The 72,089-nt window shown below is 40.0% G+C and overlaps 1 protein-coding gene across 1 annotated transcript; it reads left to right on the top strand.

Moving 5' to 3' along the window:
• The first annotated feature begins 32,851 nt into the window (after positions 1–32,851).
• LOC104608918 (uncharacterized) lies at positions 32,852–60,253 on the top strand. The gene is made up of 7 exons (XM_088892217.1): positions 32,852–33,737; positions 33,853–34,023; positions 35,335–36,501; positions 36,861–36,907; positions 54,757–55,486; positions 55,585–55,749; positions 58,831–60,253. Exons 1-7 carry the CDS (start codon positions 32,855–32,857, stop codon positions 60,000–60,002), a joined length of 4,335 nt encoding a protein of 1,444 aa, XP_088748343.1. The 5' UTR covers positions 32,852–32,854; the 3' UTR covers positions 60,003–60,253.
• The last annotated feature ends 11,836 nt before the right edge of the window (positions 60,254–72,089 follow it).

Raw genomic sequence — 72,089 nt, 5'->3', positions numbered from 1 at the left:
TCGGATGCGGTGTGTGAAGCCCACGCTAAACAATGCCTATATAAAGATGCCAACCCCAATGGCATAGGGGGGTAATTAAGCATATTCTAGCTCTTATACTTCGTGATTTTTAGCTTGCAGTCTACTATGAGAGTATTGACTTAAGAATCAGAGTGACCTCACCGGGTTAGCCACCCCGGGTCCTCTGACATTGGTTCCTCGTAGGTCTCTAAAGAACTTTGAATCTCAACAAACAATCCAGCTCGACACCTAATAGGCAGCTCGGCACTCTGGTCAGCTCGTCACCTAATAGGCAGCTCGGCCTAGTTAGCTCGGCACCTAACCTTCCCAGCTCGGCCCAGTTAGTTTGGCACCTAACCTGCCCAACTCGGCCCAGTCAATTCAACACCTACCCTACCCTGCTCGACACCTAATCTGCCCCCAGCTCGACCTGGTCAACCCGGCACCCAAGTCCTCATCCAACAAAAGTTCTCCACTTCATCCTCTGAGTCATCGATCACTTAGAAACAGACCAAATGACGAGGTACTTAACACGAAAAATTGATACATCACCAAAAATTGCTTTATCACTTATTAATAAGGGTATGAGCAAATCAAATGAACCAGCTGAGTGGCTGAGTCTTACTACTATGGCTCTTGCTAATATGCTGTTGCTTCTTCAAATAATCCTTGTGCTTTGGCCAACGAGAACGGCAATATATGCATCGGCAACTGAATCAATGGCAAAGCCAGGGTGCCAGGAGACTTGTGGGAACGTCACCGTTCCCTACCCGTTCGGGATGGTTGATGACCAAAATTGTTACAGATATTTGTATGAAGTAACCTGCAACCACAGTTTCAACCCTCCGAAGCTGTTCTTAGGGACAAATGGAAACGTTGAAATTTTAGAAATCTCATCAGGCAGTTTGCCCGTCAAAACCTATATAGGTTATGATTGCTACACTAATTCGGAGAATGTAGACTGGTCACTCCCGTCATTTGATCTGATGAGTAGACCCTATAGTTTCTCCGACACCCACAACAGATTCACCGTTCTCGGCTGCGACACATATGCTTACATAAATGGCTCCAAGGGTCGCAACTTCAAAAGTGGATGTTCCATGGTTTGCAACGAGCAACAGAGCCCAATCAATGGGTCATGTTCAGGGATAGGCTGTTGCCAGACTTCCATACCAAAGGGGTTTAAAAGGTTCAAGGTAACCATCTACAGCCTCGAAAACCACACACAGGTCGAGGATTTCAACCCATGCAGCTATGAATACTTTGGACATTTTGTATCTTTTGTTAGAAGATTCTAATAAGAGGGTCTATTTATAATTATATCTAAAACTTTAGGAGAGGTGATTGCAATTACCAAACTTCAAAGGAGGTTTCAATAATTTATCTAAATAAAAATAGCATCTTTGGTTTCTTCTTTTATAATTCAATTTATGGGATTTTCATTCAAGTTTTTACACGTCAGGCATGCACAAACTTATTGAGATCTCACATGTGTGAAGTTATTATAAGGTGTAATTTCCCTTGCCCTTGTATCCTATTTTCTCATATTGTTTTGAAATGAAAAGTAAAAAAAAAAAATAAGTGAGAAAATCCCGCTGCCATTCCAACGTGGACATAGGAAAAACAGAAGTGTTGCTACTTGGATGGGCCAAGGGCAATAGGGTAATTATGCTTCCAAGACAAGGGCTGGCTGATAAGTCTGAGCTTTGCTGTGGCTGAGGGCTTGTAGGTCAGTCCTGTAGAGGAAGAGAGCACGTCAGAGGCCCCGGATGCTAACCCGAGGTGGAAACTTCGACGGTCAAGTTAGCGAGAGTGTGGTGGGAGGTGGATGAGGCCTAAGTTAGGATAATTTAGACGAGGTCACAGTGGAAGTAATTGAGCTCGAAGTAGCAGTGTCGGGATCCCTCACCTTAGGGGGTCACCCCCTATTTATACTTGTGACTGCTTGGATGTAGGTGCACACGAACGGCCAGGATGCAGTCCGGCCTTGTGTGTGTGCGGCCATCTGAGGTCGCCGTGTATGGCCATACCATTGGGCCCGCATTGCACACTGGCTTCTGCTCCACGCGACGTCCCTATTGGGTCCATGGTGTGTGCTGCCCTCTTCCACGCATGGGCATACTACTGGTTTGCCATGAGCGCTTACATCAAAGAGGGAAAAACCTATTAAGGAAAAACCCTAACTCTTCTTCTTCTTGGTCAGCTAGGAAAAATTCCTACGTTGTAGAGGCTTAACCTATGTTTACCTCTTGACCTCAATAACCACTCTATGGTGTTGTAGATAATTTCGAAGGTCTTGTGGGTCTTTAATTTAAACATTGTTGAGTTTTACATGTGAAGCATTGGGAATGGCCATGTACAATGGATTTGAAATAGAACATCCATTCCTAACTACTTCAGCCCAAAAGCGTAAGGGGCTTGAGAAATTGGATTTGTATTATAAGAATATATTGTTCAGTAAAGATTTTGTTTCTATAAGACAAGAGGGATGCAGCAGCCGTACTGGTTTCTAGGGGTGTCAATTGGACTGGATTTGGTCCAATCCGATCCAATCCAATGTGAGTTCATTATAAATGGACCAGGTTCAATTCAGTCCAATGAATATTTTGTACCATTTTAGACCCGTTCAATTCAATGTCTGGATGATCAAATCTGTTTAAATTCATTTTGAATTAGATTGGTTTCAACTCAAACCTGGTCCATTGACACCTATATTCTTATCTTATATCAATGGACCAGATTTGGCTTAATCCAACCCAATCCAATATAAATTTATTAAGAATGGACCAGGTCCAATCCAATCTAAAAAATATTTTGGACCGGATTGGTCCAATCCAATATGTATGGTTGGTCTGTCCAATCCGTCCAAATTAATTTTGGACCGGACGAGGTCCAATCCACAACCAGTCCATTGACACCCTTACTGGTTTCTATGCTCAAAATTTGCAGACTTCCGGATACTCTACGGGTTGTGGGTGGGTTGGGGTTGAGATGGTCTTTGTTTTGAGTTTCCATATGTTAAAACAAGTTCTCTGCCTTAAGATTTGGGCATCCTAGAAATTCATGAAAATGTTATTTAATCAAGAGAACAAATTCATCATATGCTAGGATTCAAATGAAATTGTATATAAACCCCTCCACCCCTTGTGGAATTGAACGCATATGCTTCTGTTAAAATCATAAAAAAATAATGATCCATAGTTTCCTACCCTTTGTTAAGAATCTTGCTAATCAGTTTTTGTGAATGTCATTCAATACATATTTATTGTACTAGAGATGAACTTCCAAAATTATTCAAAAGGGAAAACATATATTCATATTCTTTCTATATTGTGTCTTCTCATTTTTTGCATAGTAGAACTCTACAATAGCAGACGAATATACATGAATAGTGGATAGTAGAACTCTATCAAGAAACTTGAATATAAAGAATTAGTTACAGTACCAAGCAAGAAAGCCCAAGACAAATTCTTAGGAAGAACAAAATATACATGAATAGTGGATAAAGGAGAAGAAATGAACTTCTACAAAAGACAAAAGGTGAGTAAAATCACCAACAGAAGAAACAGCAATCTGATGCAGCTCCATCCACCCAATGTGAGAGAAAGAGATAGGAGGGATGCTCAAAGAAAATGGCGAAGAGTCAGTAATAGTGTGACCAAGAAAGCTGCGAAAGGTGACAGAGCCCCAAAAAAACTGCAACTGTTTCCAACAATGCAACTGCCACCAAAATAGCCACGAAGAATCTGCAACTACCACCAAGAGACTGCAACCGCCACCAAAAAACTGCAACCGACGATGAAAATAACCTTCGATCCAAAACTACGAAGGTTTTGGGCTTCGAGAAACAGCCATGGATGGCAACCAAAGTAGCAATTGTGGCCAGCGCCCAACAAGCAAAAGATTGAATATTGCATCTCCTATACCAAGTTCCCTGCACAACAAGAACAAATAAATAACAAAAAACAACAGAGGAACAAAAAAGAAAAACATGTAAAGGGAAAAACGACAGAGGATGGAAGGAGGAAGAAGAAGTGAAGCAAAGGATGGAAAAAACGACAGAGGATGGAAGGAGGAAGAAGAAGTGAAGCAAAGGATGGAAAAAACGACAGAGGATGGAAAACAAATGACAGAGGATGTAAAATGATAGAGGATGGAAAAACAACAGAGGACGAGAGAGGAGTGAGAACTAAAGGGACTAGAGAAGGGGAGAAGAGAAATAAGAGGACTAGAGAGAACGAGGAGGAAAAGAAAAAGGAGATGGGGGGAGCCACCCCGGTGGACCGAAGGTGGAAGAGGAGACAATGAAAGGCTGAGAAAGAAAAACCTTGAGGAAGTCTCGAGAGGAAGGCTCTCTCTAGACAGAGAGCCTCTGGAAAACCCAGAGAGATAGCGGAAGAACTTTCTTTTTCAGTTCTACTTGATCAAGCCAACTGAAACCTTCAATATGAGCAAATATGGGTCGTAAGTATATGGGCGGTTATGCATATTTGATTCCCGGGTCAAATAAACTGACTGTTCGATCCAAACGGTTTTTTAAAAATTAAAAAATTAAAAAAATTAAAAAAAGGTCAAAATCGTTAGACGGTTCAAACGGTTTGATCACTTGAATCAATAATTTGCTGACCAATCAATGGTTTTTGGTGAAATAACAATTTTGAGATAAAATAAAACTGGTCACCTGACCGATTTCTGATTTTTCTAATCTAACCATCTGGTCCGGTCCGGTTTTGAATACCATGGGATGTATGATGCAAATTAATTATCCGGTGCTTGAATAGAATTGCTTAGTTTTCACACTTTTTTTCAGAGTGTAGAGATATAATGAATTATAAAGCTCACACAAAGAGACTTTATACTTATATCCCTTGGATGAAAGCCGGGTCAATAACTAGATATACCCTTTAATATGCTAATCAGATCCATATATTATTTGCTTTCACTAACTTAATTAACACGAAAACTCAAATGTATAATGATGTCAGTCTCTCAAGACTTACCTCACCTGAACTATTTAATGGGGTTATCCTAAGTGGTCACTCCATGAAACAAAGAAGTCATATTACGAACTATTGGCTTTGGTTGGGCTGATGCTTTTGCTCTTTCTTCCATTGCCAACCACAGTGACATTATTAGCAGCCTCATCAATGGCAAAGCCGGGCTGCCAGGAGAAATGTGGGAACATCACCATTCCCTACCCATTTGGCACTGAAGGTGACCCAAAATGTCATAGAGAACGATTCGACGTTACCTGTCCCAAACTGTTCTTAGGAAATACCAACTCTGAAGTTTTAGACATATCACCCCAAGTGCACATTACTGCCCCAATACGGCCGGGTTACCATTGCTATTCCAAACTGGGGAATCCTCTAATGCATGGCCCAGACTTGATTTGAAAGATAGGCCCCTGTACGTTTTCTAAGACTAGAAACAGATTCCCAGCCATCGATTGCGATATTATTTCCATCACAATAGACCCTGGGGTCTACAATTTCACCAGTGGGTGTAACATGTTTTGCAGTGATAGAGTGCGCATCACCAATGGGTCTTGTTCTGGCGTAGACTGTTGCCTGCAGACTTCCTTCCCGGGAGGGATGAAGGAGCTATCACAATCGCCTTTGGGAGCTTTTTCAACCATAGCTATATATCTTGGATTTCAACCCATGCAGCTATTCTTTCCTGGTTGATTACAAGTTGTACAACTTCAACTTCTCAGTATCTGATCTCCTGAGCTACATGGATTTCTATAATAGAAATCAAGGAAAGCTTCCAATTGTGCTTGACTGGGCGATGGAGAACCATACGCGTGGAAATGCTTCCAGAAATGATCCCTCTTATGCATGTCACAACAACAGCTATTGCTTGAACTCCCCAAATGGTCTTGGATATCTTTGTAGGTGTTCTCCAGGTTACCAGGTCGGGCAACCCTTATCTCGAAAATGGATGCCAAGGTATATAGCTGAGCGATCTCCTTCCTCTTTGCCTTACTTTCTCTAGCTGGAAAGTTGATCTTCATTGTCTAGTGATGAGTCTTATTCGATTGCGTCATATGGCTTGCAGATATAGATGAATGTGCTAATTCTACTATGAATGACTGCGAGGGGATTTGTACTAATACACCTAGAAGTTATAACTGTTCATGTCCACCTGGAATTAATGGAAGGAAGTGGAAGAAAATATGAACGTCCTTGCATCCCTCTGGTCATTTCGGAGGCCAAACTACGGTTAATACAAGTCTCTATAGGTAATAATATTCATATTTAGCTTAAAGTACTATTTTAATTAATATTTGGAGATTAATTTGTGTATTTAGGCCCATTTACTTTTCGGTAAGTTACTTACTCGGGTACATGCAATTACTAGGGTAAGTTTTTCTTGGGAAACACTTACCCGGATAAGTGCATTTACCCATGTTCTTTTATTTTCTAGGTAAATAAGGCAATGGCATAGAAATCCATTATTAAAAGGGGTATTTTTGTCCTATTCAAATGTTGGCAACTTTACCCCTATGTGGGAAAATTATTTACCCACCTAGGATATGGGTATCACTTAGAAAAAAGAACATGGGATTCTTGGTCAATAAAAACCAAAATCCCATTGACCAACTTTCTCCCCTCTCAAAATCCAAAAAAAAAAAAAGCCCCCCCAAAGTCTCTTAAATTACTATCCCCCGTAGTAGCCAAACTCTTATTAGTTCTGATTAACTCTGATTATCTTGCTCGTATAAGCTTCAACTATATGTTACTTTTCCCTTACACATGCTTATACATCAATACATGCACATACACCAAGCTTTCTTAAATGGGTCCTTCAGATTCCCAATATAAATCTCATCCATGCATGGATGGATTGTGTTAGACCTTCCATAAAATTCAGCTCTCTAATTAAATTTCTCATCATGTAATACACCAAAAAAAAATAAAGAATGAAAAATAAAAACCTCATCATGTATTATGCTAGAAATTTGAGGTTAATTTCATTGAAATCCTTTGCTAGGTCTTAGGCTCCTAGCTACCCCATACTAGGAGAATGTAGAGACTTCTGGAACCACTCAAGCTTCTTCCTCAAGGAAGAACTCTATGTAATTTAGATCTCAAATCAATTTTGACATACCTGTTCAGATATAAGTTTTAATGATAAAAGTTTTTTTTTCCAGCAAGTTTAATAAATATATGTAAATTTGCTATATAGCCATGACCATTTGGTAGAAACTTATAACTAATTCTTGATTCATCAACTTTTCATGTGTTGTGTAGGTGTGGGTTTAGGTATAGGATTGCTCCTTTCTAGTTATTGGTTGTATCATGTTTCGAAGAGAAAACAAATAAAAAACGCAAAGAAAGATTCTTCAGAAGAAATGGTGGTTTATTATTACAACAACAACATATCATCAAGCGAAAGCAGTTTTTAGAAATTAAATTTTTTTATAGTAGAAGATTTGGAAAAGGCAACAAATTATTATAATGAGGATCAAATTCTTAGTAAGGGAGGACAAGGAACAATATACAAAGGGATGCTATCAGATGGAAGAAATATTGTAGCAGTCAAAAAGTCCAAAATAGTGAACGAGGGCCAGCTCGAGCAGTTCATTAATGAAGTTGCCATACTTTCACATTTCAATCATAAGAATGTGGTTAAATTGTTTGGTTGCTGTTCAAAGGTAGATTTTCCTTTACTAGTTTATGAGTTTATATCAGGTGAAAACTTTTCCGACAATATCCATGATAAAAATAAAGGCTCCTCCTTTTCATGGAACAATCGTTTAAGAATTGCAATAAAAGTCGCAAATGCAATTGCCTACTTACATTCAGATGCTTCCATATACCAATTTGGATCCCGAGTACTTTCTACCAAACCAGTTCACAGAGAAGAGTGATGTCTATAGCTTTGGGGTAGTTCTTATAGAGCTCTTAATAGGGAAGAAACCAACCATCAGACCATTAGAGGAAAGAAATTTAATAACATATTTTATTTCGTTAATAATGGAGAACCATCTTTTTGAGATTTTTGATTCTCAAGTTACACAAATAGGTAAAAAAGAGGAGCTCCAAGCAGTTGCTGACCTTGCAAAGAGATGCTTAAATTTAAATGAGAAAGTTTGATGAACATTCATTGGATCAAATCAGCAAGTAGTGGAGAGTTTCATAAATGAACCATTTAGATTATGGGCCATAGGATCAACTTCACCTGGGTGTAGAAGTTGGGAGAACAATGTCATCTCATGTCTAGATGAAAAACCACTACTGTTAAATCTATCAACTCCACATCTTGATTAAGATGTAGGTGTTGGAAACTTGTCATTTTAAGCTTCTGTATAATTATATTAAACCTTTCATGCAATAATATTACAGTCATGCAATGCTTTAGATAAAAGTTTTCTTCTAGGAGCTATTTGGGCACATCCCAACTTTGAAATGGGGCATACCCCTATGACCCTACTTATTAGACAAAAGTACATGCTTTGAAAGATAAAAATGTATACTTTGTACGTGCTTCTTTTGAAGGTAAAATAAAATTTTTTTATTAAAATGAAGGAAAAAGATGGTTTAATCATGTGCATAAAAAACCACCACTAACAGCTCTAGTTAAAAGAAATGATTCGTTACAAGTGGAAGGGGCTAGAAGAGATAGGGGTAGACCAAGAAGGACAAGAACAGAAGTAGTAAGAAATTATTTAAGCACTAATAATTTAACAATGAATGCTTTAGATAAAACGAATTGTTGAAACATGCAGAATTCATGTAGATGATCCCATATAACTGGGATAAGGCACAGATGATGATGATGATATCGTAATATGTATATATTAAAATATTATATATATATATATATATATATATATATATATATATATATACTGTGTGTGTGTCTATATAATATAATATTAATGAAATTTGGTTTTAATTGAAATAACAAAAAATTGAACAAACAATTTCATTTCTGGTTCATTTTTTGTTTTACCAGTTCAGTTTTTAGAATTTCATTTTATTTGGTTTACTTTTTAATTGAATAAACCAAATGTCCACTCTTAATGGAGAATACTAATCTCCCTCATCCACTTGTTAATTTTTCTTATGAGGCTTGAGGTTGACACCCCCGTTTCTTTGTATATATGAGACAAAGATAAAAGTATCAATATTGTTATTGTACCATACAACTTGGATATGGATATGTTTTAGAAACACATGGATAGGGACAAAAAGTATGAAAATGTTTGGATACACTAGAAAAATGCATACAAATCACATAACTCGGTTTGGAAGGAGTACAAATACAAATATGTAGAGTGCAAAACCTTGTATTTTGTATTATTTTGTACGTATTTGCACTCTACATATTCGCATTTGTATTGCTTCTAAATTGAGCTTTAATAACATTAAATCTAAATTTGAATTATCTATGAATAAGATGATAAATACACTTTAATAGGTTATATGAAGAGAAATATTATTACATCATACAATAATTATCACTCTATTTCAGTTTTTATAATTAAAATTGACAATTTTATTGTTTTTTAAAAAACATATTTATTTAATACTTTTATGTAAATAATAGCTTTATTTTTTCAAATAATAAATATATTTTTAATTTTAAGATATAATTATTTATTTTACATATAATTGTAAAATAAAACATATAAATCGTTTAAGGTAGACAAAACAAATTATTTTTATTAAATTTTTGGAGAAATTAAATCTTAAATGATTTATTTTAGATTTTTAATTATAATTCTATTCCAAATTTTAAAATTATAAATTTTTAATTTTTTACTAAATTTTAGAAACAATCAAACTAGACATCAATACACTTCTATATTGATGCATATCGAAATATATCCATTAATACAATGTGATGCAATTGAATATGGAGACTATCAAGCCAATACTCTTGACTTGTGGGATATGATGCATATCTAGTTGTGGCATATTTCTTATCCATATCCATTGATATAGATACGATACACCTCATATCAGAGGTATTGAGGTGTATCATAATGATATTTTAATTCTTGATATGAGAATATCTTACTTTCCAAGTCACCCAATTGAAGCTAGATGGCAAAATTATATAAAATGAAGTTTCCAATGGTTTGGTCGTTTAAAATTGTCATGCAGAGAGATCCCACATTATGTTTAACATCCCTAATGATCTCCCATGGAAGTGATCTCATTGTAGGAGCATCTTTGATTGTCCATTAATGGTTGTTTCTTTTAGCTTGTTTTAGCGAGGAAGTGATTCAAAGCAGAATAGTCTCCATTGACATAACATGCCATCTTTTTTATAATAAAAATAAACAAAAAAAAAGTGTATGCTATGCCACTTGATTTTTCCCCGCATTAGAAAGGTCACAACTAAGAGAGGGCTTTTGGCTATGGTTTATGCATTGTGATACCGGTTTAGGAAGTAGTGTAAGGGTACATGCTATGCACATATTTGCAAATAAACAGTAAATATATAAATTGATATTGTATATTAAGATTTACTTTTATAACCTATACTACAATCAAAGTAAATGTCCACTTTATAATAGTATAAATATAAATATGGATATAGACATAAATTATAGTATACATTCTTTATAGCATCGAATTCTAGGTGATTTTGGTCCAATAATTTACATGGGCCTATTCTAAGGTATAGTTCTTGATAGCTGTTAAACTTTATTAGAATATGAAATTATGGATTATATATCAAAGGGAAAACAATAGTTGCCTATGATGATTGACTTGCTTAATTTACTTTTTTAAATAACAATTTGTTTGGTTATTTTAGCATTGCAATAGGTTGATCACGACAATAATTCATTGAAGGAAACTCAATTATTATATTATAAAGAACAATTTATGGTCATTCTCACTGACTAGAATAATAATTCCGTGCCTAGATGTGTACCAGAACGTTTCATCATCAGGAAAAGTAGGTGGAGTGTGTGCATGCTTTTAAAAGATTGTTAATGTCCTCATATATAAATGAGTGTAAGCAAAACCATCTGATATGGAATAGTTGAATATCTCACAAAACAAAAATGCAAAATATACGTTCTTGGTTGTGTATTAGTTTATGCTTTTTTTTTCAAAACTGAAATAAAAAATATGTTCTTGAATTAATTCCTAGTTTGAAAAAAAATGTTTTCATCTGGTTTTTTAATATCATATTTCATAAATCATATAATTTCTGCATTATAAAATATGTTTTTGTTTTATAAATCAATTGTTTTGTGGTCCTTGTTTTTTGAAACAAACCAACTTGATTTTGTCTTTGAAAACAAAAATTGTGCTCTAAAACATGTTTTTACTTTTTTCTTTTGACATAGCAATTTCAAAAATAAATGAAAACAAAAACATTTATATTACAAAACACTCCCATAACTTTCACTAAAAATAGGGGTATACTTTTTGTGGGCCAAGGATGATTAGGTTTGATAATATAGTCCCATTCCATTTAATCGGGTCAGATTTAGGTTGCGGTTGAAACTGTACCAACCTAAACTGTTGGCATCCATATTCGAATACCAGAAGAAGCACAAGCAACATATGGTTGATTAGAGGGAAGGGACATGGTTTTTTTTTTTTTTTCTTAAGCCTAAGAGGATGGTAATGGAGATGGTTTTAGAACCAATGCCATTTTCTGAGAAGTATTTTTATACATGCCGAGTCTCACTCTTAAGGTGGTCCCAGTTTCATGGTGAGATCTGCGGTATAAGATCAGATCATGCTGGTGTCGTATTGGAAAATGTTTTGTTGACATCAGATGCCACTTCCTTTTAAAAGAATGACAGTTCAGCCCAGGATTAAAATTTTTAAGCCGAAAGTATAGTTAGGATAAGTGCCAGCAAACATTGATGCATAAAATGAGGGTATTTGACATTTTAAATATTTATAAATGGGCAATGGAATTTAAAAATCTACATAAGGCCTGTGAAGTCACCATATGATTTGACATTATATATGCATATAAATTAATGCTATGACGATTATATTTTCTTGTACGCTAAAAGGTAGCCACTGCCTTGTGGCACAAGATTAGTAGATAGGACTGACTTGGATTAGGGGATGTAATGGATCACCCAAATTAATTTGATTCATTCTCAACAATAAGCGTGTTTTATGATGCAAAACAATGCTTCATGCTTTTGTCTTGCTTGTTCCAATCCCATTCAATTTTGTTTCATATAATTTCAATTTATGAGAAGGGTGAAATGAACTAATCAATTAAAGATGCCAACTACATTTGGGAGGACCGCTCCATATTCTATAACCCATTTGTGTAGAAAAATTAACAAAGAAAGAAGAAATAAATTTTTTCGGGTTGGCTTCATATCTAAGATGGCCTAAATTTTTTCGGGTTGGCTCCATTTTATTTTTCGAGGTGGTTTCATATCTAAGATGGCCTAAATTTTTTCGGGTTGGCTTCGATGTTGCGTCGGTTCACTATGTAACCTAGAAATTTACCCGACGTGACTCCGAAGACACATTTGCTCGGGTTCAACTTCATGTTATACTTCCTTAGAATTTGAAAAACATCATTCAAATCACTTAATAGAGAGCTAAAAAGTTGGGTCTTCACGACCATGTTATCAGCATAACACTCAATTTTATTGCCAATTAATGGTTCAAAAACTTTATTTACAAGGCGCTGGAATGTTGTCGCAGCGTTTTTCAATCCAAAGGGCATAACCTTGTAAAAGTATAGCCCGAGCTCAGTTACAAATGTGGTCTTGTCCTGGTCAACATGATCCATTCTAATATGGTTGTAACCAGAGTAGGCATCTAGAAAACTCAGCAACTCATGCCCCAAGGTCGCATCAACTAAACAGTCAATCTTAGGCAGTGGTAAGTAGTCTTTCAGGCATGTTTTGTTTTGGTCGGTGTAGTCGACGCACATGCACCACTTGCCGTTGGCCTTCTTCACCAGCACCGGGTTGGCAACCCAGCTCGGGTAATGGACTTCCCTGATGAAGTCTGCTGTGAGGAACTTCCCGCCCTCCTCATCGACTACCCTCCATCGTTCCAGGGCGAGGTTGCATTTTCTTTGTCTCACTGACCTAACTAGAGGGTCGACATTAAGCTTGTGAGTTATTACTTTAGGGTCAATTCGAGGCATCTCCGTCGTGGACCAAGCAAAAATATCTAAATTTTTAAGTAAAAAACTTACTAATTGAGTTCGGAGTGGCTCGCTGATTAGTGCATTGATTTGAAGGGTTTTGGCAGGATTGGTCTCTGAAACCGGTATGTGAACTATTTCTTATACCGGGGCAACTCGTTCCTCTATGTGCTCCTCTGGTTGCTCTAGTTCGATGAGGCGTGGAAGGGACTTGCCTGAGTCTACACTGTGGGCTTCAGATCAATGTTCTTCTCTTTGCAATTTGTCGTTCTTAGGTCGCGAGTATTGTAGTTGGTTAGCTCTGTCAAGCTGGTTGCCTTCACGCCTCTCACCTGGGTTCCCCCTTTGAGAAACCGGGGAAGCGAGCTTTTTGTCCGCTCCACCTCGTGGTGGAGTTTGGTTTATGGGGAATTCCGGTACATGTGATGTCCCTTCACCATGATGGGGAGATCGGCAGACGTTTTGACGCTGAGCAACATAACGAGGTAGGACCGGTTGGTGGCTCGGGTGCAGAGGAGGAAATTGCTATTGATAAAGGAAATGTTGCTGGAACTGTTGGATTTGTTGCATTTGCATCTGCATGGTTCGGACACATTGCACCAGGTCGTCGAATTGCGAATGCCCGACCCCAGAGGAAATCACAGTTGGTTCTGAAAAAGAGGTGACCAACTGGGGGAGCGGCTCACTTGCGAAGTGGTTTGTGGTACAAACAGTGATGGGAACCCCAAAACTGTGAGAGGGATGGTAAACTGACCAATACACACCGTGGGACCCTAAGGGAGAGTTGATGGCTGATCTTGCCCCCCGGCGATGTTCATGTCAATACCTTTCCCAGTGTTGTTGGAGGAATCCATTGAGATATTAAGATGACCTTTCATTCAGGTTCCCACAGACAGCGCCAATTGATGGAGCACGAACTGGATGCTCCCTTCTAGAGGATAACTTGGAGCTTCACTGTGCGACGAGCAAGTTGTTTTGCAAAACAGTGAGCTCAGAGAACTCGGGGTTTATGATCAATTCATTCAATATTTTCTTTTTTAGAGGAAAAATTATCACGTTTAAATTATGTGTTAGATCTACTAATACCTTACCCCATTCATTCAGAAATCTTGTTTCAAACTCTTCGTTGCTGGGTAAAGGATACCCCTTCTTTGCATTTATTACGATTTTTTCTCCACGAGTATCGTAATTGGAATAGTCTTATTACTCCAAAGAAATCTAGTTCCCTTTTATTTCTCTGGTATGAAATGAGCCACTTCAAATAGGTTCATTGCTCCAGCCCAGAATACAATTAATCCGGCATGGGCGACGTGAGCCCCAAGTAGTTTATCGGACAAATTGATAAGTCGGGCATTCCCGGCCCACCAAGCGAAACCGGTGGCTTCTTGGTCACGACCAGCTAAAGCTAAAGTTCCATTAAAGAGCGTTTCCACGTGGTAGAACCTCCTTAGGGAATATAAGGTTTTCATGAGGCTGATCCTGAGCCACCATCCAAGCACGAATCCCTTCGTTTAAGAGAATATTTTTAGTGTAGCTAACTTGGCGAAATCACTCCGATGCTTAAGTTAGTATTCTTGCGGTAGATTGCGAGCTAGAAATGAGCTAGAGTGCTAGTGTGCAGATGATATATGCGTACCTAGGCCCTGGAGGGGTTGTTGCCTTTATATATAGAGCTGCCGTGAGCCTCACGGAATAGTTCCGGGATCTTCGGCCTGGATGGATGAGGTCTATTCCCGTTTTATTTGGGGAGTATCGTGCCAGTTTACGATCCTTATTATTAATGCCTAATCTGGATGGGGATAGGATAAGGCCTACTATCGTGCGACGTAATCCCATGAGGTTCAGAGTCGTCTAGAGCCGATTACATGTCACTTCGACTCCTATGTCACAAACTGATCAGGACACTAAGGTGACCTGCTACATACCGAGATAGCTTTGCGCCGAAGTGACCGATCACCGAGCTCCTGACCTGTTGACTAATCTCTCCTTGCTGAGTTGTTGCTTTGCTAGTGGATCGTATCTAGGTGTCACCCTTACTAGATCGGGTCAAATCACCTTTCATCAAATTCCTAATTAATTTGGTAAACCATAAAGGACTTGAGTCGTCATTTCACATACGTCGGGGATTTTAACTTTGTGATCAATTCATCATCAGATAAGGTCAATTACAGACTGGGTTGCTGGGCTGCAGGCAACATATCCCTGCTAAGGCTGCAACTTGAACAGGCCCAATCCGAGTAAGGTCCGACCCAACCCAAGCTTTTACACAAGCTGGATTCGAGTTTTTGGGCCAGGATCCATACTTGTGTCCAAAAGTTTGGGCCTTATCTTAGGGTTTGCTTCGGTTGAGGTCTTAGGCAGTCTGAGTCCAGTATATCCCAACTCAAACCTACCCCAACAATTATAAAAACAGTTTTCTAATTACATATATGAATAAAGTATGTCAATCTATTCTGATGTTGGTGGGCACTAAAGCCCAATAAAAGATAGATGTGCAAAACATTTTCAAAAATTCCTTTAAATCTGAACAACCTGTCTAAACTTAACCAAGTCCAAACCCATCCCAAATTACAGTGGATCAAGATCAGATTGGGCATGGATTGGTATATTCGGTTTTTACCTCAAGGTTGGCCAGGCCCGAGCCCAAGGATTTCATCTTAGGATTGGGTTTGGCTGATCCCCATCCCGATAAAACCTACCCAAGCCGAGAAGGGTTAATTACTGTACAATGACCTTATATTGCAATTCTTTAACCAACCCCAGGCAGGGTCTCCAAAAATGGTTATTAGATGCTTAAATTTTCAAAATTTAAATTTAAAGCACGTATTAAGCTAAAATTGACTCCATTTAGAAACTGAATCCTTCATTTCAATTCGTAGCTCCTTAAATAGGAGATTACAGATGGAAATTCCTAATTAAACTCAAACTCCAACTTGAACTCAAACTCCTAATTACCTACTCCTAATGATAACGCAACTCTTACTTAAGAAGATAAAATAAGGGATAAGGATGGGCCCACCCCTATGAGCAATCGTGTGGGCCCCGCTCTGCTGCTGCTGCCGGGCGCGTGCACGCGGCTCATGGTGCCGCCGCCGCGCGGTGCCGCTGCCGCGTAGTGTGTGCGCGTTGCTCATTGGGCCGCTGCCGTGCGGTGTCGGGCGTGTGCGCAGTGCGTGCTGCCGTGCGGCGTGCTGCCGGCGGTGCGTGCTGCGCGCTATCGGGTTGCTGTGTGGCGCTATCGAGCGATGCGTGCTGCTGGGCGGCCCGCTGCCTATGACTGCACCGCAGTGCGCTGCCCGGTGGTGTGTCCATAACATCACACCCCTCCCGGACTACGAGCTTGTCCTCAAGCTCAAATTGGGTGTCGAAGACACCCTCAAAGGAATCCTGGATGGCTTTGCCCTCCTGGCGGCGAGTTCTCTTGACGTGTCCAGATAAGGGTGGGCCCACCCCTATGAGCTGTCGTGTGGGCCCCGCTCTGCTGCTGATGCCGGGTGCATGCACGCGGCTCATGGTGCCGCCGCCGTGCGGTGCCACTGCCGCGCAGTGCGTGCGCACGATACCGGGCGTGTGCGCGGTGCGTGCTGTCGTGCGGTGCATGCGGCATGCTGCCGGCGGTGCGCGCTGCTGAGCGGTGCGTGTTGCGCGCTGCCAAGCGGTGCGTGCGACGCACTGCCGGGTTGCTGTGTAGCGCTACCGGGCGGTGCATGCTGCTGGGCGGCCCGCTGCCTATGACTGCACCGCAGTGCGCTGCCCTGTGGTGTGTCCATAACACTGTTAACTTTGAATTGTGCCTCTTGATCACACCCGATCAAATCGTGACCGTTGATCTCATAAACGGTGATCAACGATCATCAACGCACCAAAACCACATTGAATGTTTGTAGTACCAAGAAGTTTGACATGTATAAGGATGAGAGCTATTAATCAGATTCTTGAGATGATAGTGTAAGGGATAAGAAGAGTAGGAAAGTGGGCCTCTAAAGCACCTCATTGTGTCGCATGTGTGCGTGCGTTGCGCGGTATCGAATCTCCATACTCTCCTCTACTAATTCTAAGGAGTGTAAATCAGCTCCAATTGAAATACTGAAAACAAAACTTATAATTTTCCAATGTGGGACAAGTTCAAAACTGGATTTTTGTAAGAAAAAAACTGATTTTTCAACCAAGTGTGCAGGTGCAATTTCTCATTTAATTGATCAATCAAACCCATTGGATTTAATCTCGTATGAGATTAAAAATCCAACAATCCCCCACATTGATAGATCAATTACATATTTCTCTCTCAATCCAAACTACTATGACACAATTATGCATACAAAAGGTGTTTATCAACTTAAACATCTTGTTAGTATAGTTATCTCGGAGCCTTGTCAAAGTTATTGTGGTAAGACCTTAAACCAATTACTCTTAAGACAGACCAGAGACACCTATACACACAAAAATGTCTAGTCTCTACAAGAGTTTCAAGTTTTGCTCAACACTGTTATGGTCATGTGCTTATTTCCTGGTTTCATGAACAATCCCGAGAGCAAACCCAAACCCTCATGAGAAGCGGCACCACTTCTATGTTCACATAGGTGAAGTTCCACTATGTGCTCCGTTATTTGACACATTTCAGAACTTCATTAAGAGTTTATCTCAACCTCTCATCATAACGGACATCACTGTTTATGTTGTGATGGGAAATTTCTCAATGTCAGTGCTAACCGTCACATTGCTGTAACTTGTTGTTACCCATTAAACCCAATACTGATGATTTTTCAGTTCAGGTTGGGTTACCATTACAGGTGACTAAGTAAAGGGTTTTAATCCCATTTCTTTGGTTGTCATTCTTACCAATTCTCTGGCTAAACCCTTGGTAAGAGGATCAGCCAAGTTTTTACTTGACCTCACATAGGTTATAGTGATGACTCCATCTTGAATCAGTTGCCTAACAAATTCATGTCTCAGACTTATATGTCTGGACTTACCATTGTAGGTACCACTGTAGGCCCTTGACAGAGTTGCCTCACTATCACAGTAAATGGAAATTGGAGGCATAGGACTAGGCCAAAGTTTTATATCCAATAATAAATTCATAATCCATTCAGTCTCTATTCCAGCAGCCGCTAAGGCTATGAATTCGGATTCCATGGTCGAATGAGATATACAAGTTTGTCTCTGGGATGCCCAAGAGATTGCACCCCCACCAAGGACGAAAATCCATCCAGATGTGGACTTGTTATCTCCATTACCGGTAATCCAACTTGCATCAGTGTACCCTTCTAGTACAGCTGGATAATCACCCCCACCTCTTCCAGCAACTTTGGCACATGTTTGGTTTCCCATCTGTACCTCCGGGCCATCAGTCACCTCTTCATATGTCTTGAACAAGGACTTGTCCTTGCAAACATGGACTGTGGCGCTTGAATCAAACCACCATCCAGAAGACGATTCTGCCATGTTGACTTCAGTAATCATGGCCACGAGATTGTCTTTATCATGTTTGCAGACTTGGTTCCGCTTTTCCGATGTCGGCAGACTCGGGCATAATGCCCCTTCTTTCCACAAACATAGCAGGATCCTTTTTTATTGTTGCTCTTCTTGAAGTTCCCATCCTTTTTCTTTACTTGTTATGCAGGGTTAGTCTTTTCAATCCGTTTTCCACGAAATTGACCTTAGAGTTTAGCATACCGGCCAGGGACTTATCCCTACTGTCTCTAAACCGAGACTCTTCTTCAATACGAAGGCGTTGCTGAATTTGCTCCAAGGTAAGTTTTTCAGCCTTGTGCAGAAGCTTCTTCCTGTAATCCTTCCAAAAGGGTGAAAGTTTGGCAATGATTGCTCCCACTTGGAAAGATTCAGGAATTTGCTCCAAGGTAAATTCTTCAGCCTTGTGCAGAAGCTTCTTCCTGTAATCCTTCCAAGAGGGTGGAAGTTTGGCAATGATTGCTCCCACTTGGAAAGATTCAGGAAGGATGATGTTAAGGGATCGAATTTTAATGACTATCTCCTGTAGTTCATGAACTTGCTCTAGTATGGGTTTATGGTCGTTCATGATGAAGTCAAAGTATTTTGCAATAAGATACTTATTCGTACCTGCTTCTTGCACCTTGTATTTGAATTCCAGGGCCTTCCATATTTCTTTTGGAGATGTAAGTTCCTTGTAGAAGTTGTAGAGCCGGTTTGATAAAGCATTCAGTATGTGTCCTCGGCATAGAAGTGAGTCATCTTCTCGTTTTTCTCTTTCTTTCTTTAATTTCTTTGAGTCTTTGTCAGTGGGTTCAGGAAGTGATTGCAGATTTGGGTCCAACAGATAGTATATTTTCAGTGTGGTCAGAAAGAAGATCATCTTGTCTTGCCATTGGCTGAAATTTGCTCCATCGAACTAGTCTAGTCGAACAAGATCTTGGTTCATCATCTTGATCGAAGTCATGCTTGCTTCCGCCTCCATTGCAGGATAACGTTGTAAAATTGTTGGGGAAAAATGGGGTCACTGTAACTTTGGAGGAGAAGCTCTGATGCGCGTCTGAAGACACTGTCTTTAGAACGTTATTTGCCCCCACTCAGTTTTACTGAGTTTGCTATTGGGTTATAGGCAAATTCGTTCCTAGGATACAATCGAGCCTTGTGCGAGAATCTGCAACCAGCAAAGTTTGAAGTCTCCGAAGAAACCTTATGTGAGACTGTAGCAGACCGGACTGAGAGAGAGAGAGAGAGAATTTCGAAATTGTGTGATTTGGAGTCTGATTCATGCTCCTTAAATAATTTGTGAAGAGGTATAATGAAAATGTAGGTGCTGATTTAGAGAAGGCACCTTGAACAGTCACAATTTCAAACATTGTGACCGTTTAAAAAGTAGTTAACAGTTGGTGACTGTTAACTTTGAATTGTGCCTCTTGATCACACCCAATCGAATCGTGACCAAAACCAGAGACGTCCATCGCGAGCCACGCGGGTACGAGCAAAGTGCGCCTCTAAAGCGCCTCATTGCAACGCACGTGCGCGCGCGTTGCGCGGTATCGAATCCCCATACTCTCCTCTACTAATTCTAAGGAGTGTAAATCAGCTCCTATTGAAATACTGAAAACAAAATTTATAATTTTCCAATGTGGGACAAATTCAAAACTGAATTTTTGTAAGAGAAAAACTGATTTTTCAACCAAGTGTGCAGGTGCAATTTCTCATGTAATTGACCAATCAAACTCATTGGATTTAATCTCTTATGAGATTAAAAATCCAACATTCGTTTTCTCAATACCAATAGTTTTTAAAGCAATACTTAGGTTTTTGTGAAGATAAAACCTCAGGAGAAGTTTTTATATTTTATCCAAACCCTAGCGCGACCTGGCGCGACCTGAGCGCGGCCTGCGCGACCTAGCGCGACCTGAACACGGCCTGCGCGACCTGGCCGACCTGGATCAGCCTAGCACATGATCCAACTTAGCCGCCCAAAAGACGCCCACCGGTAAACTCAGCATGCATACCCCACGAGCTCGGTAGCTCACCAAAGAGCTCGCCAAAGAGCCAGGCACTTCGGCAGAGCTCGCTACAAGCAGTTCGGCATAGCTCCCCCGGGCAGCTCGCCACTTGTACGGTAGATCGGTACAGGAGTAGTTTGGCAAATCCCAGGAAGATCTCCTGCCTAACAACCTGGCCTCGACACGACCCACCGACTGACCCAGGCGCCGACCTGACAACCTGGCCTCGACACGACCTGCCGACTGACACAGGCACCGACCTGCCGACTGACACAGGCGCCGACCTGACAACCTGGCCTTGACCCGACCCGCCGACTGACACAGGCGCCGACCTAACAACCTGGCCTCGACACGACCCGCCGACTGACACAAGCACCAGCCTGACTACCTCGAGGAGTTCACCAACGTACCCCGATTCTAACGGGATGTGACAAGTCTTACCTTTTGGAGGCTTTTCACCCACCTAACCCGTGAGGACTCGGGTATATAAAGACCTCACCCCCCAAAGGATGGGGGATGGGAAAAAAGGGAGGTAATCCCTGCTCTCTCTCTCTCATTTCTCCAATATCATCCTCAAAGCTCTCTACAATCAGAGTGCTAACTTAAGCGTCGGAGAGACCCCACCGGGAAAATACCCCCGGGTCCTCTGATTCAGTTCTTGCAGGTCCCTCAGCTCCCACCGCCTACAAAGGAGAGGGAAAAAAGGATGTTCTGGCAGGTCCCTCAGCTCCCGTCGCCTACAAAGGAGAGGAAATCACCTCATGCAGGGGGTAGTCGGGTTGCGCTGCACCAGGGAGCCCCACCGTCTTGAGTTGCAGGCCGCGTAGGAGCAGGTCGAACGACGAGCTCGCCATTAGGCAGTTCGCCACCAAGGAGTTCGCCACCAGGGAGCTCGCCACCAGGGAGCTCGCCACCAGGCAGTTCGCCACCAAGTAGCTCATCACCAAGGCACGTCACCACCAGGTCAAATAACGAGGTACTTAGCCAAAAAATTTATACATCACAAAAAATGGTACGTGACCAGAAACCGTTACATCAATTGGCGCCGTCTGTGGGAACACTACAAAAAGCTAAGTTCTCATCCTACAAAAGCTAAGTTCTCATCTTACCGAAGCTAAGTCCTCACTTTTTAGAAATTGAAGCTATCGCTTTATAGTTTACATCTTTTATGAACTCAAAGACTATGCAGGGAGCTAACAGACTAAATAGCTCTACCAATCTTATTTTCAATTCAGATGATGCCTCATCAGTCCTCTCCGCAAGGTCCCCCCTACAAAGATGAGCTCTTCGTGGCTTCCGCGGGAATTGGCGGCTAACAGACTACATTGGCGCCCTTACCGGTCGAGCCTTCCAAGGCTCCCGTGTGAGCTGGCGACCTAAAGTTAGTAGTGCCTCCCCCGAAGGTCGAGCTCCTAGTAGCTTCTTGTAGGAGTGGGTGACCGGCATTACAAAGCTGATGCAGCACGATCATAGCTCGACACCTCACAGGCAAAGCCTACGGACCACATTACTACTTAAGACCCGGTCGCCTCTCCGGCACGGGCAAAGTCAAAAAAGAGTAGACTACGAGTCACTCCCAAAGCCTACGGGCCACATTACTGCTTAAACCGGTCGCCTCTCCGGCACGGGCAAAGTCGAAAAAGAGTAGACTACGAGTCGCTCCCAAAGCCTACGAGCCACATTTCTGCTTAAGACCCGGTCGCCTCTCCGGCACGGGCAAAAGTCAAAGAAGAGTAGACTATGAGTCACTACCAAAGCCTACGGGCCACACTATTGCTAAATACCCAGTCGCTTCCTCAGTATGAGCAAAATCATCAAATGTGAACTATAAGTTTCCCCCAAAGCCTAAAGAGCTACACTACTGAACTGGCGGAGACCTCCTCACCTTACTGGCAGCTCGCCACATATAGGCAGCTCCCAAAGCCTAAGGAATTGGATCAGCACTTACTAGCTCGTCGACTTACAGGCCAAAAGAAGAAATCTACTCCCTTCGCTGAGTTACTCTCAGCTCGGGAGTGGGGGGCAACTGATGAGGGCAGGTTTGGCCCTCCAGTGAAATTGCGACACGCGGCACCTCGTAACAACTAGGAAAACACCCAGGCAACAACTTACCAAGTGGGTGACCCACCCGGGCACTGGTTGGGCCGGCCTAGCGTGGCCTGCACGCGGCCCGGCGCGACCTGAGCGCGGCCTGTGCGACCTGGCGCGACCTGAGCGCGGCCTGCGCGACCTGAGCACGGCCTGTGCGACCTGGCGCAACCTGAGCGCGGCCTGCGCGAACTGAGCGCGACTTGCGCGACCTGGCGCGACCTGAGTGCGGCCTGCGCGACCTAGCGCAACCTGAACACGGCCTGCGCAACCTAGCCGACCTGGATCAGCCTAGCACATGATCCAACTTAGCCGCCCAAAAGACGCCCACCGGTAAACTCGGCATGCATATCCCACGAGCTCGGTAGCTCACCAAAGAGCTCGCCAAAGAGCCAGGCACTTCGGCAGAGCTCGCTACAAGCAGTTCGGCATAGCTCCCCCGGGCAGCTCGCCACTTGTACGGTAGCTCGGTACAGGAGTAGTTTGGCGTATCCCAGGAAGATCTCCTACCTGACAACCTGGCCTCGACATGACCCGCCGACTGACCCAGGCGCCGACCTGACAACCTGGCCTCGACACGACCCGCCGACTGACACAAGCGCCGACCTGACAACCTGGCGTCGACATGACCCGCCGACTGACACAGGCGCCGACTTGACAACCTGGCCTCGACACGACCCACCGACTGACACAAGCGCCAGCTTGACGACCTCGAGGAGTTCACCAATGTACCCCGATTCTGACGGGATGTGACAAGTCTTACCTTTTGGAGGCTTTTCACCCACCTAACCCGCGAGGACTCGGGTATATAAAGACCTCACCCCCCAAAGGATAGGGGATGGGAAAAAAGGGAGGTAATCCCTGCTCTCTCTCTCATTTCTCCAATATCATCCTCAAAGCTCTCTACAATCAGAGTGCTAACTTAAGCGTCGGAGAGACCCCGCCGGGAAAATACCCCCGGGTCCTCTGATTCAGTTCTTGCAGGTCCCTCAGCTCCTGCCGCCTACAAAGGATAGGGAAAAAAGGATGTTCTGGCAGGTCCCTCAGCTCCCGTCGCCTACAAAGGAGAGGAAATCACCTCATGCAGGGGGTAATCGGGTTGCGCTGCACCATGGAGCCCCACCATCTGAGTTGCAGGCTGCGTAGGAGCATGTCGAATGACGAGCTCGCCACCGGGCAGTGCGCCATGGAGCTCGCCACCAGGCAGTTCGCCACCATTGAGCTCGCCACCAGGCAGTTCGCCACCATTGAGCTCGCCACCAGGCAATTCGCCACCATGGAGCTCGCCATTAGGCAGTTCGCCACCAAGGAGTTCGCCACTAGGGAGCTCGCCACCAGGGAGCTCGCCACTAGGCAGTTCGCCACCAAGTAGCTCATCACCAAGGCACGTCACCACCAGGTCAAATAACGAGGTACTTAGCCAAAAAATTTATACATCACAAAAAATGGTACGTGACCAGAAACGGTTACATCAACCATGAACGACCATAAACCCATACTGGAGCAAGTTAATGAACTACATGTTATAGTCAACAAAATTCGATCCCTTAACGTCATCTTTCCTGAATTTTTCCAAGTGGGAGCAATCATTGCCAAACTTCCACCCTCTTGGAAGGATTACAGGAAGAAGCTTCTGCACAAAGCTAAAGAACTTACCTTGGAGCAAATTTACCAACACCTCCGTATTGAAGAAGAGTCTCGAATTAGAGACAGTTGGGATAAGACCTTGACCGATATGCTGAACTTTAAGGTCAATTTTGTGGAAAACGGATCGAAGAAGACTAACCCTGCATTACAAATAAATAAGAAGGATGGGAACTTCAAGAAGAGCAATAATAAAAAAGGATCCCGCTATGTTTGTGGAAAGAAGGGGCATTATGCCCGAGTTTGTCGACATTGGAAAGGCGGAACCAAATCTGCAAACATGGTAGAAGACAATCTCGTAGCCCTGATTACTGATGTCAACATGGCAGAATCATCTTCTGGATGGTGGTTTGATTCAGGCGCCACAGTCCATGTTTGCAAGGACAAGTCCTTGTTCATGACATATGAAGAGGTAACTGATGGCCAGGAGGTACATATGGGAAACCAAACATGTGCCAAAGTTGATGGAAGAGGCAGCGTAGAGTTGAACTTCACCTCCGGAAAGACACTGACTCTCCTGAATGTTCTCCATGTTCCTACATTAGAAAGAACTTGGTCTCAGTAAATGTTGTTTGTAAGAGGGGATTCAAAATTGTCTTTGAATCCGACAAACTAATCCTATCCAAGAATGTGATGTTTGTTGGAAAGGGATATGATTGTAATGGTATGTTCAAATTAAGTATTAATGAAGGAAAAGTTTCTACTTATATTGTTGATTCTTTCTCTTTATGTCATGATAGATTAGCACACTTGAATTTTAAATTCATAAAGAACATGAGAAAACTTGGTATAATTGTTTACAGTAATGAATCAACTGAAAAATGTGAAATATGTGTAAAATCTAAAATGCCTAAGAAACCTTTCCCTAGTGTTGAGAGAAATTCTCAACTTCTAGAACTAATCCATTCTAACATCTGTGAACTCAATGGTGTATTAACTAGAGGAGGTAAGAGATACTTCATAACATTTATAGATGACTTTTCTATGTACACCTATGTCTACCTTATGAGAACTAAGGATGAAGCCTTTGACATGTTTAAACTATATAAGACTGAAGTTGAAAATCAACTAGAAAAGAAAATTAAAACCCTTAGAAATGATAGAGGTGCTGAATACCTTAAAAATGAGTTTAATTCTTTCTGTGAAGAATTTGGAATAATACATCAGTGTTCTGCTCCCTATACCCCTCAACAGAATTGTCTGGCTGAAAGGAAAAATAGAACACTTACAGAAATGATAAACTGCATGTTGTTAAAAGCTAATGCACCCTTAAACCTATGGGGGGAAACACTCCTAATAGCCTGCCATTTACATAACAGAATTGTTTCTAGAGTTAATAACAAATGCCCATATAAATTATGGACAGGAAGAAAGCCTAATTTAGCATATCTAAAAGTGTGGGGGTGCTTAGCATATTCTAGAGTTCCAGATCCTAAAAAAACTAAATTAAGACTCAGAGCTAAGAAAAGTGTGTTTGTTGGATATGCAGAACATAGCAAGGCCTATAGGCTTCTAGACTTAGAGTCTAATATAATAATTGAAACTAGAGATGTTGAATTCTTTGAAAATAAGTTGTGCTCTGAATCTACAGAAAATGAATCTACAGGAAAAGACAAAGAAACTCAGATCTCAATACCTATTGATAATAATGAGACTGAAAGAAAAAATGATACAACTGTAACACCTACAATAGGACTTAGAAGAAGTCAAAGACAAAGAACAGAGAAACACTTAGATTCAGATTTTATCTCTACTCAATCAATTGTATTTTTAGTTGAGGCTGATAGAGAGAAGATTTTAAATAAGATACCTATTGTCCTAAACATTGAAAATGATCCAAAAACCTACAGTGAGACCATGACCTCTAGAGATGCTGCATTTTGGAAGGAAGCCATAAATGATGAAATGGATTCAATAATGTCAAATAACACATGGGTACTAGTAGATCTGCCTTGAGGATCAAAATCAACAAAATGTAAATAGGTGTTTAGAAGAAAATACAACACTGATGGAACTGTACAAACTTTTAAGGCTAGATTGGTAGCCAAAGGATTTAATCAAAAGGAAGGGATTGATTACTTTGACACCTATGCACCAGTGGCTAGAACAACTTCTATTAGAACACTCATAGCATTAGCATCCATTTATCACTTATCTGTTCACCAAATGGATGTTAAAACTAATTTCTTAAATGGTGATTTAAATGAAGAGGTTTACATAAAACAATCAGAAGGATTTGTTATTCCTGGAAACGAGAAGAAAGTCTATAAATTGGTTAAATCACTATATGGATTAAAATAAACACCTAAACAGTGGCATGCGAAATTTGATTATTGCATTCTAGCTTTTGGTTTTAAACATAATAGTGTTGATAGATGCATCTACTCAAAATTCACTGAAAATTATGGAGTAATTGTGTCTTTATGTGGATGATATGCTTATTGTGGGTACAAATATGGTTGGCATAAATGAAACTAAAAACTACTTAGCCTCTCTTCTCAAGATGAAAGATTTAGGAGAAGTAAATACCATCTTGGAAATAAAAGTTAAAAAGCATAATAGGGGCTATGCATTAAGCCAATCACATTATATTGAGAAAGTACTTAAGAAATTTAAGCATTTAGGGTTTAAAGAATATAGCACGCCATATGATTCTAGTATAAAGCTAATAGAAAATACTGGTAGAGCAATTGCACAACTTGAGTATGCTAGTGCAGTAGGAAGCTTGATGTATGCTATGCTATGTACCAGACCTGATATTGCATTTGCAGTAAGTAAACTCGGTCGGTTTACAAGTAATCCCGGTGCAGAGCACTGGAAGGCGATTGGGAGAGTTCTTGGGTATCTCAAAAGAACCTTGGAACTTGGCTTGTTTTACGGTGATTATCCAGCTATACTAGAAGGGTACACTGATGCAAGTTGGATTACCGGTAATGGAGATAACAAGTCCACATCTGGATGGATTTTCGTCCTTGGTGGGGGTGCAATCTCTTGGGCATCCCAGAGACAAACTTGTATATCTCATTCGACCATGGAATCCGAATTCATAGCCTTAGCGGCTGCTGGAATAGAGACTGAATGGATTATGAATTTATTATTGGATATAAAACTTTGGCCTAGTCCTATGCCTCCAATTTCCATTTACTGTGATAGTGAGGCAACTCTGTCAAGGGCCTACAGTGGTACCTACAATGGTAAGTCCAGACATATAAGTCTGAGACATGAATTTGTTAGGCAACTGATTCAAGATGGAGTCATCACTATAACCTATGTGAGGTCAAGTAAAAACTTGGCTGATCCTCTTACCAAGGGTTTAGCCAGAGAATTGGTAAGAATGACAACCAAAGAAATGGGATTAAAACCCTTTACTTAGTCACCTGTAATGGTAACCCAACCTGAACTGAAAAATCATCAGTATTGGGTTTAATGGGTAACAACAAGTTACAGCAATGTGACGGTTAGCACTGACATTGAGAAATTTCCCATCACAACATAAACAGTGATGTCCGTTATGATGAGAGGTTGAGATAAACTCTTAATGAAGTTCTGAAATGTGTCAAATAACGGAGCACATAGTGGAACTTCACCTATGTGAACATAGAAGTGGTGCCGCTTCTCATGAGGGTTTGGGTTTGCTCTCGGGATTGTTCATGAAACCAGGAAATAAGCACATGACCATAACAGTGTTGAGCAAAACTTGAAACTCTTGTAGAGACTAGACATTTTTGTGTGTATAGGTGTCTCTGGTCTGTCTTAAGAGTAATTGGTTTAAGGTCTTACCACAATAACTTTGACAAGGCTCCGAGATAACTATACTAACAAGATGTTTAAGTTGATAAACACCTTTTGTATGCATAATTGTGTCATAGTAGTTTGGATTGAGAGAGAAATATGTAATTGATCTATCAATGTGGGGGATTGTTGGATTTTTAATCTCATACGAGATTAAATCCAATGGGTTTGATTGATCAATTAAATGAGAAATTGCACCTACACACTTGGTTGAAAAATCAGTTTTTTTCTTACAAAAACCCAGTTTTGAACTTGTCCCACATTGGAAAATTATAAGTTTTGTTTTCAGTATTTCAATTGGAGCTGATTTACACTCCTTAGAATTAGTAGAGGAGAGTATGGAGATTCGATACCGCGCAACGCACGCACACATGTGACACAATGAGGCGCACTTTGCTCGCACCCGCGTGGCTCGCGATGGGCGGCTCTGGTTTTGGTGCGTTGATGACCGTTGATTACCGTTGATCACCGCTGATGAGATCAACGGTCACGATTCGATCGGGTGTGATCAAGAGGCACAATTCAATGTTTATAGTCACCAACTGTTAACTATTTTTTAAACGGTCACAATGTTTGAAATTGTGTGTGTTCAAGGTGCATTCTCTAAACCAGCACCTACATTTTCATCATACCTCTTCACAAATTATTTAAGGAGCATGAATCTGACTCCAAATCACACAATTTCAAAATTCACTTTCTCTCTCTCTCTCAGTCCGGTCTGCTACAGTTTCACAGAAGGTTTCTTTGGAGACTTCAAACTTTACTGGTTGCAGATTCTCGCCCAAGGCTCTGTTGTATCATGGGAACGAATTTGCCTGTAACCCAACAGCAAACTCAGTACAACTGGGTGGGGGCAAATAACGTTCTAAAGACAGTGTTTTCAGACGCGCCTCAGAGCTTATCTTCCAAAGTTACAGTGACCCCATTTTTCTCCAACAGCAACTTTAACTACTATACTAGGAAGAGAGAAGGAACACAAAAAGGGTTGGAAAGAGAAAGCAACTTAACCCACATACTTGAAGGTATTGTTCACAAAAACATAAACAGCCTATGCATTTATCTCCTGAAAACCCGGTTCCTGTGGTAGACACCGTCCTGGCTGTCATTGGGCCTTGCATCGTCGGTCCACTTCCATTTCCAGAAAAGGAGAGCATTTCTCCACCACTTTCTCTTCTTCGAGTCTTCTTTCAGTATGGGCTTCTGTAGTTTAAAATGCAGAGCATCAACGAATCTGAAACTGTCCCGCTTGTGCTTCCGGGCTTCTTCTAAGATTTTCTTTTTCGGAAAACACAGAGAAAATAAATGCATTTAAGTATCATTGGAAGGTCTGAAAAGGAAGATTACAAAAAAGGGGGAACAACGATATAAACAAACATAAACAGATTATGACCTGAAAATAATCAATTTGGGGGTTGAAGCCGTAGTTGCTGAAATGCTGAGGGTCCGGCATTGGAAATATCGGAGACTTGTTCAACATTTTCCCTCTCCCTCTCTCAGCTATTTGTATTGCTTCACCTTACCAGTTCCCATCGGGATATCTTTGTGTTCTTTTTATCAACCCTTTTGCTGTAGCAGCAGCCGAATAGAAACAGAAGAGGAAACTGAGAAAAAGAAGAAGAGGGAGGGAGGGAACCAGGAACGAGATGAGTTAGAAAGTAAACGTAAAAGGTGGTATTCGGAATGTTTATCACAGTGAACAGTATTTCTGATTAGTTAAATGAGATATTTTAGTGAAAATAGATGCATATTAATTTCGAAAAGGTTAAAATAGATATTTTGAAATAAAATGATCATCATGTTAACGCTTTTCGTCTTGGTCATTGATAGAAGGAAAGTATTTGTCGATTTTTTTGTTTTTTTTTAAAGGGGAGATTTTTGCTAAAGTAAAATTATAGGGGAGGTTTTTATGATTGTCAGAAACTTCAAGAGAAGTTTTTTGTATTTTACTCTAAATAATATATAATATTTAATATATATTATACCTATATAGCTCTGACTGAATCTGAATAAGTTCATGACTGAATGGAACCGATTCCAAACGGAACCATTGGTTTCAGTTTCTACAATTAGAACTGGCCCATTCTATTTGGGTTTATTGGGTCGGACCCGACCCATTGACAACCTTAACTACACCTACGACAAGAACTGCAAAAGTGAATTCCAAATGTGGGTTCTCACTTCCACATACCACCTCCACGGGCGTTGGACGATAGTAAATAATATAGCCGTCTATGTTTGACAGGCCGGGCTATCGACGGGATTTTCCTTGCAATCCTCATGATACGTACAGGGTTGTGGGTATTGATGATCAACCCATTTTTGCTGGTTATTTTAGTGCAGTGTTAAAATCATATTGTAGGAAAGATGGTTTGATTTAAGATGCATGAAAAAACATTGACTGCCCACGGTAGATTTTTAGTAGCTATCTCCTCCAAATAGCATTTAATTGTACATTTATTTTAAACTCAATGGGGTTGTAGGATTCCCTTACTTTCATAGAAAGTTTTTGCTTCGAAAGTATTCTAGAGTCTATATTAGTTGAAATAATTGTTTGCGGCTAACCCATTTATTTTAAACTCAATGGGGTTGTTGGAACATGTTCCATAGGTAGACCCTGAATACAATCTTGGAACCACCAAGGCTAATCCATGCTCACCCCTCGCATATTCCCATGCAAAATAATATGTAAGAGCATGAGATGTTCCCCATGTATAGCTACGATTTCATGTGGGTAGAGTTGTCATAAGCAAGAGATTCATACTTTTCCTGATTAGAAGTGTAAATTGGGCAGTGTTGTTTGCGGCCCGGCACGAACTTGGATCGGCCCAGCATGACGGTCCACGGGTCGTGCCAGGCCTGGCACAATCATGCGGTTTGTGTTGGGCCTGGGGTTTTATGTCCATGGGCCGGCACGACACAATACGACCAAGCGGGCCGTGCCGCTCGTGGCCTGTGGGCCGGCACAGCCCAACCCGACCTAGCACGGCCCAACACAACCCATATATATTATTTATATATATTTTATATAATATATAAATTATAATTATATAATAATATATAATATATAATATATTAATAAAATAAATAATTTTTTTTAAATTTATTATACTAATTTATTTAATTATTGTATATATAAGCAATTGTATACATAAAATTCATATAAAATTAAAATTTTAAGTTTTTTATCAATTTTTTAAATAAATAGCTTTGGCTCGATGCACGGCCCGACCTGGACCAAGGCTCGGCCCACGGGCCAGCCCGACCCACGTCACGGCACTGGCCCGCTGCTGTGTTCGGTTCGATTGAAGAAGAGAAGAAGATGGCCGCTGCTGTGTTCAGTTTGAATGAAGAAGACTACCGTTGGCCACTGGTGTGTCTGCTGTGTTCGGTTCGAATGAAGAAGAAAAGAAGATGGCCGCTGCTGTGTTCAGTTTGAATGAAGAAGAGAAGAAGATGATCGCTGCTGTATTCGGTTCATTCAAATGAAGAAAATTACCGTTGGGATATAAAAGGTATAATGGGATGGAAAGTTTCACTTATCTGACGTGGCAGGGTGGGGGAGCTGAAATAAATTTTACATTTATTTGGGTGGAATTGAATCGAGTTTCCGTATATCTTTAATTGAATTTTCGACTTTATCCAATAGAAATTCTTTATAAATGAAACCCAAAGGAAACCCAGCAATTTTGGCTGGCATTTCGTATGTCATAATTTATCGTAAACCATACGTAGTTATTAGTCAATGCATATATAAGACTAGAAGAGAAGACTGAAGACTTTAACCAAGTACGTCTTTTTCAAGTCTCCGTCTCTCTCTTTCTCATATGGGGTGAATACCCAAATCCCTATTTAATACTGGGGACTTGGTCATTTGGCATTATAGTAAGAGACAAGGATTAACCAGAATGAAATACTTCATCATCCATGAAAATGGGGTGAGAATTACTCGTATGGAATTTCAGGCCATTGAATAGAACAGCAAAGTAGTTTGAAGGAGTGTGTACACAGAACACCTAAGATTGTAAGAATAAATAAAAGAAAATTCTCAATAGATCTACTACTGTCTTTTCAAACAGGCAAAAGCAACAGGTTAATGAGTTGATATTGGACAATAGAGAAGAAAAGTTAGTTTGTGAATTGTGACTTTTCACTGTACAATATTCATTATTTTTTCAAGTAAACAGAAGATTTGCCTTACGAAGTTATTAAACAACTTTTGTGGTCAAATTAAATAATTAACAACATATAAAATATTTTATTGTTGTTTTGATAATCAGTATATATCCACCTATGAAATTTCTTTTTGATACAAATCCACCTATGAAATATTTTAAGGTGGTCGCTCCATCACTGGCGTAAACTTTGGGGTTGAAATAAAAATCAATCCACCAGTAGTATATGCAAATCAAGGAGATCACGACGTCCAATTAGTATTACTATAACTGAATAAGCTTTTGCTTTTGTCAGCTTTGCGCTTTAGTTGTGAGATAAAAAATGAGTTCTGAATGTTTGGTAAGAATCGCTTTGAAACTGTCAACCTGTCAATGGGTCCCCATACCTCCCGTTGACTTGACTTTTATAGTTTTATTCCTGTCTGAGTTTATTCACATTTCTACTATTTGTCATGTCCTGTTAATATAAGGTAAATCAACACAAATTCACGAGAGTGAAAGAAAATTAAACCGCCAGCGTTAGCAGTAAGTTTCTCACTTATTAATAAGGAAGGGAATGATCAGCAAATCAACCTGAGGCTTACTACTATGGTTCTTATTAACATGCTGCTGCTTCTTCAAATCCTTGTGCCAACGGCAATATATGCATCGCCAACTGAATCAATGGCAAAGCCAGGGTGCCAGGAGAATTGTGGGAACGTCACCGTTCCCTACCCGTTCGGGATGGTTGATGACCAAAATTGCTACAGATCTTTGTATGAAGTAACCTGCAACCACAGTTTCAACCCTCCGAAGCTGTTCTTAGGGACGAATGGAAACGTTGAAGTTTTAGAAATCTCATCATCAGGCAGTTTGCGCGTCAAAACCTATATAGGTTATCGTTGCTACAATACTTCGACGAAATCGTACTGGTCACTCCCGTCGCTCGATCTGAAGATAAGACCCTATAGTTTTTCCGACACCCGCAACAGATTCACTGTTATCGGCTGCGACACATATGCTTACATAGATGGTTCCAAGGGGCGCAACTTCACAAGCGGATGTTCCATGGTTTGTAGCGACCAACAGAGCCCGATTAATGGGTCATGTTCAGGCATCGGCTGTTGCCAAACTTCCATCCCCAAGGGGTTTAAAAGGTTCGAGGTGGAGATTTATAGCTTCAAAAACCACACCCAAGTCTGGGATTTCAATCCATGCAGCTACGCTTTTTTGGTTGACTCTGACTGGTACAACTTCTCAGTACCCGATCTCTTGGGCTATAAGGAGTTTTTCTATAGAAATGAAGAAATGGTTCCAGTCATCCTTGACTGGGCAATAGAAAACTATACGTGTGAGAATGTTTCAAGAAACGACCCATCATATGCATGTGGCAATAACAGCGAATGCTATAACTCCCCCAACGGTCTCGGATATCTTTGTAAATGTTCCCCAGGTTACCATGGCAATCCTTATCTCCAAGACGGATGCAAAGGTACGTACATAATCTCCTTCCTCTTCACTACTCGATCGGCACATAAGAGTAAATATACTTCTTGTACTTCAGAGTTTAGCTAACTGAGTCAATTTGGATAATTAATGAGATGCAGATATAGATGAGTGCAACGATGGAGCTAGTAACGACTGTAAAGGGATTTGCACAAATACGCCTGGGAGTTACAACTGCTCCTGCCCACTTGGTTTGGAGGGAGACGGAAGGACGACTTGCATCGTACCGATGCATCCACTGAAGCAATATCTGATTCTACAACTAACCATAGGTACGTAATTAACAAAGCCCACAGTAACTCTATTAATGCCTCAAGTTATTTTAATATAAATAGTCGCCGACACCAAAAATATTTAAAATCTTATTTATAATTTAAATTTTTATTTATTTTAAGTAAATTTGTTTTTTAGAAAATATTGTTATCTAAAAAATATTCAGGGATTCAGGTCCCCGCCGGGATCCATCCCCGCTAGGGATTGAGGATGGAGGACAAATTTTATCTCCGACTGGGATCGGGGATGAGTATGAGGGTTAATTTCAGAATTGGGGTCGGGGACATGGAATATGATCCCTGCCCTGTTGTCATTCCTAAGAATCATTTTGTTAGGCATAACTAAAATAATAAAACCTAGCACAAATCAAATAAAAAATTTAGATCAGTTTGGTTTGTAGTCAGAGTTGGAATCAAAATTGGAATCGTAATTCTTTAGAATCAGAATCGGAATGGTCTATTTTCATAATCTGTTTGGTTGAGACAGGGATAGGAATCAGATTTCATTCCCAAGGGAGTGGTAGGGAATGATCATTCCCTGGAATGGAGGAATGTCATTCCAACAGAAATGAGAATGAAATTCTGATTTCTTCCAACCAAACAATTGGAATCGGAATAACCCATTCCTATTCCAATTACAAACCCCTATTCCCGTGAACCAAACAGGGTCTTATATACCACTGATTTGATGGTGCTTCTCAAATAAAATATAAAAGGATAGTTTCTTTGTAGCATGGGTTTAATAACTGGTACTATAGAAGACTAAGGCTGCATTTGGCATTGGCATTGTCTTATTTCATTTTCACAATTAAAAGTTCATAAGGGCATTTTAACTAATAAGTCCTTAATGCCAAGCAGCCTAAAACCCCGATCTATGCATGACACATTTTGATAGATAGAATTAAATATTGGTTGTCATGTGGCTAACACGGAGTGTTCGCATTGTTAATTAAGATTTTGTTTGTCTGTTTGTTTATTTACTTTTTGCCACATGAACAAAAACATATGTGGCTCAAAAACATTTGTTAATTTAAGTGCTTTTAAGGCAATTCGATTTTTTATATGCATAAACTAAATTTCTTTGGAAATCTATCAATATAAAATATATTTCCTTACATATTTTGATAGGATCTTTTAGTTCCTATTCACTTTCTCTACCTACCCCCTACCCACAGTATACTGCAGCTGCACATCTCAATACAAGTTTGGCAGCAATTCAAGGCGGATAGAGTGTGGGTAGAGAGTATAGCTAATGAGCATAAATCCGGTTCGGATCTTTTATGACTTGTGATTGGTCATGTGTTAATGTAGGTACTGGCTCAGGCATTTTGTTCCTACTTATTGGGGGCTCTTGGATATATTGGGGATATCAAAAGAGAGAGATAATCAAGCTTAGAGAGAAATTTTTTAAGCAAAATGGAGGTCTTTTGCTGAAGCAACAACTCTCTTCGCATGATACCAATGTAGAGGCTGCAAAAATCTTTACTGCGGAAGAGCTTGAAAAGGCAACTGACAATTATGAGGAGAGTCGAATCCTTGGTCGTGGTGGCTATGGTACAGTATACAAAGGAATTTTACCTGACAACAGGATGGTTGCTATTAAGAAGTCCAGAGTAGTTGACGAAGGACAGGTTGAACAATTTATTAATGAGGTGGTTATTCTCTCTCAAATCAATCATAAGAATGTTGTGAAACTCTTGGGTTGTTGCTTAGAGACTGAAGTTCCACTATTAGTATATGAGTTTATTCCTAATGGAACCTTATTCCACCATATTCATGATGAGGGACACGAATCTTCAATTTCGTGGGAAAATCGTCTAAGGATAGCCACGGAAACAGCAATAGCACTTGACTATTTACACTCTGCAGCCTCTCCTCCAATCATTCATAGAGATATTAAGTCTCCTAATATACTCTTGGATGAAAATTATATGGCAAAAGTGTCAGACTTTGGGGCTTCAAGATTGGTTCCATTAGATCAAACTCAGTTTACTACATTAGTTCAAGGGACACTGGGTTACTTGGATCCTGAATATTTTCATACAAGTCAATTAACAGAAAAAAGTGATGTTTATAGCTTTGGCATAGTTCTGGTAGAACTATTGACTGGAAGAAAAGCACTAGAATTTGAAAGACCTGAAAAAGAGAGAAACTTGGCAACCCATTTCATAACTTCAATGAAAGAAGACAACGTTTCAGAAATTTTGGAGGAGAGGGTACTAAATGAATGCAGCAAGGATCAACTCCAAGAAGTCACTCAGCTTGCTAAGAGATGCCTAAGTGTGAAGGGAGAGGAAAGACCGACAATGAAAGAAGTAGCTATGGAGTTAGAGGGGTTAAGGAGGTCGAGCAAACACCCATGGGTAGAACAAACTCGTGAAGAAACAGAGTGCTTACTTGGGGAGACATCAAGTTTTCATAACAGCAATAATATTGGCTATGATAGTTTAAGGGATCAAGTTGTCATACCATTGGATAGTGGGCGATGATCATTTAATTTACTTCTTCAACTAAATCTTCTGCTATTTGTAATGCTTCTTAATTAGTTGCGTTTGATTTCCAACAAAATAAATTTCCCTAGCTCTTAAATAAATTATTATCATCTTCATATTATTTAATCTGTGCTCAATAAATTTGCTTTGCTGTTCATTGGCAACAAATGAATGTACAATTATAGTTGGAGGTAGTGTTACATGAACAACTTTCAATTTAATGAAATAATATTAAGGCATCAGCTATATAGATTGTTGATTTCCTAATCTCTTTCATCAAATCTTATGACTTTTTTTTTCTAGTTAACTGCTTTTGTTATTGATTTTTTCCATATAATTCTACAGAAAATACGCCAGCAAACTTTACAGCTATCTTTGGGTTGAAAGAAAAGGTAGGGAAGGGAATGGACAGGACATTAGCTAGTTTCTTTCAAGCCAAACACAGCCTAACTAACGATGATCGGCTCCACATGAGAAGTTTCTTACAAAACTATAAATTGACGCCCAGTGGGCACGACACTAGAGAGTTTCGTCGTTTTTTCCTTTGGCCCTTTTCAATAATATATCTTCTCGTGCATCACAGTAGTTAGTTACTGGTTAACGCATATATGGATATAAAAACAGACCTTTGATTTTCAGTCTTTATTAGCCATTTAACGAGAAGGGACCCGGATAATGCACGGACCGATGTAAACAATGTTTGTACTAATTCTGCATATGGTTATGAGAGTGAGGATACGTTAATATTAGGTGAAATTAAAAGAGAAAAGTATTAATTACAAACTGCACATGTGCCCTATGCTTACTTCTAAATCTTAATTTCAAGAAAAAAAAAAGTTGAATACACTAGACTTTCTTATATGGTTAATACACCATTTCAGCTTAAGGCTGCATTCGGTTTGATAGAATATACGAAAAAAATAGATAACCCAAACTTATATGAAAATTTGGGATTTGATAAGTAAATAAAAATTTATTTAAAAAAGGGTTTTTACTCTACCTTCACCGTACAGTTGGAGGTAGTATCAGCTCGGAAGTAATGTCAATTTACGGAGGGGTATGGGTGTTATAGGTGGAGGTATTCATACTTTCGAATTGTTGTAGGTCTATACATTAAATCTGAATTTTAAGATGGAATGTAGTCTAAAAATCTCTAAATCTCTAAAAAGAGGAGATGGCAAAAGAGATTTAGATACGGGCCCAGTCCAACAAAAAGAAGGCCTATTTATCTATAGTAGAACGACCCAACCCAGTAACACTCGTCCTTGTTGGATGTGATGCAAATTACAAATGCATGGGACTATAAATGAAAAGAAGGTAAATTCTGGTTTCATATTGTTTTGGCTTTTCCTTATTCCATTTCAGGTCTTATTTTATTGCATTTGTTCTGCAATCAAACAAAATAAGATATATTCGAAAAATTTACAATCAGTTAATATCACAAATGAGGTGGTCAATCAGGTGGTATTAATCAAAATTTACAATGATACTTTGATTGGTCAAAGCTTTTCCGGTACCAAATCTATCTGATATCGTAGATTTTTTTTTTCTTTTTCAAATAGCTTAGTCAAAACAGTAGAGTTACTGCTGAACTCATGGTTTTAGAACCGCCGTTGATTTGGACGGTCAAACCATTTGGCCTGGGAATCATCCAAGCAATTGGTTCTATTTTATTTCAAACCCAGTTTCTGGAAGAAAACCATTGAATTGATCAATGACCCATTGATCTGGGCAATCAAATCATCTGCCCGTCTACCCATTCAATGGTTTTTGGCTGTTTTTATTTTTAATTATTCTTTTTTGTTTTTTTAAGTTTTTGTTGTCTGAATGGGCTGTCCATTCGAACCAGATGGTCGAATCGTCAATTCAGAAATCGGCAGCCAGAATGTTTCCGTTTCCGGGTCATTTTTTAAAACCATGGCTGAACTACGTTGCAACTTCATTGGCAAATAAAGTGATCACCGTTAAACAGTAGAGCTACTTTGATAAAATAAAATGATTTTCCAATTGTGACAATTATTTACATATAATGCATAAAATGTTAAAAGTAAATTACCTTCTTTCATTAATTTGGTAGCAGTTCAAATCAAGTAACCACAACGTTGTAAGCATGTTCGATGAGTAATTAGAAAGTTTTTTGACAACTATTTGATGAAAATATTCTTGGAAGAATGACGGTTCAGCCCAGGGTCAAAATTTTTAGGCACGAAGTACAGTTGGGGTGAATGCTAGCTCGGAATTGATGCAAATCAAGCGAACAGATTGTTTCGTATATAATTGAATCATATTTATGATTTTTTTTCTGATTCTATACAATTAATTAAAAACAATAGTAGATCAATACGGGCTTGTATTATTTTGTACTTTTTCCAAACTGAGCCTTAGGTAGTTTAGCAAATGAACATTTTTGTTAGCATTTCATTAGAAAATGGACTGAAAATGTCGCTGCATAATATTATACAGGGGGAGATGTTCCTAATTCATGGCTGGGTGACTTGAACTCGCTTAATTAGTCTCAGAGACGAGTTTATGATTTTCTAACATTAGCGAGATGACTTTTTTGGCTTTTCCAAAATTGTCTTAATTGGTACGTACTTCCTTATCTATAAAAAAATGGCTTCCCACGCTAAATTGAAGCATAAAAAGTCTCCACTGCACAGCCATGCATTAAAGGGTTGACTCGACGCGACCTGAATATACTGCTAAGATCTCGTATTTAAAAATGAATTTCGTGGAAAGTTCGGTGATTATAAGCAATAGACTGGTTAGGTTTCGGGCCTTTGATTTGTCAAATTGATGAAAGTGAAGTTGAAGTTGTGGATTTTACTTTAAATAAGGTTTTGAACCAAGAGGGAGTATGGTCTTTTCATGACATTGGAACTATTCCTCATGCCATTCAAACGAGAGCTATAGACTCAAATTGTTGTTTAAGCAGTGAAGATGATAGGTTAGTTTGGAAATTTAATCAAAGTGGCTCTTTCACTACAACATCTGCTTGGAATATCATTAGGAATCATGGGCAGCACATCTACTAGTTTAAATATATTTGGAAAGTTAATCTCCCAATACTTTTATGTGGAGATTTATGCATGGTAGAGGTGTTAATTTGGCTTCCAAGTGTTGTTGTGGTAATCATGGGGTGGAATCATTTGGCTTCTAAAATTTGGTCTTATTTTAGTAACCTCTTTAACATTCCCATCTATCCTACTCTACATGTAGTGGATTGAGTTCTTCATTGGTGGAATGTTTGTGAAAAAGATACTCAAATGAATCAAGTTATTTGCATCACTCCATTTATAATCCTTTGGACCATGTGGAAAGAAAGATGTAAACATATGTATGAAGTTAAGGGTTCTTCATCCTTATTACTTATAGAAAATATTAAGAAATGATTGAAGGACATCAATAATAACCACGTGAAGAGCAAATTTGGCTAATGTATGGGCACCCCATCCCTAATCATATATAGCGATTTATTTATTTATTTATTTATGTTGAAATGTACAGCACAAATTCATTTATTTATCTCAATTCCACTAATGTATGGGGAAATGAAATTAAACCTTCACTTGAGCTATATTTGGTTTGCAGATATAAGAGAGACAGTCAAACAGAAAGTTGTAGGAAAATTCTTCAGAAGCTTTGTGAAATTTCTTAAGAACTTAACGTCAACGTTCTGTTTCTCTCTTATTTTCTATCTTCAATCATTCAGTCATTACATTTAACCCTCTTCATATTTCATTAAGTGTTTACTTTATTCATTGAAAAGGAGGATATGAAAAGAAGAAAAGAAGTTAGAAACCACCAAGTGTATTAGGAGACATAAACAGTAGTGAAATATATTGCAATAACCTGGTGCAATAAATATTATGCTTGTTCAAGAGAGATTCATGATCTCTTTAATTAGTCCACCCATAAATGATCCCATCAAAGGCTATTATTTGACATAATGAGTTTATTAGTCGCATTGCTTCAGTCGTTCCTTCTGATGATATGGCCAACTATGGCGGCACCATCAAAGGTGTCGTCGATGGCGAAGCCCGGTTGCAACGAGACGTGTGGCAACATTACTGTTCTATACCCCTTTGGTTTGGATCAGCCAAACTGTTACAGAGACGAGCACTACAGTCTGACCTGGAACTACGCTTTCAACCCTCCCAAACTATTCTTAGGAAGCTTGGAAGTCTTAGAAATATCATCCTTAGGGCATTTGCGTATCAACAACTATGGATAATGACCCTCTTACACTTCAAGTGCTAAACATTCCTTTGAAAGCTTCAAAACAGAACAAATACAGATGGGTTAGCTGGAAATTTGCAAGTAATTTTGCTTACAAGATGAATGTGGATGGGGCTTGTCGCGGCAATCCTAGTGAAGGAGGAGGTGGGGGTTTACCTAGAAACTCGTTTGGAACTCTCATATTTGCTTTTCACTGTTACTATTGTCAGTCTACCTCTACTCAAATAGAATTTTTAGCTTTGTATGATGGTCTAAGCCATTGTTTGCAAAGAGGCTATAAAGAGATTGAGGTTGAAGGTGATAACATGATTATTATTGACATTCTAATGGGTAGATCGAATTATCCTTGAAACTCTGTTTACATCTTGCGCAGGATTAAGAATTTAGTGCAAAGAATGAATATTAGGTAGACCCATATTTTACGAGAAGGAAATCGTTGTGCTGATCTCCTAACTAACAAAGGAGTTGATGAAAGATGCATGCTTAAAGTGATCAATGACAATTCCCAAATTCCTAGACATTTAGCTCGTCTTATTCACGAAGATAATTTGCGTTCTCCTATCCTTAGAATTAATTAGGTTGTGCTTGGCTTTTTTTTGGTCGGCCTGAGATGGTGAGAGAGAGCTATATATGTTTGGGTAATGGAGCAAGGCGGACTAAGTCCTCCCCTGTTATTACAAATTTTTCTTTTGAGAATGGTTTAAGGTGGTCGCCCTCCACCTGGATTAAAGTTTGGGGTTAAAAAAAAAAAAAAAAAAAAACTTGTTACACGCGTAACCCCCATTAAGCTGCAACATATGACAACCCATTAGATTGTTTATGTTAACCTCTTGTGGCGGTCACCATGTTACACTTAATTGCTTTTGTTAAGTTATTTATATATTACTTATTAGGGTTTAAAAAATCCAAATGCACAGGACCTGTGCTATGTATAGAATTTGTCAATAGAAATTTTTAGTTTAATGTTATTAATTACTTTCAAATGGATTTTAAAGATGGAATTTAAACTAGATCAAATTTTAGGTGTTCTTTGTTTGAACTCCTCTCTTTAGGATATATTTTTTTTTTTAATTTCTCTTTTTTGGTGGTTTTTCTTACAACCTTATCGACCTCATCAAGTCCATGGCTTATAATTTCATGAGTTATTTTCACCTCGTATACCACAGTTATATCTAAATTATCATATATAATAGATGTATTGTTAATACCTATTTGTACATATGCATAGTTTATACATTTATACTAATTTATTCCATGTTTGTAATAATACAAAAATGTCCAACTGCCAAGTAGATAAGGCTGCAAGTTGAGTTGTCTAACTCAAAGAATTTCAACTACATGGGCATTGGATTAGGGTTTGGGCCCATTAATATATTCCTAATCCAATTCGACGAAAGTTGAACCCTAGAGTAGCCACTTCTTTGAGATGGTATGTTTTATAATATGCAAGAGGAAAATTGGCATGATGAATATTTAGGCTGTGTTTGGAAACAATGTAAATATACACTTTGATTCACTTTTGCTTGTGTTTGGCAACATGACATTTATGTATTGACAAATGACAGAATAATGCATATTTATATTGGTACTAAGATGTAAAAATACATCAATAAATTTATATTCAAGTGGACTTTTGATAGAAAAAAGTATATATTTTATTGAAATTCATGTTTACATCCATTACAACTAAAAATCTGTTTGGTAAGAAAATAAATTTATCGGTACAAAACTAATTCAACTTTACAATTTATATGAACCATTTTACGGTCTATATATTTATATTCACACTTATTGATTTCCAAACGCAAGCTTAAGAGAAAAAAAATGTCTGGTTCCGTACTCCGGGTTCATCCCTTATCACTTATTTTAAATGTGCATGTGACCATAAACTGTTAATAATTGCAGTTTGTTGTGGTCCATTTAATTGAGTTGACATGGTCCGGTCTTTAACAATGACCTATCTCATTTATTTATCTCAATTCCACTAATGTATGGGGAAATGAAATTAAACCTTCACTTGAGCTATATTTGGTTTGACAGATATAAGAGAGACAGTCAAACAGAAAGTTGTAGGAAAATTCTTCAGAAGCTTTGTGAAATTTCTTAAGAACTTAACCTCAACGTTCTGTTTCTCTCTTATTTTCTATCTTCAATCATTCAGTCATTACATTTAACCCTCTTCATATTTCATTAAGTGTTTACTTTATTCATTGAAAAGGAGGATATGAAAAGAAGAAAAGAAGTTAGAAACCACCAAGTGTATTAGGAGACATAAACAGTAGTGAAATGTATTGCAATAACCTGGTGCATCAAATATTATGCTTGTTCAAGAGAGATTCATTATCTCTTTAATTAGTCCACCCATAAATGATCCCATCAAAGGCTATTATTTGACATAATGTAAGATGTGCATAACAAGTACAAATTAAACTTTCAAATGGTTTAATTAGCGCTATCTCTCCTCTCTCTCTCTCTCTCTCTCTCCAGAGTTTTTAGACAAACAAACCCTCCAAGGCTCCAACCACTGTTTCAGACACCAGTAAGAAGAATTTCTTTTTTACTCATGGCACAGTAAGAAAATTCATTCTTTTGCTCACTCCATGATAAACTCATCAAATCAAGGTTGAAACAGAAAACCAAAATAAACAGAAACAAAACAACTAATTTACAAGAACTGAACTATTTTTGGGAATCGAAGCTCAAATTAGGTCGTTCAGGAGGTGGTTTATTCGCTCTTTCTCCTAAAAAGCACATTTGAACTTGAACTTGTTGATAAGGTCGAATAAAGAAAACCAAATGCAAACTTTCAGAACCAAACATTAGAACAGTCTCTATATCACATTACAGAGTAAAAAGAAAGCAAAATAAAGATAGAAAGGTCCAGCTAACATTATAACGGACGAGAGTGAGAGAGTGTGTGTGTAAAAATACCTCTTGTCAGAGGCCCCGCCCTTTTGGCTGAGGAAGGATCTGAAAAGAGGGGAGTTCACGTCGTAGATCATTGTGTATGGTCTCAGAGGTCCAAGCCAAGATAGAGCTCGAGAAACCCTAATTTTCTGGTTTTCGCATATATTTCGATGGGGTTTATGGTCGGTTATATTATATACGAAAAGATGAAAACAAATACGAAGAACGGAGGAAGTGAGGAATGAGTTCTCCAGAATCGGGTTCGGGGCGCCTTAAAAAAATCGGGTTCGAGTCGGTGATCATATTCGCCGTCGCCGACTTCGATCCCCGCCGGGGATAAATGAAAGGTAAGCAAATTACCAATAGCTTCCGTGAAGTTTCTGAGATTTCGGACAGTGCAAGACCCGTTCGAACAGCGGAGATATTCTCAATGCAAGGCTATAAAGATTGTTCCAATGAGCCTTGCACTGACTGAATCCGGTTTCGGACTGTTGCTGAAAATTTTCCTAAAGTTCAGTAATTGCTATCGTTTCTTTACACAGTGGCAAGTAGATCCCGAGCCGTAGATCCTTTCCTTGAAGTATCCTCTAAGGCTCTAAGATAGGCATTAAAATGTAAAAAATATCCATACAATTGATTAAAATGTTTATTTTTCAAAATTTTCTTCATATTAATTATATTTTAAATCTTTTTAATCCTTTTTCTTAAATTGATTTATTTTCCATATTTATAATCATATCAATCACTTAGTGATTGATAATTAAAACTAATCTTAATTATAATTGCATGAATACTTTGGACATTTTGTATCTCTTGTTAGAAGATTCTAATAAGAGGGTCTACTAATAACTATATAAAAAAGTTTAGGAGAGATGATTGTAATTACCAAACTTTAAAGGAGGTTTCAACAATTTATCCAAATAAAAATGGCTTTTTGGTTTCTTCTTTTGTAATTCAATTTATGGGATTTGCCCCCTTAATCCATAATATCCAAATCCTTATTTTTCCATCACTTAGTGTGGTTCAGGTTGTCGAGATTTGATAGAAAAAAATTGGAGTATGATCATATTGGAACACCTTCTCACCCATGGACCGGAGATCATTGGGGAGGAGTTTCAGCTAGATCTTGTAGGCACAATATGGTAAGCACATTCAATGAGCACTTGATAAATATACTCACAACTATCAAAAGTGGTTTGCTCTTGGTTAAAACTGTGAAATCATAGCCTTTGTCCCATTTTACGTATAATGTAGATATTATTTGGTTAAGTTGCTGTTTATGTGAAAAACAACGTCAGTTCAATGTTATATAAGCACTTTTCGAATAGAGATATTTGGTTAATACCATGCATCAAATAAATTTTTGTATGAGACTCATCTATTTGAAGAAACTTCTTTTTAATATTTTTGCCAACACCAAGGTATCTTTTGTTCCTCAGAGAGCCCGCCTTATACTTCACAATACATTCTATTGTGTATTGGGAACATCTCTCTATGAATATCAATGTGAGCATTTGGCATTCCTTATTTTAAGGACTTATATCCTTTTTGCGAGCTCGGATCTCCTACACTCGCTTTTCGTGTATGATGAGGTGCATTTTCATTCAAGTTTTTATACGTTAGGCATGCGCGAACTTATTGAGATCTCACATGGGCCAAGGGCAACAGGGTAATTATGCTTCCAAGATGAGGGCTGGCTGATAAGTCTGAGCTCTGGTGTGGTTGAGGGCTTGTAGGTCAGTCTTGCAGAGGAAGAGAGCACGTTAGAGGCCCCGAATGCTAATCCGAGGTGGAGATTTCGACGGTCAAGTTAGCGAGAGTGTGATGGGAGGTGGACGAGGCCTGAGTTAGGATAACTTAGACGAGGTTACAGTGGAAGTAATTGAGCTCCAAGTAGCAGTGTCTGGATCCCTCACCTTAGGGGGGGTCACCCCCTATTTATACTTGAGACTGCTTGGATGTAGGTGTGCACGAACGACCAGAATGCAGTCCGGCCTTGTGTGTGTGTGGCCATACCATTGGGCCCGCATTGCACACTGGCTTCTGCTCCGCACGACGTCCCTATTGGGTCCGCGGTGTGTGCCGCCCTCTGCCACGCGTGGGCATGCTACTAGTTTGCCATGAGTGCCTACATCAAAGAGGGAAAAACCTATTAAGAAAAAACCCTAGCTCTTCTTCTTCGTCAGCTAGGAAAAGTTCCTATGTTGCAGAGGCTTAACCTATGTTTACCTCTTGACCTCAATAACCACTCTATGGTGTTGTAGATAATTTCCAAAGGTCTTGTGGGTCTTTAATTTAAACATTGTTGGCTTTTACATGTGAATGATTCAGACATTGGGAATGACCATGTACAATGGATTTTAAATAGAACATCGATTCCTAACCACTTCAGCCCAAAAGCGTAAGGGGCTTAAGAAATTGGATTTGTATTATAAGAATATATTGTTTACTAAAGATTTTGTTTCTATAAGACAAGAGGGATGCGGCAGCCGTACTGGTTTCTAGGGGTGTCAATTGGATTGGATTTGGTCCAATCCGATCCAATTCAATGTGAGCCCATTATAAATGGATCAGGTTCAATTCAGTCCAATGAATATTTTGGACCATTTTGGACCGATCCAATTTAATGTCTAGACCATCAAATCTGTTTAAATTCATTTTGAATTAGATTGGTTTCAACTCAAACCTGATCCATTGACACCTATATTCTTATCTTATATCAATGGATCAGATTTGGCTTAATCCAACCCAATCTAATATAAATTTATTAAGAATGGACCAGGTCCAATCCAATCTAAAAAATATTTTGGACCGGATTGGTCCAATCCAATATATATGGTTGGTCTGTCCAATCCGTCCAAATCGATTTTGGACCGGACGGGGTCCAATCCAAAACCGGTCCATTGACATCCTTACTAGTTTCTATGTTCAAAATTTGCAAACTTTCGGACATTCTACGGTGTTGTGGATTGGGGTTCAGATGGTCTTTGTTTTGAGTTTCCATATATTAAAGCAAGCTCTCTGCCTTAAGATTTGGGCATCCTAGAAATTCATGAAAGTGTTATTTAATGGATGAACAAATCAAGAGAAACAGATTCCCAGCCATCGGTTGGGTGATCAATTCACCTGGAATTAATGGAAGTGGAAGAAAATATGAACGTCCTTGCATCCCTCTGGTCATTTCAGAGGCCAAACTACGGCTAATACAAGTCTCTATAGGTAATAATATCCATATTTAGCTTAAAGTACTATCTTAATTAATATTCGGAGATTAATTTGAGTATTTAGGTTCATTCGCTTTTTCGTAAGTTACTTACTCGGGTAAATGCAATTATTAGAGTAAGTTTTTCCTGGGAAACACTTACCCGGATAAGTGTATTTACCCATGCTCTTTTATTTCTCAGATAAATAAGGTAATGCCATAGAAATCCATTATTAAAAGGAGCATTTTTGTCCTATTCATGTATTGACAACTTTACCCCTATGTGGGAAAATTATTTACCCACCTAGGATATGGGTATCATATGGGTATCACTTTCCTAGGTAAGTGATACCTTACATAAAACTGAAAAAAGAACATGAGATTCTTGGTCAATGGGAACCAAAATCCCATTGACCAACTTTCTCAAAAAAACACCCCCTCAGAGTCTCTTAAAATACTATCCTCGTAGTAGCCAAACTTTTATTAGTTCTGATTAACTCTGAATATCTTGCTCGTATAAGCTTCAACTATATGTTACTTTTCCCTTATCCCATCAAACTCCAGTTAAATTTAAAAGGACACATGCTTATACATCAATACATGCACATACACCTAGCTTTCTTAAATGGGTCCTTCAGATTCCCAATATAAATCTCATCCATGCATGGATAGATTATGTTAGACCTTTCATAAAATTCAACTCTCTAATTAAATTTCTCATCATGTAATACACCAAAAAAAAAGAAAGAAAAATAAAAACCTCATCATGTATTATGCTAGAAATTTGAGGTTAATTTCATTGAAATCCTTTGCTAGGTCCTAGGCTCCTAGCTACCCCATACTAGGAGAATGTAGAGACTTCTGGCACCACTCAAGCTTTTCCTCAAGGAAGAACTCTATGTAATTTAGATCTCAAATCAATTTTGACATACCTGTCCAGACATATGTTTTAATGATGAAAGTTTTTTTTTTTTTTCCAGCAAGTTTAATAAATATATGTAAATTTGCTATATAACCATTACCATTTGGTAGAAACTTATAACTAATTCTTGATTAATCAACTTTTCATGTGTTGTGTAGGTGTGGGTTTAGATATAGGATTGCTCCTTTCTACTTATTGGTTGTATCATGTTTTGAAGAGAAAACAAATAAAAAGATTCTTCGGAAGAAGTGGTTTATTATTACAACAACAAGATATCATCAAGCGAAAGCAGTTTTTAGAAATTAAAAGTTTTTATAGTAGAAGATTTGGAAAAGGCAACAAGTTATTATAATGAGGATCAAATTCTTAGTAAGGGAGGACAAGGAACAATATACAAAGGGATGCTATCATATGGAAGAAATATTGTAGCAGTTAAAAAGTCGAAAATAGTGGACGAGGGCCAGCTCGAGCAGTTCATTAATGAAGTTGCCATACTTTCACAGATCAATCATAGAAATGTGGTTAAATTGTTAGGTTGCTGTTCAAAGGCAGAAATTCCTTTACTAGTTTATGAGTTTATATCAGGTGGAAACTTTTCTGACAATATGCATGATAAAAATAAAGGCTCCTCCTTTTCATGGAACAATCGTTTAAGAATTGGAATAATCGCAAATGCAATTGCCTACTTACATTCACATGCTCCCATATACCAATTTATCATAGAGATATCAACTCTTCAAACATACTCTTGGATGGAAAACATAGAGCTAAGGTTTCAGATTTTAGGATTTCAATGTCAGTTGCAATTGATAAAACTCAGTTAACCACATAGGTACAGGGGACATTTGGATATTTGGACCCCGAGTACTTTCTACCAAACCAGTTCACAGAGAAGAGTGATGTCTATAGGTTTGGGGTAGTTCTTGTAGAGCTCTTAATAGGGAAGAAACCAATTTCTTCCATCAGACCATTAGAGGAAAGAAATTTAATAACATATTTTATTTCGTTAATAATGGAGAACCATCTTTTTGAGATTCTTGATTCTCAAGTTACACAAATAGGGGTATACTTTTCGTGGGCCAAGGATGGTTAAGTTTGATAATCTAGTCCCATTCCATTTAATCGGGTCAGATTTAGGTTGCCGTTGAAACTGTACCAACCAAAACTGTTGGCATCCATATTCGAATACTAGAAGAAGCACAAGCAACCTATGGTTGATTAGAGGGAAGGGACACGTTTTTTTGTTTTTTTAAGCCTAAGAAGATGGTAATGGAGATGGTTTTGGAAGCAATGCCATTTTCTGAGAAGTACTTTTATACATGGCGAGTCTCACTCTTAAGGTGGTCCCAGTTTCATGGTGAGATCTGTGGTATAAGATCAGATCATGCTGGTGTGGTATTGGAAGAACTACAGTTCAGCCCAGGATTAAAATTTTTAGGCCTAAAATATAATTGGAGTAGGTGCCAGCTCAGAATTGCAGACATTGATGCATAAAATCGGGGTATTTGACATTTTAAATATTTATAAATGGACAGTGGAATTTAAAAATCTGCATGCGGCCTGTGAAGTCACCATATAATTTGACATTATATATGCATATAAACTAATGCTATGACGATTATATTTTCTTGTACGCTAAAAGGTAGCCACTGCCTTGTGGCACAAGATTAGTAGATAGGACTGACTTGGATTAGGGGATGTAATGGATCACCCGAATTAATTTGATTCATTCTCAACAATAAGCGTGTTTTATGATGCAAAACAATGCTTCATTCTTTTGTCTTGCTTGTTCCAATCCCATTCAATTTTGTTTCATATAATTTCAATTTATGAGAAGGGTGAAATGGACTAATCAATTAAAGATGCCAACTACATTTGGGAGGACCGCTCCATATTCTATAACCCATTTGTGTAGAAAAATTAACAAAGAAAGAAGAAATAAATGAGGCAATTAACTCCATTTTTTTTTGAATAACAATTACACTTTTATTTCCTTTCACACATGTTTTGTCATCTCAGTTATAGAATTATATTTACCCATCAAAAATGTTGTAGAATTATATTTATTCTTAATTTTCTTAAGCACTTTACCTCAAAAATTTTGCTACAAAGTAATTAATTAGCAAATTAAATCATATGAAACTATCCCAATTAATAGTTTCATAGTTGATTTTGTTTCATGTTGTGCTAATAATAAAAACTCATCAGACAATGTACATATCTCCTATTATCAGCATGAGATAAAGGGCCGGGCTTCTTCCTGCTGAGAGCTCTTATGCCAGAAAAGTTGTTTGGCAGAGCACTTAACCATCCAATTTTGTTTATCCCAGGAGTTTGTTAACCCTGATAGATATAATCCTGTGAACCCAAGTTAAATTAATTAACTCGATCTATCTATTATGTTAAGTTGCTGCAATCACATTTCTCATGATTGAGAACTCTATCTTCTGGTCTAGCGCAGTTAAGCAATTGCTTTGGTACTCCCTTCATCAAACAATAAAATTCCAATTGATTATATATCAATTGAGATTGCTATTAATTAGTTTTCTCTTTACTCTATTCTTGTTGTTTTATTATTTTTTGTACAGTATTAATACCAAGCAAATGCCTCCACATAATATATAATGAGATGATTATTAATGACTACTTGTTATTATTTTATACTCAAGTGATCGATCCATGAGCCCAAAGATTATTATGACTCTTGCTAAGCAAGTTTTCGGGATCATGACAGTTATTGGATTTAACTACAACTCGAGACAATATTATACCACATTTGGTATATAGTAGCTAAAAATTAATAATTATATATATTATATCTCTATAAATGGCCAAAAGAGTTCTGATGGAGCACGAACTGGATGCTCCCTTTTGGAGAATGATTTGGAGTTTTATTGTGTGATGAGCAAGTTGTTCTACAAAACAGTGAGCTCAAAGAACCCAGGGTGGCTAACCCGGCAAGGTCATTTTGATTCTTAAGTTAGTATTTTTGCAGTAGATGGGGAGCTGGAAATGAGCTAGAGTGCTAGTGTGAGGGTGACACTCAATCCATTCAAAGTGCTTGTTCCTTTTTATTGCCTTAAAAAAGGGCAGGCACCGACCTGCTAACTTAGACATGAACCTACTCAAGGCTGCTACTCGTCCGATCAGTCTCTGGACTTCTTTTATTTTTTGAGGTGGTTTCATATCTAAGATGGCCTAAATTTTTTCGGGTTGGCTTCGATGCTGCGTCGGTTCACTATGTAACCTAGAAATTTACCCGACGTGACTCCGAAGACACATTTGCTCGGGTTCAACTTCATGTTATACTTCCTTAGAATTTGAAAAACATCATTCAAATCACTTAATAGAGAGCTAAAAAGTTGGGTCTTCACGACCATGTCATCAGCATAACACTCAATTTTATTGCCAATTAATGGCTCAAAAACTTTATTTACAAGGCGCTGGAATGTTGTCGCAGTGTTTTTCAATCCAAAGGGCATAACCTTGTAAAAGTATAGCCCGAGCTCAATTACAAATGTGGTCTTGTCCTGGTCAACATGATCCATTCTAATATGGTTGTAACCAGAGTAGGCATCTAGAAAACTCAGCAACTCATGCCCCAAGGTCGCATCTACTAAATGGTCAATCTTAGGCAGTGGTAAATAGTCTTTCAGGCATGTTTTGTTTTGGTCGGTGTAGTCGACGCACATGCACCACTTGCCGTTGGCCTTCTTCACCAGCACCGGGTTGGCAACCCAACTCGGGTAATGGACTTCCCTGATGAATTCTGCTATGAGGAACTTCCCGCCCTCCTCATCGACTACCCTCCATTGTTCCAGGGCGAGGTTGCATTTTCTTTGTCTCACTGACCTAACTAGAGGGTCGACATTAAACTTGTGAGTTATTACTTTATGGTCAATTCGGGGCATCTCCGTCGTGGACCAAGCAAAAATATCTAAATTTTTAAGTAAAAAACTTACTAATTGAGTTCGGAGTGGCTTGCTGATTAGTGCATTGATTTGAAGGGTTTTGGCGGGATCGGTCTCTTAAACCGGTATGTGAACTATTTCTTATATCGGGGTAACTCGTTCCTCTATGTGCTCCTCTGGTTGCTCTAGTTCGATGAGGCGCGGAAGGGACTTGCCCTGAGTCTGCGCTGTGGGCTTCAGATCAATGTTCTTCTCTTTGCGATTTGTCGTTCTTAGGTTGCGAGTATTGCAGTTGGTTAGCTCTGTCAAGCTGGTTGCCTTCACGCCTCTCCACCTGGGTTCCCCCTTTGAGAAACCGGGGAAGCGAGCTTTTTGTCCGCTCCACCTCGTGGTGGAGTTTGGTTTATGGGGAATTCCGGTACATGTGATGTCCCTTCACCATGATGGGGAGATCGGCGGACGTTCTGACGCTGAGCAACATAACGAGGTAGGACCGGTTGGTGGCTCGGGTGCAGAGGAGGAAATTGCTACTGATAAAGGAAATGCTGCTGGAACTGTTGGATTTGTTGCATTTGCATCTGCATGGTTCAGACACATTGCACCAGGTCGTCGAATTGCCAATGCCTGACCCTAGAGGAAATCACAGTTGGTTCTGAAAAAGAGGTGACCAACTGGGGGAGCGGCTCACTTGCGGAGTGGTTTGTGGTACAAACAGTGATGGGAACCCCAAAACTGTGAGAGGGATGGTAAACTGACCAATACACACCGTGGGACCCTAAGGGAAAGTTGATGGCTGATCTTGCCCCCTGGCGATGTTCATGTCAATACCTTTCCCAGTGTTGTTGGAGGAATCCATTGAGATATTAAGATGACCTTTAATTCAGGTTCCCACAGACAGCGCCAATTGATGGAGCACGAACTGGATGCTCCCTTCTAGAGGATAACTTGGAGCTTCACTATGCGACGAGCAAGTTGTTTTGCAAAACAGTGAGCTCAGAGAACTCGGGGTTTATGATCAATTCATTCAATATTTTCTTTTTTAGAGGAAAAATTATCACGTTTAAATTATGTGTTAGATCTACTAATACCTTACCCCATTCATTCAGAAATCTTGGTTCAAACTCTTCGTTGCTGGGTAAAGGATACCCCTTCTTTGCATTTATTACGATTTTTTCTCCACGAGTATCGTAATTGGAATAGTCTTATTACTCCGAAGAAATCTAGTTCCCTTTTATTTCTCTAGTACGAAATGAGCCACTTCAAATAGGTTCATTGCTCCGGCCCAGAATACAATTAATCCGGCATGGGCGACGTGAGCCCCAAGTAGTTTATTGGACAAATTGATAAGTTCGGCATTCCCGGCCCACCAAGTGAAACCGGTGGTTTCTTGGTCACGACCAGCTAAAGCTAAAGTTCCATTAAAGAGCGTTTCCACGTGGTAGAACCTCCTCAGGGAATATAAGGTTTTCATGAGGCTGATCCTGAGCTGCCATCCAAGCACGAATCCCTTCGTTTAAGAGAATATTTTTAGTGTAGCTAACTTGGCGAAGTCACTCCGATGCTTAAGTTAGTATTCTTGCGGTAGATTGTGAGCTAGAAATGAGCTAGAGTGCTAGTGTGCAGATGATATATGTGTACCTGGGCCCTGGAGGGGTTGTTGCTTTTATATATAGAGCTGCCGTGAACCTCACGGAATAGTTCTGGGATCTTCGGCCTGGATGGATGAGGTCTATTCCTGTTTTATTTGGGGAGTATCGTGCTAGTTTACGATCCTTATCATTAACGCCTAATCCGGATGGGGATAGGATAAGGCCTACTGTCGTGCGGCGTAATCTCATGAGGTTCAGAGTCGTCTAGAGCCGATTACATGTCACTTCGACTCCTATGTCACGAACTGATTGGGACACTGAGGTGACCTGCTACATACCGAGATAGCTTTGTGCCAAAGTGACCGATCACCGAGCTCCCGACCTGTTGACTAATCTCTCCTTGCTGAGTTGTTGCTTTGCTAGTGGATCGTATCTAGGTATCACCCTTACTAGATCGGGTCAAATCACCTTTCATCAAATTCCTAATTAATTTGGTAAACCATAAAGGACTTGAGTCGTCATTTCACATACGTCGGGGATTTGAACTTTGTGATCAATTCATCATCAGATAAGGTCAATTACAGACTGGGTTGCTGGGCTGCAGGCAACATATTCAGGAGAAATACCATCAGCCTTATCTCTCATCTTGTTGAAGTAATAATATGAATCGAAAATTAATTTCTCTTGTTAATTTTAGAGGTTCAACTTGAGAGAGATAGAGATGAGCATCCAATTTAAATTTTATGGGTTTGATGGTGTGGAAAATCTTTAAATTGTGTACCTGAGTTGCATGCAAACCTACCTATTTATGATATGGGCACATCCCAAATGACTTCCCAAATCGAAATGGCCCTACAGATGGGTAAGGTATAGACTTGGGCACTCTGGTTCAAAGTCAAACTTGCCTCACGAGTAGAAGGTCGACAGCTCAACTTGCGAATCGGTCAATAGGGTCCCCTGTCAGAACCCAGATCACATGTGGTGAAGCTGGCGCTTATTAAAATTGTTGACCCATGCACATATCTATTGGATGGTCTAATTTGATCCAAATGAGTTCCATGTGCTTTGCGCTTTAATTTTTCTGCAATTTGCATGAGTTAAGAACAAAGTAAGGTTATACGAATAGTTCAATAATCAATACAGATAATTGAAAATGCCAGTACTGCCCAGAGGCGCGCGCCAATGTGGTGGTTGAAAGGACTTGACACCGATCCCTCTCAAGCTTATAAAAGAGGAAGGCTAGCTGTTAGCTAGACTACAAATATTTCCTATCAAAGTAGTCCGATCCAAACAAAGCCAATTGAGTTTGAGGCTAGTAAAAATGAGTTTATTAGTCGCATTGCTTCAGTCGTTCCTTCTGATGATTTGGCCAACTATGGCGGCACCATCAAAGGTGTCGTCGATGGCGAAGCCCGGTTGCAACGAGACGTGTGGCAACATTACTGTTCTATACCCCTTTGGTTTGGATCAGCCAAACTGTTACAGAGACGAGCACTACAGTCTGACCTGCAACTACGCTTTCAACCCTCCCAAACTATTCTTAGGAAGCTTGGAAGTCTTAGAAATATCATCCTTAGGGCATTTGCGTATCAACAACTACATGAGTTTTGACTGCTACAACAGTTTGGGTAAAAACTCCAGCAGTTTCAGTTATTGGGTGGATTTAAAGAATTGGCCTTATACGTTTTCCGCCACCCACAACAGATTCACAGCCATCGGATGCGACACTCAAGCCTACATAATGGGCTCGTCCGGCCGCAACTTTACAAGCGGCTGTTCCATGCTCTGTAACGATTTAGGAAGCGTGGTTAACGGGTCATGTTCAGGCATTGGTTGCTGCCAGACCTCCATCCCAAGGGGTTTCACGAGGTTCGACCTGCAGCTTTACAGCTATTACAACCACATCTATGTCTGGTCTTTCAGTAACTGCAGCTATGCATTCCTGGTTGACTCCAACTGGTACAATTTCTCAGTATCCGATCTTCCAGGCTATGATTTCTATGGTAAATATAAAGGACAGATCCCCATGGTTCTCGACTGGGCGATAGAGAATCATTGGTGCCCAAATGCTTCTACAACTGACTCCAAATATGCATGCGGCAACAACAATGAATGCTTTGACTCCCCCAACGGCCTTGGCTATCTTTGCAACTGTTCTAAAGGCTACCAGGGTAATCCTTATCTTGAAGACGGATGCCAAGGTAGATAACTAAAACCCCTTCTGTTCAGCAGGATGAGTGTATATAGAGTAAAACCCCTTCTGAGTTTGATGTATTTTATATATATTAATGGATTGCAGATATAAATGAATGCGAGGACCCAAATAATAATCCCTGCGAGGGGATCTGCACTAATACGCCTGGGGGATACACTTGCTCATGCCCACATGGAAAGAAGGGGGACGGAAGGAAAGACGGAACTGGTTGCTCAGTGACACAGTTTCCCGTGCTGCAAGTGACTTTAGGTAATAAAATTTACAGTAGCTCAATTTCTTTCTTTTCAGAATTAAACAAGATAAATTTACAGTAGCTCAAACCAATCAAATTACCTCTTTTAAAATCTCTCTCGACGTTTCTTCAATCTTCAGAAATAACTAAAATGCGTAAATGGAAAAATTACAATACTAAACAGCTCTTCTATATGGCTATATGCATTAATTCAATTTCAGGAATGATGAAAAAAAATTGATAAAAATAGGTCAAAATTACATGGTATGATTAGGTATAAAATGGTTGGTAAATTTTCTTTTGAAAAGAGAGCCCCTAGGCAATTTCATTCAACATTCTAGGTTAGTAAGTCTGATACATTTGTAGGTTTTGAAAAAGAAGGAAGAGGGTGACCATGTATATATAGCATGAAGAAATTAGCTTGGCATGGCACAGAACTAACGAGCAATCAAACTTATGCAAGTTGCATCAAGGAAGTCATATGCAAGTTGCATCTTCTTCAAGAATGATATTCAAAAATTGCATATGGCGTGCAATTTGAAGTCCATCATAGAATGCCACCACTATAGCTTCATTGTGCTTCATCTCTAGAGCTCTACAGATTAAAACAAATTATTATGATCACTTACAATCAAAAGCTTCCTTCCTCAGACACGTGTCTATTCATTCAAAAAGAAGCATGAGCTTAGTTATTTGCATTCTCAGAAAGAGTTACTGGTAGTTATCTCCACTAAAATGAAAAACAAAAGAAAACTCATTTCAAATAATATAAGATTCATAAAGTGGGTTATTATTTAGAAATAAAACTTGATTTAATCTCTTAAATTAATAACAAATTTATTTATCAAAAAATATCAAACAAAATATTAACCTAAATTACAACATAGAAAATAGGTGTCAAATAAAATTTATCATAATATATGAGTACAACATATCAGAATACTAGCCACGTACTTAGTATGGGGTCATTCTCTAATGATGTTTAAGAGGTGTCGGGATGCCTTATGTTCGTTGATAATATGGTATTAACTGGTGAAATTAAGGAAGGATCAAATGTAAACTTAGGTTCATAAACAATTACATTAGAGACAAGAGGTTTCAAAATAAGTAGGATTGAAATTGAATATATGCAATGTAAATTCAATAACAAGAGTATAGAGAAAGCTACATTTATGATACAAGACTTAGACTTAATTCAATGTGACTGTTTTTGTCACCTTGGCTCAATAATTGATAACAAAGGATAGATTCAAAAGGATGTAAGTCATAGAATTAGAGTAGGATGGACAAAATGGACATGTGCATCTAAGGTCTTATGTGATAGGCAAATACCACTTTAGCTAGAAGGAAAAATGGAGATGTGCAACTAGGGTCTTATGTGATAGGAAAATACCACTTTAGATAGAAGGAAAATTCTATAGAATTGTTGTAAGGCCAACTTTGTTCAGTGGATGAGAGTATTGAACAATCAAAAAGAAATATATCTAAAAAAATGAGTGTGGTAGAAAAGCAAATGGTTGATAGTTATTGGATATGGCTATTTAAAGAGAAACTAGTAAATAATGGATATGGCACTGAACATTACGAAATAGAAAAATTGGATAGGATTTATACCATATGTCACAAAGCTCAAATGGTGATGATGATAAGATCCCTTAACATTCAACAACTAGCTAATGATCCATCCTAGAGTTACTAACTAAAGGATTGGCACAGGCCCAGGCCCATCCCGAAAGTTTATAAAAAAAATCTGGGGTTTTGCAGTTTTAGGTGTGAGACCGGCTGATTAAGAAGCCAAGTTCAACCGTTGGTTTGGCCAGGCTTTGGTTTGGCCTTCTAATTACTGTACATCCAAGGGTGGAGCCATGGAATTTTCATAAGTGGGCCAAAACCTAAAGTGGATTAGGAAGGTAGGAAGGAATAAATATAAATGGGCCTATAAGGGAGCCAACCATTTGGTTGGAGAGGGGGGAGGGGAAAAATTTACATGAAAATTGTATTACTAATGGGGGATTTTTGGACCACAGGCGGCCATGGCTCCCCTGGGCCTCCCTGGCTCCGCCCCTATGTACATCAAAATAGAACGTTTACGTTTGTTTGTTTGTTTTTTTTTTTTTTTTGATAAGTAAAGTAAAGCTATAAACTAACAAAAGGAGTTTACATATTGTTCAATACAAGCTGGGGCCCTGCTCCACTCCATATACTGAGTCCAAGAATTTAATTATTTGGGCCAGAGAGTGAGCTGCCCTATTAAACTGGTTTGGGTTGTGAGACTACTAGTCTACTTGGTGACTATATAGCATCGGTTAAGAACTTAGAGTCCCTTTGGTTCGTAGTTGGAATTGGAATCAGAATTCTCTAGAATCAGAACTGGAATGATCCATTCCCATAGTCTATTTGGTTCAAATAGGAATGAGAATGGGAATTAAAATCAGTAGGAATGGGATTTCATTCCCAAATCAGAGGCAGAGAATGGTCATTCCCTCAAATAGGGAAATACCATTCCAACAGGAATGGAAATGGGGTTTCGATTCCGCCCAACCAAACAGTTGGAATTGGAATGGGCTATTCCAATTCCGATTCCTGACCCCTATTCCCATGACCCAAACGAGGCCTTAATTTGGAGTCTTGAGTCGCTTTTCTTAGCCTATGTTGCCCTGCATATGAGAGCCCCCGGGATCGGGCCAGATATCCTTATCCTACTCCCTTACGGAAACATATAACCTCGTAGATTGCTTATCTTGACAGGCCACTGGGGGTGGGATATAAGGTAGCCGCAAGGGTCAACAATACGAAGGTACCATCTAAATTGATGGTCTGGATTTCATTTATCCAATTAATAACCTATATAAAAGAGAAATTTCCATTGTTTTTTTTTTCAAAGGTAAGGAAAGAATTTTTTTCCTTCCTTCTTTTTCTCTCTCTCTAAGGAAAGAGAAGGAAAGAATTTATACCCTTTTGGTCGATGATCGAACTCTTCAATTACTTGGTGAACAACATAATGGCAACAATATGAAATTCACATTTTCCAGCATTCATGATGCCAAAATAATGAAATAGTATGTAAATTAATTATCAAAATTTTCATGGCCATGCAGGTGTTGGCTTAGGGGCATTGTTCATAGTTATTGGTAGCTCTTGGATATTTTGGATACTTCAGAAGAGAAGGCTTGCTAAACTGAAAGAGGAATTTTTTCAACAAAATGGGGGCGTTTTACTAAAGCAGCAACTTTCCTTACATGATAACCCTATTGAATCTGCTAAAATATTTACTACAGAAGAGCTTAAAAAAGCAACTGATAACTTTGATGAGAGTATGATACTCGGTCGTGGAGGATATGGCACAGTATACAAAGGAATTCTACCTAATAATAGAGTAGTTGCCATTAAGAAGTCCAAAGTAATTGATGCAAGTCAGATTGAGCAATTTATCAATGAGGTGATTATTCTCTCTCAGATTAATCATAGAAATGTAGTAAAGCTCTTGGGTTGCTGCCTGGAGACTGAAGTTCCTCTGTTGGTATATGAATTTGTTACAAATGGAACCTTATTCCATCATATCCATGACGAGGGACACAGAGCTTCCATTTCATGGGATGATCGCTTAAGAATAGCTACTGAAACTGCAACAGCACTTTCTTATTTGCATTCTGCAGCCTCTCCACCAATTATTCACAGAGATGTCAAGACTGCTAATATACTATTAGATAATAATTATACAGCAAAGGTTTCAGACTTTGGGGCATCAAGGTTGGTGCCACTAGATCGAACTCAATTTACGACCTTAGTGCAAGGGACCTTGGGCTATTTGGACCCAGAATACTTTCAAACGAGTCAACTAACAGATAAGAGTGATGTTTACAGTTTTGGTGTGGTTCTTGTGGAATTATTAACTGGGAGAAAGGTACTTTCATTTGACAGACCTGAACAAGAAAGAAATTTAGCTACCTATTTCACTACTTCCATGAAAGAGGAGAATGTTTATGAGATTTTGGAAGCTCGAGTGGTGCAAGAGGCTAGTACGGATCAACTCCAAGAAATCACTAAGCTTGCAAAAAGATGTTTAAGATTGAAAGGGGATAAAAGGCCTACAATGAAGGAGGTGGCAATGGAGCTAGAGAGATTGAAGAGACTGAACAAACATCCATGGGATGAAAGTAATCTTGAGGAGACCCAGTGTTTGCTTCATGCATCTTCAAGTTACCATAATCAAAACGCAGTTGAGTGTGATAGTTTGGGCAACCTAGTTCCATTAAACAGTGGGCGATGATTATTTGAAGGTCCAATTTATGCATATATCCTATGACCTTTTACATCACTATGCGGTCAGCAACTGTTACTTCTGCATGGTAAAAATGAGTTCTCTATTTGAAAGAGAAAGGATGTCTAATTTTATAATCTTTTTATTTCCTCACGTTATCCCAAGATAAGAAGTCGAAGCAGAAGTTAAATGGATGGTTTTGTTTTTTCTTTTTCCTTTTTATTTATTGGGTCAGTGGCGACTTACGTTACTCTATTTCAACAAGGATGTGGTAGACAAGAATAAAGGGTTAATGGAAATCTATGAAATCAAAGGAAGATGGATGTGGTCATTTTTATTTTCTGTATCGTCTAGATGGACTCTAATAGATGCATGCCAATTTGCCATTAGGGAATTATAACTTTTATACTTCTTTGTGCTTAATTTGTGATTTTCTAGTTTTGACATCTTGGGAGGCAGCCCAACCTGAACTTATGCACCGGTGGTCTGTGGTCGGTGGAGGCAGCAACTTTGGGCCTTGGGCTGAAATAGAAGTTGGGCTTCGTCTAGCTCAAATTGGGCTGGCTCAAGGATGCGTATACCGATGTGATTCCAAGCCTGGCCCAAGACCACTTGATCTGCTACAGTATATGCAAACTTCGGATATATTTGTCTGAGAAACAGTGGCCAACAAATAGCTTATTCAAAGGGGCCCATATTCAAAGGGTTCCATATTTCGATTTACAAGTGTTTGTTATTTCGAGAAACAAAAAAAAAAATCATATTTGGTAGAGATGCAAGCTGATTTAAAGTGATTTCACTTACTATTAAAACTGCTAATATACGAGTTCACATCTGCACCCTATAAATGATCCACATGCACATTTTAGCGTGCATTGAGAACATCTCCCAATGACAAAGTATATATATGGAAGATGTTCTTAATACACGGTTGGGATATAGTATGGGGCGTTTGGGTTGACAGTTTGACTGCCTGGGTCAATGATTCGCTGATAAAATCAATTGTTTTTGGCCATGCAAAAAGTGGTTCTGATTTGAAACAGAACTAGTCAGGTGATTGGTTCCCAAATTTTATAGTCCAACCGTCCAATCTGGTACAGTTTTGAAGACATTGCTCACTTTTACTATCAAAGCTGGATAAAGGGGGTCGGGTTGGCTTGACCTACTCTCATTTGAAAATTGTCACACATTGAGTGTAAAGTGAATGAGAGCTTGAAAAAGAAACAGGGCAAAAGAGTTAAATCCAATATTTTAAAAAATGACCCGAAAAAGGAATTGTTATGGCCACTAGTTTTTGGGTTGATGGTTCAACCATCTGGTTCGAACAAACAACCTGTTCTGAAAACAAAAATAAAAAAATAATTAAAAATAATAAAACAACCAAAAACCGTTGAACGGGTCGAAGGTTCGACCGCCTGAGTCAATAGGTCGTTGATCAATTCAACGATTTTTGGCCAAGGACCGAGTTTGAAGTAAAATAGAAGTGGTTACCTGAACAATTCTCAAGCCGAACGGTCCAATCATCTAGGTCAACGGTGGTTCAAAAAGCTATACTTAAACCTCCCCCTACATTTCACCTAAATACTGGATGTCCTCTAATTTTTCAAAGGGTTAGACCTCCCCTATTTGCTGATATGGACAAAAACCTCCCATCCGTTGACTTTTCATTAATATACGACATAATGTACAATTTAAGTTTTCTGAAAATTTCAAATTTGCTCTTATAAGACAAGAAGACATTTACATCCATAATTTTCTTGGAGGACAATATGCGAGCTCACTCATTATTTTTCAATTAATGAACAATCAATCCTCCATTGCCTATTGCATCCCACCTACAAGTCAAAGAATGTAATACAAATGATTATCAAAATGGATCATTTATAGCATTTTGAATCACATAATAAACCATTCTAAAACCCACATTCTGATCCTCTTAGTAGCAATATTTGGTTTGATTGTTCAAGGTTTTTAAAACTAAACCGGACAATTATTCTTGGGTCAAACAGTCCAATAGTTTGAACGGAATGGATGGTCTGTTCTGACAAAAGAATAATAATAAATTAAAAAAAATAAAAAAGGCCGAAAAACTATTGTCCGGGTTGATGGTTCGACAGTTTGACTACCTAGGTCAGCAGTTCGTTGATCAAATCAATGGTTTTTGACCAAAAAGCAGTTCTGGGTGAAACAGAACTGGTTCCCGGTTTTCGAGTCTAATTGTCTAGCCCCATCCAATTTTGAAAACATTGATAAAACCCATATCTGTGAGAGTAATTTACAAAACAAAGGAAAACAACCCCAAGCGATGCCAATTCACTTCAACATGAATTTTCCAGAAACAATATGTAAAGATTTATCTCTCTAGTATTAAAAGTCCGATAGGCTTTCCTTGAATGACTTGAGAGCGTCCTCCATTAACCCAATGGGTAGGTGATGAAACCAGAAATTGAAGGATTAAGACTCTTGTGTTGTCTATAATTAAGTAGAATGTACAACATCATTTATTTTTAGGTGAGATGCCTTCGAGTTCAATATGACAATGTCTTTTGGAAATCAAGTAGGACTTGAAGGAAGCCCTAGATATCTTGCTTGAATGAAGGGACACTTAAGTAAGCCATAACATCTCATTTCTTTCATGACTTTTACAATTTTAATGGTTTTATTTGAAAAGTTAAAGAGTTATGAAGGGTAGTGATGTAACCATTTTTGGTTACGTACCAATTTTTTGTGATGTATCAATTTTTTTTTGCTAAGTACCTCGTCATTTGACCTATTCTTAGGAGAGGATGGTGGAGCTCCCTGGTGGCGAACTGCCTGGGGGAGAGCTATGCCGAGCTGCCCGAGCTAGGCCGAGCTGCCCTAGCTATGTCGAGCTGGGGAGAGCTATGCCGAGCTCCCTGGTTGTGAGCTACCTTGGTGGACTCGTCATTTGACCTGCTCCTAGGCGGCCTGTAACTCAGAGGATGGTGGAGCTCCCTGGTGTAGCGCAACCCGACTGCCTTCTGCATGAGGTGATCTCCTCTCCTTTGTAGGCGATGGGAGTTGAGGGACCTACGAGAACTCCATCTTTTCCTCCTCTTTGTAGGCAGCGGGAGCTGAGGAACCTGCGAGAACTCCATCTTTTCCTCCTCTTTGTAGGCGGCGGGAGCTGAGGATCCTGTGAGAACTGAATCAGAGGACCCGGGGGTATTTACCCGGCGGGGACTCTCCGATGCCTAAGTTAGCATTCTGATTGTAGAGAGCTTGGAGAAAAATGAGAGAGCTAGAGAGTAGGGATTACCTCCATTTTTCCCTTCTCCCCCCTTGTCTTTGGGGGTCGGAGTCCACATATAGTGGTGTCCAGTCAAATCAGGCATAACAGCCTCTGTCAAGTCAAGCGTAACTGCCTCTATCTCTCTGTCGCAGCCGTTACTGCCAGAGCTGAGGTGGCGGGTGCAGGCGGCTGCTGTAGAGTACGGCTCTGCTAGTCAAGGGACAACTCTCAGGACTGGCAGGCACGGCGCCGCCTGGCGATAGACATGGGCGTAGGTCTCCGGATCTGTCAGGTATGGTTGTCAAGCAGGAGATCTTCCTGCGATACGCCGAGCTGCCCCTAAGTGGCGAGCTATGTTGAGCTACTTGTGGCGAGCTCTGCCGAGCTGCCTGTGGCGAGCCATGCCGAGCTGTCTGTAAGTGGCAAGCTGTGGCAAACTCTGCCCAACTGCCTGAGCGGCCCGAGCTGCCCAGTTATCAAGAGGCTGCACTTGGTTTGCATGAGGTGCCAGGTGTCACAATTTCACTGGAGGGCCAAATCCGCCCTCATCATTTGGCCCCCACTCCCGAGCTGAGAGTAACTCAGCGAAGGGAGTAGATTTCTTCTTTTGGCCCGTAAGTCGATGAGCTAGTAAGTGCTGATCCAATTCCTTAGGCTTTGGGAGCTGCCTATATGTGGCGAGCTGCCTGTAAGATGAGGAGGTCTCCGCCAGTTCAGTAGTGTAGCCCTTAGGCTCTGGGGGCAACTTATAGTTCACTTTTGCTAATTTTGCTCATGCTGAGGAAGCGACTGGGTATTTAGCAATAGTGTGGCCCGTAGGCTTTGGGAGCGACTCGTAGTCCACTCTTCTTGACTTTGCCCATGCCGAAGAGGCGACTAGGTCTTAAGCAGTAATGTGGCCCGTAGGCTTTGGGAGCGACTCGTAGTCCACTCTTCTTTGACTTTGCCCGTACCGAAGAGGCAACTAGGTCTTAAGTAGTAATGTGGCCCGTAGGCTTTGGGAGTGACTCGTAGTCCACTCTTTTATGACTTTGCCCGTGCCGAAGAGGCGACTGGGTCTTAACTAGTAATGTGGCCCGTAGGCTTTGGGAGTAACTCGTAGTCCACTCTTTTTTGACTTTGCCCGTGCCGAAGAGGCAATTGGGTCTTAAGCAATAATGTGGCCCATAGGCTTTGGGAGCGACTCATAGTCCACTCTTCTTGACTTTGCCCATGCCGAAGAGGCGACTACGTCTTAAGCAGTAATGTGGCCCGTAGGCTTTGGGAGCGACTCGTAGTCCACTCTTCTTTGACTTTGCCCGTGCCGAAGAGGCGACTGGGTCTTAAGTAGTAATGTGGTCCATAGGCTTTGGGAGTGACTCGTAGTCCACTCTTTTTTGACTTTGCTCATGCCGAAGAGGCGACTGGGTCTTAAGTTGTAATGTGGCCCGTAGGCTTTGGGAGTGACTCGTAGTCCACTCTTTTTTGACTTTGCCCGTGCTGAAGAGGCAACTGGGTCTTAGGTAGTAATGTGGCCCGTAGGCTTTGCCTGTGAGGTGCCGAGCTGACCAGGTTCCGAGCTACCTGTGAGGTGTCGGGCTGACCAGGTGTCGATCTACCTGTGAGGTGCCGAACTGACCAGGTGCTGAGCTGCCTGCGAGGTGCCGAACTACCAGTGAGGTGCCGAGCTGATCAGGTGCCGAGCTACCTGTAAGGTGCCGAGCCGACCAGGTGGGTGCCTTAGAGCTATGATTGCGCTGCATCAGCTTCGTAATGCCGGTCACCTACTCCTACAAGAAGCTACTAGGAGCTCGACCTTCGGGGGCAGCACTACTAACTTTAGGTCACCAGCTCACGCGGGAGCCTTGGAAGGCTTGACCAGTAAGGGCGCCTATGTAGTCTGTTGGCCGCCAACTCCCGCGGAAGCCACGAAGAGCTCATCTTTGTAGGGGGACCTTGCGAAGAGGACTGTGAGGCTTTATTTGAATTGGAAGTAAACTTAGTCTATTAGCTCCCTGCGTAGTCTTTGAGTTCATAAAAAATGTAAATTATAAAGCGATGTTTTTAATTTCTAAAAAGTGAGGACTTAGCTTTCTAGGAGAAGAGGACTTAGCTTTTGTAGGATGAGAACTTCGATAAGCGTGTTCCCACAGACAATGCCAATTGATGTAATCGTTTCTAGTCACGTACCAATTTTTTTTGGCTAAGTACCTGGTCATTTGACCTGCTCCTAGGAGAGGATGGTGGAGCTCCCTGGTGGCGAACTGCCTGAGGGAGAGCTATGCTGAGCTCCTTGGTGGTGAGCTACCTTGGTGGACTCGTCATTTGACCTGCTCCTAGGTGGCCTATAACTCAGAGGATGGTGGAGCTCCCTGGTGTAGCGCAACCTGACTGCCTTCTGCATGAGTTGATCTCCTCTCCTTGTAGGCGATGGGAGCTAAGGGACCTGCGAGAACTCCATCTTTTCCTCCTCTTTGTAGGCAGCGGGAGCTGAGGAACCTGCGAGAACTCCATCTTTTCCTCCTCTTTGTAGGTGGCGATAGCTGAGGAACCTGCGAGAACTGAATCAGAGGACCCAGGGGTATTGACCTGGTGGGGACTCTTTGATGCCTTAGTTAGCATTCTGATTGTAGAGAGCTTGGAGAAAAATGAGAGAGCTAGAGAGTAGGGATTACCTCCATTTTTCCCTTCTCCCCCCTTGTCTTTGGGGGTCGGAGTCCTTATATAGTGGTGTCCTGTCAAATCCGGCGTAACAACCTCTATCAAGTCAGGCGTAACCGCCTCTGTCTCTCTGCCGCAGTCGTTACTGCCAGAGCTGAGGTGGCGGGTGCAGGCGGCTACTGTAGAGTACGGCTCGGCCAGTCAAGGGCCAGCTCTCAGGGCTAGCAGGCACGGCACCGCCTGGCGAGAGCCATGGGCGTAGGTCTCCGGATCTGTCAAGTACGGTTGTCAGGCAGGAGATCTTCCTACGATACGCCGAGTTGTCCCTAAGTGGCGAGCTATGCCGAGCTGCTTGTGGCAAGCTCTGCCAAGCTACCTGTGGCGAGCCATGCCGAGCTGTCTATAAGTGGCAAGCTGTGGCAATCTTTGTCGAGCTGCCCAGTTATCAAGAGGCTGCACTTGATTTGCATGAGGTGCCAGGTGTCACAATTTCATGGGAGGCCAAATCCGCCCTCATCAGGTAGCAATGTCTTTTGGATGTATTTTGTTAAATATAACGGCATGTTGTTCTAATGGTGGAGCTTGGAGTTCTATAAAAGATTAGAGGGGAGATATAAAATAACATAGAAGGAAAAAAAATGATTGTTTGCAGAAATTTTTTGAAAAGAAAGTTACTGATTTATTTGGATTTAACATGGCAGAAATAGGAAATCATTATAAGGATTTGGGATTTGCTGCTCACATAGCGCTCCTCACATCGAGCTCATAATCGCATCCCACCATGTAGTGGGAACTTCTCTCATGAATAATAACATACAAGAATGGGAGACGTCCCCAATGTGTGGCTAATACATGCTGTAAAGTTGGTGTGAGGAGCCCTCTGCGAGGAGTAGATCGGGACTCTATTATAAGGCCTTGGCACTTAGCCAAGTAGTAAGCCTTTTCCTTGCAAATTGGAATCCAATGAAACTTAGTCGATGTGTTCAAGATTCCTTAATTTTTCTTTGGGTAAATTACAAATAGATACCTTGTATTTTGGGGATAGTAACAAATAGGTATCTAAACTTTCAATTATAACACTTGAGTACACTGAACTCTTAAAATAGACACTTTTGATGTTAGATAGATCTTTGAACCTTTCACAAGATCAAGATGGCTTGGTTGGTGTGTCCTTTAACAAAAGAATTGGGATTAATCGAACTTTTTTATTCACCCTTAACACTATCAAGGCTGTGTTTGGTTTGAAAGAAAATGAAGGGAAGGGAGGGATACCTTTTCAAACCTGAAATCTTCTACAGGTTTTCCAACTTTTTTCATCTCCGTACCTTTTTTTTTCGAACCAAACACAACATAAACGAATAGGGATAAAGTGCTGCAAGACGAAAGTGGGGAATCTTTTGATGCAAACCAAAACTATGGTGGGGGCTAAATATCAATAGTCCCTAATTATAGGGTGGTAATCTGTAATTTATTTATACAATTAAAGTAAAAGGAAGGTAGTGCACAAAAGTCAAAACATTGTATTTGAATAAGTTCAAGAGAGACTTGTGTACTTTCATTGGGTTTCATTTATAAGCATTTCAATTGAATCTAAAAAGCAGGGATGAAAAAGAATGCTACCAACTCTGTTGATCAAGGAGAAGCATCATACCAGGACTTTCCTAGTAGGAATCTTAAGACGAATTCGTTGAGGAAAAAAGAATAAAGAGTAGGTTGAGGAACGGGCTTGGAGGTTTGTGAGAAGTCTGATGGGGAGATCAAGGAATTTGATGTTCTCCCTGCCTCCCTGCTAGAAAAAAAAAATAAAAATCTCTGTTTGGTCACAGTTAGAATCTGAATCAGAATTTGAAATCCTTCTGATTCAGAATTGGAATGGTCTATTTACTTTGGTTCACTAGAATCAAGATGGAAGCTAATAGAATGGCATTATATATTTATATACATGGGCCCAAAAACACTTAAAATCCAATGTCTTCAACCAATCTCTCTATAGTGAGATATACTATTCAACAACATTTGCCTTGGTAAAAACAAACTTAGCTGTCCAAAGAATTCTTTCACTCTAAGTTTTAAATGTATTGAAGTAGTTTTGTGCTTTGTAGATGTCAATCATGAAATTTTAATGAAGAAAGCATCATCCAGGCTAGTCACTATATATTCCTAATTAAATAAACTTGGTCACGAGGTTTGGCCATTGGACACCCTCTTGGCTTTTAATTTCACTTCTCAAGTTATTGCTCAATCTATCATCTATATACCCTCCTATAGGGCATATTGTATATTTGTATCATATCTGTCGATACACCTATTTCAATGGTATTTTTCAAGAAACTTTTTTCTAATAATTAAAACACATAAAAGCAAGCCCAAGCTCAAATTTTGAAAGAAAACAAAAAAAAAAAAAAACAAAAACCAAAAATCGCAAAACGCAAGGTTCAAAGTCTCAATTTACCCCTTTTGGCATGTATCCAAATTTTGAACTTGCTCCTACCACGATTAAAATATTCTTTGAACTGCCAGTAATCAGTGCTACCTCTATGATGTCATAATTTTATCCAATGTTTTAGACAATTTTATCAGGCATAAAATATATTGAAAGACACGCTTAGCTCGAGGTCTTACCCACCTGCTAGTAATACTTAAGGTCTACGATACAAAGCTAAATACACGCTTAGCTCGAGGATCTATTATTGTATTTTATTTTATTCGAAAGAGAGAAGGAGAACTGTGTAACAGGAAAAACCTTACCTGGAAATATCCTCCCATAAGATTTTGAATGATAGAAATAGTAGGATTATAAAATTACATAATTCTAGTAGTATTGTCATCCTTTTGTTTTATCTTTGCATCTATTCTTTTATTGGTAGAGTGAGACAGATGACAATTCAACTGCATTGTTGTCCTGGTGGAGGAACTCCTCCATGGAAGATGGAGGGTTCAACTCAACTTCCCAATGCAAGTCAGGGTGAAGAGCGCCATTAACCGCTTCGGTGAGCTAGATTGCTAGGACAAGGTTTGGAATTTGGAGGCACTCTAAGTTAGACCTCTTGATGTAGTCTCGGAGCATCCCGTTTGGTTGTTAGATCACATTCAATAGGCAGGTCATTGAATTCACACACCTTTTGCTGGTCACAAAGTGCATCGTGAAAAGATCTATGAACTGGTTCTAACTTTTGATTAAGCCCGTAGCTAGTTCCGAGTACCACATCCGAGCTGTACCCTAGAAATTCGCCAAGAAGGCCATACACAAGCTCACATCATTTGCCCCATGAAGCTGCATCAGGGCTTGGAAACTTTCTATGTGGTCAACTGGGTATGTGGTGTCATCATAAGACTCCAGGCTCGGGGCTTTGAAGTCCGTAGAACGTGGGGCTGTAAGGATCTCAGGTGCAAGTGGGGAGGTGTGGGTCACCTGTTGTTCTGCTAGATGAGTGGCAGCCTAGCTTACCTCTCCTTTCCATTCTGCCTCTTTGTTGTTGGTGGGAGCAAAGTGGTTTCTCCCAATGCTGCGACGTGCACGTCGGCAACGCCTTCTCCTCGACGCCTTGGTCAAGTTGTTGCCTTCGGTCCCGATTGGTGTTGTAGCTCAACTGTGCTCTTCGACCGAGACCTGGTTCCAATAATCAGCATGACGAGGATCTAGAACCTGGTCCTATTTCTATCGTTCCTGCTACTACTAACATTGTTGCTGATGTGGCTCTTACTGGATCAGGGTGGAAAATCTTTCCTCCACATCTGCATGTACATGTTCATGCCATAAACATACTACACCAATTCGTTGAATTAGCGCATGTCGATCCCAGTAGGAACTATTGATGGCTCAACTGAGGGAGATGCACATTCACTTTGTATAGAGGGAAGGCCTAGTTTGGCATTATTGGTATGCCTAGTAGAGCCAAGGGCATTGTGAACTACCCAATGGCAAATGAGGGAACTTTAGGGTGTGCTTCGGGCTAGTCTTGCCCCCTGTAACATGGTTGTTGTTGGTTGTTGCTTGATGAAGCCATTGAAGTAGTAGAAATAGCAAGGAAGTGAGAATATGACTTTTTGTTGTGTGTTCCCACGTATGGTGCCAATTGATGATGCGTGATCTAAATGTTCCCTGTTGGAGGATAGCTTGGACGTTGGGCTAGTGAAGCCATCTAGTCGATCTATAAGACAAAGACAATTAGAGTGTTCCAAGATGCTTTACTTGGTGTGGGCAATCTAATGCTTAAGTTAGCAATGGAGATTTGAGAGAGCTGAGAGATTGAAAGTAAGAGAATGCGAGAACTAAATCGTGCATACCTTGTGAGGCTGGGGGCGAAGCCTTTATATAGGCAAGCTATCATGGGCCTCACGATGAGTGTCCGAGATCACCAGCCCGCCTAACCCGGAGTTAGCTTCACTCCCAAAGATGGACTCCGAATAAGCTGATAAGACTTATCCAGGTCCGTCTGAATCAGACAAGGTAAAGATAAGATCTATCGATGTACATCGTGATCCCGAGGAGATCAGAGATAACTAGCTTACTTCTAGAAGGAGGCTACGTGGCACATCGGCAAGTCGGTGGATGTAGTGAGATGCTTGGGACTCGGTCTACTTGGGTGACCCGAGGTGCTTGAGATGACTAAAATCGCTGAGGTGTCTGAGGTCACTGAAGTGTTGCCATATCATTATGCTGCTCCATGTGTCATTACATCATTGGATGGGCCAAATTATCCCTCATCAATTGCCCCCACTCCCGAACCCGACACAGTCAACTGAAGGCGGGAGTATCAATGACCTGAATGGATTTGGCCCAGTCTTTGGTTCAACCGTGGTCCAACCAACGGTTCAGAGATGATTGAATCAACTAGCTCGACCTTAGGGGAAAGGTCATGTCTCAAGAACGCATAGACGTCACACAAACATTAAGCTCTCTAGATGCCAAAAATGCACTCAACTGATTTCTGCCTCAGAATACGAATAGTCACGCCCCTAGGAGCTGTTGGATTTGTTCGATCTAGATCGTCCATGGTCGATTAAGGTAACTATAAATAGGGTCCTTGGGGACCCATTTCCTTTGTCCCTTTTTGAGTTCCAGTTCATTTTGAGGTCGCGGAGCGCATTGTCATTGGTTTCTTCAGTTAGTTGATGAGGTCAGTCATTTCTTCCCTTAGGTAAGTAATCCGGTGAGGAGAGAGTGCAGTCCGATCAAGCCAAGGATGGGTCCTCGGTCCAAGAACAACGTGGTTCCCATAAAGGGGCTTTGTCTTCCCATTGGCAACCTAGGGCCAAGGTGTCAAACCACTTCGGTCCTATTGAGTTGTCTGTCAAGGAGATTCATAGTCTCATGGCTTGATATAGGTTTCCTGACCACCTTGATTACTCCCTTCCTACCAGGGCTTTCCCTTAGGAGCATGATGAGGATGAGGTTGCCATCTTCGAGGAGGCTCTAAAGGTAGGTCTCTGATTTCCGCTTCACACTTTCATTCCCAAGGTCCTAAATTACTATAATGTCAGCCTCGACTATATGCATTTGAACTCCATTCATACCTTGGTTAGTACAATTTCTCTTTCCTTCCATATTGACTTTCCTTTAGACATTAAAACATTTGTCGTCTTTTCCAAATCCAGCAAAACCTTGTTAGCACCCTGGGCAAAACAGTCATTATCTGTCTTACCAGCCCAGGACAATCTTCTTCATGGGTTTCCTTCTAATGTCTCGGCCTAGAAGAGTAAGTACTTCTTCCTCGATCTATCTGGTGGGTGGTCCTCCTTGACACACTAGAGAGAGAGGGAGTGAAACACGTTAGGGAGGAACTGAATGAGCAATTGCAGAACAGAGTGTGGAACCTGGTGGATCGCTAGTTGGTGTTGAGTGACTTCTTGGCTGAGGACAAGCTAATCTAGGCTGGGCTGAGTCATTCGGGTAGGTCATTGTTTCAGGTTCAGGTGTTTCTTTTCTTTGCTTCGTTGTAATTTGACTAACTCTTGGGCTTCTTGTGCAAGAGTCATGTCGAGCATTGCAACTTCGGGGTTCCTTCAAAGCATAAGGAAGAGGAAGAAGAGAAAGGTGTCCCATAAGGATGCACCTCGGGGAAGATCAGGCAGAGAGGCCCTCACAAGAGACCGAGGTGGCCCTAACATTCGAGGTGCGCCCTCTACAACCCAAGGTCCAAACATCTAAGGAATCTCCTAAAGAGAGGCGGACCATCATGGACTTCAGGACTGCCTTAATC

The sequence above is a fragment of the Nelumbo nucifera genome, chromosome 7, assembly GCF_055504915.1.
Source record: "Nelumbo nucifera cultivar China Antique chromosome 7, China Antique-T2T, whole genome shotgun sequence".
NCBI classification, from domain to species: domain Eukaryota; kingdom Viridiplantae; phylum Streptophyta; class Magnoliopsida; order Proteales; family Nelumbonaceae; genus Nelumbo; species Nelumbo nucifera.
Note: the sequence above shows the minus strand (reverse complement) of the source record. Positions and strands in the feature narration are given on the sequence as shown.

What these genes read in the sequence shown, in the direction of transcription:
- LOC104608918 (XM_088892217.1), top strand. Translation starts at nt 32,855, where the DNA reads ATGGTTCTTATTAACATGCTGCTGCTTCTTCAAATCCTTGTGCCAACG. An exon ending in TCTTGAAGACGGATGCCAAG is followed by an intron (nt 55,487 to 55,584) that starts GTAGATAACTAA and finishes AATGGATTGCAG; the next exon opens with ATATAAATGAATGCGAGGAC. An exon ending in CGTGCTGCAAGTGACTTTAG is followed by an intron (nt 55,750 to 58,830) that starts GTAATAAAATTT and finishes ATGGCCATGCAG; the next exon opens with GTGTTGGCTTAGGGGCATTG.